The 72,089-nt window shown below is 32.5% G+C and overlaps 2 protein-coding genes, 1 long non-coding RNA gene and 1 pseudogene across 3 annotated transcripts; 3 read left to right on the top strand and 1 right to left on the bottom strand.

Moving 5' to 3' along the window:
* Positions 1–2,845: 2,845 nt before the first annotated feature.
* LOC148199716 (uncharacterized) lies at positions 2,846–6,532 on the top strand. Its single transcript, XR_015785623.1, has 2 exons — positions 2,846–3,415; positions 6,344–6,532. It is a non-coding gene; the product is annotated as an uncharacterized LOC148199716 (long non-coding RNA).
* Positions 6,533–36,057: 29,525 nt separating this feature from the next.
* Positions 36,058–40,892, top strand: LOC124836782 (Protein kinase superfamily protein). Its single transcript, XM_047311985.2, has 4 exons — positions 36,058–37,736; positions 38,100–38,492; positions 38,590–38,637; positions 39,302–40,892. Exons 1-4 carry the CDS (start codon positions 36,596–36,598, stop codon positions 40,741–40,743), a joined length of 3,024 nt encoding a protein of 1,007 aa, XP_047167941.2. The 5' UTR covers positions 36,058–36,595; the 3' UTR covers positions 40,744–40,892.
* Positions 40,893–53,536: 12,644 nt separating this feature from the next.
* LOC148199715 (carboxylesterase 1 pseudogene) lies at positions 53,537–54,992 on the top strand (annotated as a pseudogene).
* An 8,371-nt stretch (positions 54,993–63,363) lies between these two features.
* On the bottom strand, positions 63,364–65,227 carry LOC124848867 (gibberellin 20 oxidase 1-like). Its single transcript, XM_088114026.1, has 3 exons — positions 64,497–65,227; positions 64,066–64,387; positions 63,364–63,954 (listed from the first exon to the last, which is right to left on the bottom strand). Exons 1-3 carry the CDS (start codon positions 65,060–65,062, stop codon positions 63,691–63,693), a joined length of 1,152 nt encoding a protein of 383 aa, XP_087970152.1. The 5' UTR covers positions 65,063–65,227; the 3' UTR covers positions 63,364–63,690.
* Between the last annotated feature and the right edge of the window lie 6,862 nt (positions 65,228–72,089).

The following is a 72,089-nucleotide window of genomic DNA, read 5'->3' as shown; positions in this document are numbered from 1 at the left end:
TTTTGTTTTTTTAAATAAAAATAATAAACTAAAATATAAAATATGTAAACGGATGTCAACATCCGTTGATGAAGGTAAAACGAATATTGACATCCGTTTTATAGAAGGACAAATTAGGTATGTGATGGTGTAGGGAGCTTGGTAGTGTTTGTGGAGGGAGCAACTCTCTAGTTCATGCTTCAAACAGTTTAAACACAGGATTAACTTCAACAAAGTATTCATCTAAAACTTTAGCTATGTTATGTATGATTTTAGGTATGTGTGAACAAATTTTTCTTTTATATTTATAAGAAAGAAAAATAAAAGTAAAGAAATTTATTATAAATTAAAATTATTTTACATATAAGTTAATCTGGAAAATTTTCACAATCTTTTTTTTTTCTTTTTAGAAGTGTTTATGCAAACATGTCATTATAAAGAACTTTTTATTTATTTGAGGTTTACTCTTTTAGTTTAGTCCAATCGATAAGGAGTCCAGTTTTATGTTTTTAGACAGGTTAATCCACTAAAATTTATATTTTTTCAATTTTATTTAATTATCAGAAATACAAATAAATAAAATTTTATTTTTATCTTAATCGTAAAGCGAACTTATAAACATATAACAAGATTCTAACAATTCTTTTAGTTGTTGACAGAGAACAAAGACTTTTACATAAATTATATTATATGTATTAGTGTTTATGAAACAAATTTTTCAGATAATACTAATTATATTTACAGAACTTAGGATCAACATAATAAACTGTGAGTCTATATTTTTATTGAAATCATATCTGAATATAATAATAATAAAATAATAAATAATAATTAAGTCACAAATTACTAAAATTTAATTATAATACATATGGGTATAACCTAATTTGATATAGACTTAGACTATTTCATAATAAAAAAGATTAAGTTTTTTTATTAAACTGCATTGTTTAATATATCTATTAAACCGAATAATAATAAACTCAAATTATTTTTTTATCATATAAGAAATTGTAATAATAAGCTAAATTACACGGAGGAGTGATTTTATTGATTATTAAGATTGATGAGAAGGAAAGTGAGAAATTTAGAAGAAGAAAAAATGTTAAGGGTGTAGTATAAGCATTATAAGCCAAGAGGAAGAAGCCAAATAGGAAGTGGCAACAGCTTTATTCTCCCAAATCCCAACATATGAATGAAGCAATGATTCCTAGTGACTAGGGTAAGCAAATCTATATAAATAACACGAGTGTTGTAGCTGGGAATTCTAGTCACCTAAATATCCGTTGCCTATATACTCATCGTAACACACAAAACACAACATAGACGTTGTGCAACAAAATACATAGGACACTTTTTTTTACGATTATTCTCTTTAGGACAATTCTTTTATTACAGACACACCAACAAAACATTCAATATAAAATCGTCTAAAGTATTATAATAAGATAATGAAAAAATATTAAAAAGTAGAAGGAAAAGTAAAGTTTGAAAATGAATGTGGGCATCTGTCTCCGTGACCGTGACTGTGTGCGAGTACAAATATAGTATTATGATGAAGAGAGAGAAGAGAGAGTGTAGGGGAAGAGGTTGGAGCCGGCCTAAGAAGGGTAGGTCTTAGGAGAAAAGTGAGAGAGAATTGAATTCTTCTTCTGATGTGAAGCAGCAGCAACAGCAGCAGCAGCATATGCCATTCATTCTGTGTAGTGTTTTGTGTTGTGTGGTGTTTCTATAGCTAACGGTTTTAGAAATGCAATGCAAGAAAGGAGTGAAGAGAGAAAAAGGGAAGGATGAGGTCAGAGATTGTTTAGTTTAGATTTGTACATATGTGTATGTGTGTGCATGAGTGGCATACAGCTCGATGGATGGATTGTTGCAGCTTTATGAGAAAGGGAGAGATGAGAAGAGTGAGATGGGATATGGCATGTTGTTGTAGCAGTCACGAGTTGCTGCTATTCTGATACTGCTGTTGCTCTTCCTCCTCCTGCTGCTATATAGTAGTAGTGTGCTACTGCTGCTAATAGGGATCAAACCCCAAAATTCATGTTGATTCAGTCTCTACAACAACACCGTGTCATCTCCATGCAACAGAATTTGATGTAACTTGTCGGCCTCTAAAGTACCTTCCACTGCATTTAATATTATACTCTCTCTCTTCTTCTCTATACTTTTATATCATCTATACTTACTTTCTATTTTCTTAACTTATAAACTTAAGAAAAATATCATGTTTTATATTTATTTGATATTATTATTTTTTTTAATTAGAAAATTTTATTTTTTTATGATTAATTTATTTTTTTAGTGTGTCAAATTAAGGTAAATGTGTGTCATTTTATCGTTATACTAAAGTTAAACTTTCATTTATTTTGTTTTTGATATCAAATACATTTTTAATGGAAATACATCTTTTAAAAATAAAATTAATTTAAAATATATGTAAATTTTATTTTTTTTAATATTTTATTTTTTTTAATATATTATTTTATCTACTATTCAACAATTATATATTATTTATTAATATTTAATTTTATACATGTAAAATTTTCAAAAATTGAATATTAGAGGTGATAGAGTTTTTAAAATAATGATATTTTATTATTGGCATAATACCCTATTTTGTCCCCAGTTTCGCTCGACAATGTCAAATTAGTTCATCTTTTAAAACGTGCGTCAATTACGTCCTTCCGTTAAATCCGTACAAACGGTGTTAATTATTTTTCTCTCTCTTCTATTAACACCGTTTGTACGGATTTAACGGAAGGGATTTCATTGATATAAATTTTATTAAGTAAGGACGTAATTGACGCACGTTTTAAAGGATGGACTTGTAAGACCCGTAATTTTTGATGGTAGGGGACATGGAGGGGACATGGTGGTCACCCACCTCTTTGACTATTAGGATGCAATTATTGGAAGGGGAAAGAGGGGAGGCTCTCATTTTGGGCGTCAGGGGAGATGCATCTCACCCGTGAGCACCTCTTGGACGTGAGAGAAGAAATAATGTTGGGAGCCCTCCATTTTTGTAAGACTAGTTGTGGATTCTTCATTCCAAACATCAATCCTTCTTCCTTCTAACGTTGTTGTAGCTGCTGTGATTGGAAGTTTGCTCCTGGACCGTGAAGGTGGCTTCTCCTTTTGCTGGACCAGCTACGTCTTTAAGCTCTCAAGTTTGCTAGCATAGAAGAGAGCCATGTGAGAGAGCAGCTAGAGGAAGGGCACCCTTCCTTCCATTTCCAGCCGTCCAAAGAGCACCCATGGGAACTGTACCAACTTCAGAAAGGCTGAGAGGTGGATCTGGGTGGGCATCTGGTGAGAAGGGAGTCCTTGCAGCAAGATCTGGGAGAGGAAGTGAAGAATTGTTGAGGTTACAAAGAGATCTGGAGCTGCACGTTTGGGAGGAGATAAATCTCAAAAATTGCAAGGAAGTCTTCAAGAGGTAAGGGGAGTTTGTTTTATTTCTTTGATTTTTAAGATAGTTGTGTTTGCTGCAAATCTGGGTAGGATTTGGGAAGAAGGGGATGAAGATAGGGTGTTTCTGGGTTTTCTCTGGAACCTGCGTGATTCTGCAGAATTCTGCAGAATGAGCGTACGTCCAATTTTGGTGAGTCAAAATTGGACGTTCGTCCCAACAGTGCTCGACCAGATAGTGGTCGACCAACTTCAGAACGTTCGTCCAATTCTGGTCAAATTGGACGTTCGTCCAAATTGATTGAGCGTTCGGTCCTGCACGAACGTCCGAGTTCGTTCGTCATAATATAAGGGACGCTCGTCCAAGTGGTATTTAAACAGTAACTTATGAGCGTTCGTTCGTAACTTAGTATTTTGGTGGAGTAATCTTGAACGTTCGGCCTTGATCTCAAGACGAACGTCCGTAGGTTGTAATGAGCGTCCGGTCATACTATGGATTAACGAACGTTCGTTCTTTGAGGATGTTTGATCTTTATGCGCTCGTCCAAACAGTGAGGAATGCAGGATGGCGTCCAATGGTTTAGCGATCGGCCTAAGTAATTGATCTTAGCGTTCGGCTCCGTAGTGAGCGTTCGGTTTTTGGTATAGGTGAGCGTTCGGCTTTTGGATATAAATGAACGTTCGGTTTTTGGTATAAGTGAGCGTTCGGTTTTAAGTGTTCGGTGTGGATCTTGGACGTTCGTCCTCGGTTTTAGTAGCGTTCGTCCTTGTCTTTCTGAGCGTTCGTCCTTGGCTCTGGCAGCGTTCGGCCTTGGTTTTTGGGAGTGTTCGTCCTTGGTTTGTGAGCGTTCGTCCTTGGTCTGTGAGCGTTCGTCCTTGGAGCTCGATTAGGTTTGGTGTTTATCGGCAGCGTTCGGCCTTTTATGAGGATTGATTTCAGAACGTTCGTTCAGACAGTATCAGAGTTGGAAATAACGTTCGGCAATGCATGAATCCGTGGGAGTATTTTGAAGCAATTATTGAGAATTGTGGGTTATTTCTTTGATCCAATATTGGTTTAGTTATACATATTATTGAGAATATGTATGACTTCGTGATGGAGCACGTTTATTCTAGTTATACATATTATTGAGAATATGTATGACTTCGTGATTGAGCACGTTTATTCTAGTTATACATATTATTGAGAATATGTATGACTTCGTGATTGAGCACGTTTATTCGGTTAGAGGTGGTACATACACTATGTTATTTACTTGTAACTTCGTCGGTCTTTTTAGCATTTTTGCTAGTCTCACGCGTGAGACGGAGATTCGAGTGTCACCTTCTTCTGCGCGAGGAGGTGAATGTCTCGCCCACTGACTTCGGCTCGTGTTGAGTATAGTGCATCGTTACGCGTAGTATCGATGTTTTTACTCGTTAGTCCTTGAGGAGTCGGGGAGATAGGTCTGAAGTCGCGATGGATGACGGCTCGGGTCGCCTGTTATTGAGAGCAGGTTATGACGACGAATTACAAGTAAACGACATCAGTTTATGAAAGACTAGTCTACAGAGTCATGTGAGTCGATTTATCATGGGGATTGTTATAGTATTTGTAGTGGGTTTATAATGTGATAATTCTGGTTATTCATCTGCATGTTGTGGCTGTGGCTTCTAACTGTGATAGTCGTACAGATACGGGAGAGATGGTAGTGCAGATAAAGTTGGATTTGGAATACTTCAAGAGAGAGACGGGAAGTAAAACTTGTTGGATCTATAGGTAGTAACGAGCGTTCTTACTAACGACGTTCGGTCTTCGTGTTATTTATTTTCTGGTAGCGAGTGTTATTAGGTAACAGTTGATCTTGATGTTAGTGGATCTGAGGTAGCTAGCGTCCGATCTTAATTTGGTAACCTGAGGTTTAGTTTGATTACGTTCGGTCAGTACTGAGGTGTTCAGCAGAGTACTCTAGGTGTTTAACCCAGACTCAAGCGTTCTTTATTATAGTGTTCTGTCTCGTAGCGATGGTTCTTAGGGAATGATCTTTATTGGTGATGTTGCTCTGAGGATGTAATCATTTATAGGGAGTGACCAGCCTTGATAGTCGTTGAGGTAACAATCGATTAATAAATAGTGATTAGTTGTGATGATGCATGATTCAGGAAGTGATCATTCATAGGTAATGCTCGGGTCGGATGATGATTGTCTCAGGTAAGGATCATAAATAGTTAGTGGTTGTACGTAGGGAACATCCGGTCTCGATGAGGTTACCCTCAGATAGAATTAAATCCAGTAAAGTGATCAATTAAGTGTTCGTCTGAAGGGTACTTAATCTGTGGTGTGCAAGATTTGATCTTTGAGCAATCGTTTGAATAGTGTTCGAAGTAATAGTAATTGTTCTAGTAGAGTACACTGTCTTAACGTGAAGTCTAAGCACTTGATCTTAATCAGCGTTTGATCTTTTGGTATTCAACCTAATGGTATTCGGTATAATAGCGTTGATGTTTAGTTTCGAGCTTAAGTGATCAATCTTAATGTTCGTATAAACAGTATCCGATGTAATATAAGTTCGTTGATTTATCGTTTGATTCAGTAATGATATGATATCTGGGTATGTATTGAGGTTGAGTGCACTGTAGTAGGATGTCTTGATCTGTGGTTGATTGTGGATATATTGAGGGGACTAAGAATGAAATCACAAGTGGGGCACCTTCCATTGATTTGCTCATCAATGTATCATCCGGATGAGAGTCTATTGTGTACTGGATTGATTATTAGGTATTATGGAATGAGTGTCCAACAGGAATTGTGGTACGTTGGTTTGAGGATGTCTGATTTAATTATCATATGATATTTGTGTTGAAATAACTATGCAAGTTTTATAAATGATGTGTTTCAGGTTAGCTCACCCTTACTTTGCTTGTTTGTGCATGTGAATGCGATGATCGTATAATGTGTGATGTTATACGGGAGCAGTTGAAGGATTGTCACGTGATCCTGTGCAAATGGAGGAAGAGATGGAAGATCGAATTAGAAGGATTCAAGGTTATCTTTGCAGTTGCGTCTGAGCTTAAAACTGATGTATAGATTTTAGTTTATGTTCGGGATGTTATGTATTATTACAACATTTAAGTTTTGAATATAAATTTTAATTTTTAGGGTGAATTTTTGGGATGTTACAGGACTAATTTGACATTGTCGAGCGAAATTGGGGACAAAATAGAGTATTAAGCCTTTATTATTTTATTACAAAAATATCGAAAGTATAAATATAATTTTCTAATACGGAGTTTTATTATCTAAAAAATTTTAACTCTCTAAAATTATTCTCTTTAAAATTATTTTGCATTCTCTTTAAAGATTCTAACTATCTACTCATCTATCTGAATATTAGAGACTTTTTGAGAGATTATTGAGGCTAGATCTTCCTTTCTATCCAATTAAATTCAGCTAAAGAGTAAGTTGAGTTTTTCTTTTTTCCTTGAAACTAGACGTCTATGCATGTAAGGAGTTTTCTCCATTTTTGGAGGTATAAGTCTTCTCTAAGGCTTTATGTTGATCAGTGATACAGAGGGTATGCTTTGACTAAATTGTTTCGATTTGTAGGAACGAATAGAGATCTTGGAGCTGTAAGAGAAATTCTAGAGTTTTTAGAATCGTTGGAGCGTCATCTAGGTAAGAAAAGCTAGTTTATTTGGTTTTGATTGGTAGACATGATGTAATTCATATTTGTATGATGATGTGGTGATTGATTTCTAAAATTTGTTTGAAATGAGAATTTTGGTATGTTGAGTTGCTTGTGAAAGTGGTGTGGTGAATTGAAAAATCTGATGAATGATAATGTGTGGTTGTTCAACTTTGTTAAAGTTGTGTTTGATGAATTTGAGAAGGTAAATTGAGTTATTTTGAGTTTATAAATTGTTAGAGAACTTTGATGTGTTAGTGAGTTAGAAGAAATGTGACTTTTTAGGCACAAAATGGGGATTTTGACAAGTCAAATTCTAAAGTAATGGCTTTGGAGAAATTTTGAAGCTTTGTGATATGTTTTTGGGTTATTTAGGACTTAGTTGGCCTTTCACTTTGCTAAAATATGGTTTTTATAGAGTAGGAATTATTGTGTGAGCTTTTGGATACTTAACTTGGTCTAAATGCATTGATTTCATATGCAATTAAGATAATTGTATTCTAATTTAAGTTATACACAAGTTCATTAATCAAATACAATGCTAATGATACTAATTTGGTCTTTTGAATGAGTTTAAATTATAATGAGATCAAATTTGTTATAAAAAACTAATAGAGATGATCGATTATCTCAGTCAACAAATTGTTTTCTCTTTAAGACTCTTTGGGATAATCAATTATCCTTCTTGATAATCGATTATCTAAGTTAGAGATCTTTCTTGGCTTGAAATCTATCCGAAATAATTGATTATCCTATTTGATAATCAATTATTTCAGTTAGAGTTCGTTCTTTATTTGAAATTTCTCTATAATAATCGATTATCAAGTTAGACAATCAATTATCTCAGAAGAAATAGAGTTTTGAAGGCCTAACACCTTTTTTCTTTTATTTCCTTAGTTATTTTATCAATGAAGCGTTGTTTAAACTGGTTTGTAAGTATACATATTGTCAACACTCAATTTTGTCCGGGTTGTAAAAAAATTCTATTTTTATTGGTTATTTATTATTTTCCTTTTTATTATTTTACCTTTTTGTTTTATTCTATTTTTATGTATTTAGATTTTTTGCTTTTAATTCCATTTCTATTTTTCTTATCTTCAATTTGTTTTAATAGAGTTAATTAATCAAAATAATTAAAAAATTGAAAAATAAAATTAAAACTGAAAATAATTAAAAAAATAAAATAAAAATTAAAAAAAAAGGGGAAATAAAAAAAAAAGGGAAACGTGGGAAAGGGGTATGTCGGACGTGTCTGGAGTGGGGGGACAAGGTGGTTAAAAAGGAATATTTTTCCAAGATTTTGGGGAGGGGGATTTAGGGGGATCAGAGAGAGGAAAAGGAAAAAGGAAGGCACACGAGGAACGATCATCTGAAATCATCATCCAGAGTCAGCATTGGCACCGGCACCGGCGAGAAGAGATCACCGGATATTCGCAGCTAGCAGTAGCCTTAGAGCTCCGAGAGGTAAGCCTCTTGCTCCCCTGTGTGGTCATGTATGCTTACTGTATAACTGCCTTTGATGCTTATTCCATTTTGCTTATGCTATGGTAAGTCTGCTACATTCCCCATTTTAGAATCTTATAGCATTTGTTTATCCTCTTCCTCTGAGCATCCATCTTCATCTTTTCTTGACACTGAACCTCCAACTTCCTTCATCCATATTCACCCACTGCCACAAGACATATTAACACCCACGGCCATCATCAATCTTCACCTCCAACACTTGATTTCCCCATACCCGTGATCATCTCCATTACCTGCTGCAACTCCCACCCATCATCACAGGCACATACGCAAACTTTGTATTCCTCCATTTACTCAATCAAACCTCATTCCCTCATCCACTCATCAACCATCATCCATATTCGCCCACGGCCACTACCAACGCCTCACGGTCACCGCCTTATTCCTCCATTGGAACCTCCATTCCAACCCACGCATAACACCATCATCCTCAACCTGCATTATACAAAGCCACAGCCTAGAACAATGACCAATTTCCAGCCCCCAAACACCAGCACATACTTTACCTTCACTGAGCCAAAGCAGTGATTGGTCATTGTGTCGTTCACCGTCGCCTTCAACCACGCAACACCACACCACCACCTTCAGGCTCACCGTCCCGTTGTAGAATACTAAATTAGGATAATGGTGCTGAGGGGATCGGAGATGAACGCGGAGGAAGACCCTCCCTGAGAATCGCCGTTTTCGAAGTGAGAAAGGTGGAGACAGTGGCGTCGTGGCTGGTGGTGGTTCTGGTGGCGCGAGTTGCCGCCGGCGAGGCCAAGGTTGTTCTGGTCGAGGTGACGGTGGCCGGTTATGACGGAGATGGCAGTGAGTCGTGGTGCTGAGTAGGAGATCTTGGATGTCTGGAGAGGGCACAAGCCGGCGTGAAGGAGTGAATGAGAGTGGGAAGACAGAACCCCTAGGAAATTCTAGGTTAGAAACCATTCAACTGGGCCAGGCCCAGAATTAAGCGTGCGTCCAAGAACCTTAGGCCTTTTTTGGTGCGTTCGTTATTTAGCCTCTTATCCAAACGTCCACTTGTCATTTCAACGACGAGCGTTCGTTATTAGGCTTCCCTGTCTAAACGTCCGTTCGTCATTCCAATAACGAACGTTCGTCATTAGGTTTCCCTGTCTAAACGTTCGTTCGTCATTTCAATGATGAGCGTTCGTCCTTGAGCTTTCCGGTCTACATGTTCGTTCGTTTTCAATAACGAACGTTCGTCATTTAAGCTTACCTGTCTAAACGTCCGTTCGTCATAACGAACGTTCGTCATTAGGTTTCCCTGTCTAAACGTTCGTTCGACATTTCAATGATGAGCGTTCGTCCTTGAGCTTTCCTGTCTACACGTTCGTTCGTTTTCAATAACGAACGTTCGTCATTGAACTTCATTGTCCAAACGTCCACTTGTCATTTCAACGACGAGCGTTCGTTATTAGGCTTCCCTGTCTAAACGTCCGTTCGTCATTCCAATAACGAACGTTCGTCATTAGGTTTCCCTGTCTAAACGTTCGTTCGTCATTTCAATTATGAGCGTTCGTCCTTGAGCTTTTCTGTCTACACGTTCGTTCGTTTTCAATAACGAACGTTCGTCATTTAGCTTACATTTTTGGACGTTCGTTCGTCATTTCAACTGCGAACGTTCGTCATTAATCTTCCTTGTCCAAACGTTCGTTCGTCATTCCAATCGCGAGCGTTCGTCATTGGACATACTTGTCCAAACGTTCGTTCGTCATTTCAACAGCGAGCGTTCGTCATTAGACTTCCCTATCTAAAGAACGTTCGTCATTTAAGCTTACCTGTCTAAACGTTTGTTCGTCATCTCCTCAACGAGCGCTCGTTATTCAGCCTACGTTCGCAACGTTCATTCATCCTCTAATCAACGAGCGTTCGTCATTCAGCTTTCGTTCCCAACGTCCGTGCATTATCTCTCTCGACGAACGCTCGTCATTCATCCCACATTTTTAAACGTCCGCTCGTTAACTCTCTCGACGAACACTCGTCATTTAGTGTCCTTTACCAGTGAACGTTCGTCCTATCCCCAACGAACGCTCGTTCGGCCACTTTGATTTCTTTTGCTTATTTATTTTATTTTTATATTTTTTTATATATTTATTATTCTCTTATCTTATTTTGTTCTATCTAATTATTTTAGACATATACTTATCCTGAAATATATAATATTTATAGGTTAAATAAAAGAATTTACAAGAATATTTTTAAAGGTTTAAGCACACGTGTGACCGCTCGCGTCGTCCTTGTGCTAAAAACCTCTTCTCCTTCTTTCTTATAAAAAAAATTATTACAAAAATATTTAAAGGTTTAAGCACACGTGTGACCGCTCGCGTCGTCCTTGTGCTGAAAACCTCTTCTTCTTCTTTCTTATAAAAATTATTACAAAAATGTTTAAAGGTTTAAGCACACGTGTGACCGCTCGCGTCATCCTTGTGCTGAAAACCTCTTCTTCTTCTTTCTTATAAAAATTATTACAAAAATGTTTAAAGGTTTAAGCACACGTGTGACCGCTCGCGTCGTCCTTGTGCTAAAAACCTCTTCTCCTTCTTTCTTATAAAAAATTATTACAAAAATATTTAAAGGTTTAAGCACACGTGTGACCGCTCGCGTCGTCCTTGTGCTAAAAACCTTTTTCTTCTTTTCTTAAATAAAATTTCAAAAATACGTTTAAAGCTTATTTACGTAATATTAAACGGGGGTATGAGTGCTCGTGCGATCGTCCGCATCAGCCTAGCACTTAACACTCTCAAGTCTTCCTAAATAAGTAGATAACGGTATGAGTACTCGTGTGATCGTTCGCATCGTCCTAGTGCTTAATATCGTTATTTCTCTTTTAACAAAAAAAAAAGATGATTAAAAATATTTAAATATCATTTTAAAGGTATGAGTACTCGTGCGAACGTTCGCGTCGGCCTAGTACTCATTACCTTCTTTTTTTATCAAAAATATAAAAAAAAACATAAAATCTTCAAAAATTAAAAACATCAACATTTTCAAACAAACAAACAGTCTTTCAACTAGAACTACGTAACCCTGATTTCTCATTTTGAATGAGAATACGTAGGAGCAAGGTCAATCCTTGTCGGGCCCAAAAAACTAAAAAATATGTTTTGTTTATTTAGAATTTTATTTTAGGGGATAATTAAACATTTTGAAAACCACATCATATTCGTGCATTTAGTTAAAGGTACTGCCTTAGGGCAGGCGTCGTGGGGTGCTAACACCTTCCCCACGCGTAACCGACTCCCGAACCCAATCTTTGGTTTTCGTGGACCGTGCTTTATCGTTTTGAGGTTTTTCCATAGTTTTCCATAATAAACTATGGTGGCGACTCCAAATCTCTTTTTTAAAACCCGTTTCTTTTTGGATCGTCGTCCCGTCGCAATTCCGGTTGCGGCACATATGTTGGTAATATTCCATATTCATGGGATTATATATATGTAACCTATATGTGTGTGTGTGTGTGTGTGTGTGTGTGTATATATATATATATATATGCGATGATGAGAATTAAAGATATGTGTTGTGAGAAAAATCTTAAGGAGAGATTTTATGTTTAAGTAAGTTGTGGTGAATGTTAGATAGAGAGACTTTAGTAAGTAGGTATTATAATACTTTACTAATCATTCAACTCATGTAGAGTTGAAAGGGGTAACCGAGAGAATAATAGGAGGTAATTACCCTAGTCTTTGGGTTTTAGGAGTGGAAGATTAAACTCATGGGTAATAGATCGAGTTATCATTATTTATAACTCTGTAAAGTATAAATACCACCATGGGTGTACACCTTCAGTGAAGTCTATATCAACATCATATCCAGATAATTTAGTTTAGAGGTCAAATTTTGATATGATCATGTGTTTGATGGAATGTTATGCATGTTGATCTTTGATTTGTTATATTGAATTATGAAATGTTAATTTCTTTGTACACTAACTTACCTTACTTGCTTATTTTCTATTCTCTGTGTGATTTGCTTAAATCTTTGGCAATGATCACCATTTGGTATGAGTAGAGGATGTTTGAAGTGATAGCCTCCCTTTGATGGAGCAAGAGGATACCGTCAAGTGACGTGCAGAGTGTAGCATATATATATTATGGGGGAGTAATATCAATGATTATGTCATTAGTCTCTAACAGTGTAAAAGGAATGAGCAGGTATGTCACAGTCGAGGAGACTCAAACGTAGATTTCTTTTTATTGTATGCTTGATTCTCCTCCAACTTGTGTGTGTGAATCTCATTTGATAAATTCTAAACGAGAGTACTAGGAGATTTAAGCGTTACTTTGATCCAAATTCACCTGAATACTTGGACAATTAATCAAATGTTCAAAATAATATGTGAAGACTTTGACTTAATCCAATCATATATATACAGTGCTATTTGGCTTGCTTGACTTTTTCTTTGTTTAAAAATTCTGCAAAACAAATATGACATTGAAGTTGTGTCACATCTACACAAATTTTGATATGATCATGTGTTTGATGGAATGTTATGAATGTTGATCTTTGATTTGTTATATTGAATTATGATATGTTAATTTCTTTGTACACTAACTTACCTTACTTGCTTGTTTTCTATTCTCTATGTGATTTGCTTAAATCTTTGGCAATGATCACCATTTGGTATGAGCAGAGGATGTTTGAAGTGATAGCCTACCTTTGATGGAGCAAGAGGATATTGTCGAGTGACATGCAAATTGTAGCATATAGATATATATTATGGGGAGTAATATCAATAATTATGTCATCAATCTCTAATAGTTTAAAAGGAATGAACATGTATGTCACAGTCGAGAAGACTCAAAGGTAGATTTTTTTTTATTGTATGCTTGATTCTCCTCCAACTTGTGTGAATCTCATTTGATGAGTGCTATGAGCTTTAACCATTACTCTTATCCAAATTCACCTAAATATTTTGACAATTATTCAAATATTTAAAATAATGTGAAAACTTAGACTTAATTCAATAAGATATTTATTATACAGTGTTAATTGACTTGCTTAACTTTTTCTTTGTCTAAAAATTCTGTAAAATAAATATGACATTGAACATGTACACAAATTTTTTCACAATAAAACTCTGCGGTACATACATAATTTGCCAATATTTATGAAAAATATGAAAATTTTAAAGTTATCCATTTTAATAATTTAAAGAAACAAAATGTACGATTGTAGTAAAAAGAAGCCCAATGTACACTTTCAAGATAAACATAAATATTATCTTTAATTTTGTAAAACATTTTAATCTTGTTACGCAGAACAGTTCCGGAAAATATACTGAAATAAATTTCCTTTATAAACAAAGTTATACAACTTGAAACTAAAGTGCAAATTTAAAAAAAAAAAATTGTAAAAACAATAGTGTAGTCATGTTTAGGGGTGGGCAAACTGCACTATTTGTACTGTACTATAAATCTATTACAATTAACTATAAAATAGTTTAAAAAAATTGAACTGCACTAGAAAATAGTTCAAAAAAACTGAACTAAACTATTTTTTAGTTCAGTTAACTACAAAACAATTCAGTTAACTACAATGCACTTTTTTCTAATAAATAAATGTAGTTTTACACTTGTACAATTGTCAATGGCTAATTATCGATAGAGTTAAAAGAATTAGTTCAATTTGATTTTTTTTAATAATTACAAACAAATAAATTAATATTCAATAACATCACATCATTTAAAAAAATTAAATTATAAATCTATATAATTAGAATTAGTAAATAATTATAATAAAAAATTTTAAAAAATTAATGAAATATTATTGGTACTATTTTATCATATTATTAAAATTAAATTAATAACTATAATTATTTATCATTACTATTTATTATTAATTTAAAAATATAAAATGTCTAAAATTTGATTCTCATATTAAATATAGTTTAATTTAATAATATAAATTTGTTTATATATTATTTATATAGATTAAAAACTTAATCTCTAAAAAATATTTCTGTTTATCTCTGTTTTGCGTTATTCGAAATATTTTTAATTTTGACAATTATCTAGTTTAATATAAAAACTCTTATCTTTCTTCTCTTCTCACCTTTTTCTGAATTCTCATATATATATATAATATTATATTTTATAATTATTTACATAAGTACTTTTATCTTTTTATTTTTACAATTATAGTTAATTTTATTAAGTTATAAAAATACCAGTTTTTGAAATATAATTACAATATAATAAAATTTAGTTTCTTTTAAAATATATAATTATTTTAGTATAAATTTAATAATATCATTTTATTTTAATAATTATTATAATAATAGTTAACTTTCTAAGAGACTTGAAAAACAACATTTATTTATTTATCTATATTAATAAATTTTGAAATCTAATAAATTTTTACGTAGATATACCGATCTTGCTTATATATTAATAATATTGAATATTTATAATATAGAAAAAATACTAATCATTTCTTACACCACACACAAAATAGAAATTGTATTATATTTTATAATTATTTTCTCATACACACTTTTATCTTTTCATTTTACAAATATATTTAGTTTTATTAATTTAAAAAATAATTACCAATTCATAATCACAATTTAATAAAATTTAGTTCTTTTAAAATATATAATGAATTTTAGTATGAATTTAATAATATTATTTTATTTTAATAATTATTATATTAACTTTTTAAAGAACTTTAAAAACAGTTATTTATTTATTTATCCATAATATATATATATATATATATATATATATATATAGTTTTATTAATTTACAAAATAATTATCGATTCATAATTACAATTTAATAAAATTTAGTTCTTTTAAAATATATAATGAATTTTAGTATGAATTTAATAATATTATTTTATTTTAATAATTATTATATTAATTTTTTAAAGAACTTTAAAAACAGTTATTTATTTATTTATTCATATTATATATATATATATATATATATATATATATATATATTTAGTTTTATTAATTTACAAAATAATTATCGATTCATAATTATAATTTAATAAAATTTAGTTCTTTTAAAATATATAATGAATTTTAGTATGAATTTAATAATATTATTTTATTTTAATAATTATTATATTAACTTTTTAAATAATTTAAAAACAGTTATTTATTTATTTATCTATATTATATATATATATATATATATATATATATATTTAATTTTATTAATTTACAAAATAATTATTGATTTATAATTTCAATTTAATAGAATTTACTTCTTTTAAAATATTTAATGAATTTTGGTATAAATTTAATAATATTATTTTATTATAATAATTATTATAGTTAACTTTATAAAGTCAGTTATTTATTTATTTGTCCATATTATATATATATATATATATATATATATATATATATATATATATATATATATATATATAATCTAAAAGATAGTTCAATGTTTATTTATTTTGAAGAAAAAAACGAAACAACATAGTTCAGAGTTTAAAACAGTTAACTATACTCTTAATAGAAAAAGTTTAGTTTTTTTAAACTACACCAAAAACAGTATAATTCAGTTTTTATAAAAACAGTTCAGTTTTTATAGTACAAAATAATATAGATTATCTATAGTTTACCGTACCTAAGTTAATTATGCCCAGCTTAATCATGTTACATTAATTAACTACACATATTTCGTATCATAAAAAAATCTATATATGTTTCATAATTGTATGCAGGAGGACATGCATCCTATGATGTCTCTCTAACCCTAGGGTATCATTAGGGATGACACACACACGTATGTATATATATATATATATATATATTTATATTTATTTGAAAGAGTAAAGGTAGGGTAGCTCATGACTACATATATAACTACAATTCACTGTGCAAAATCTTTGTATAGATTTTACGATAAAAGGAAGTCACTGATTCTTCAATTTTCAACTTTCCATGGGTCAACTTTGACTTCTCGAATTCTCCTTGTGATTTTGTGTGGAAAATGGAAAAGAAAAAGAAAAAAGAAAAGAAAGAATGTCAAGGAAAGGTACAGTTTCATTGAATAGGAAAAGATATAAAATGTAAATAATGTTAGTGAGTCATCCCCTAATATTTCTTTTTCTCCATATAAAGGAATAAAGAGAAAGAAAGGAGGGAGAATGGTTGGTTTGCATATAAAAAACAATAGAAAAATGTGATGTAATATCCATTATGCGGAAAATAAATTTTTCTTGAAAAGAATTTAGTTTTTTTTTTAAAATTTAGTATGAGTTTTAAAAATAAATTCTTCTCTTCTCATTGTCTAAAACAGGCAAGGTTTAAAATAAATCTAAAAGTAATAATGTAACTCTTATATAACATCCCAAAAATACAGTATAAATCATATACTACAACAATCACATATTAATAATATGACAGATCAGTCTTTCAAAAGATCAGAAGCACAGTTATGGCCGAACGGCCCTACAAAATACTACAGAATTCAAAACCGTACAATGGCCAAAACTAGACTGAATGGTTTACAAAATAAACTTATAACGAACGGTCCTACAAAAGAAGAAGCCAATAACTAACCGAACATTTCTAATGTTCGACCTTCACTTCCACCTCTTTCAGTGCTTCTTCCAACAACTCTTCTCCTTCTGCTCACATCCACACGGATGATCATTGCAACAGGACAACAACCGAACGTACAACACAGACAAATGATAAATAGGGTAAGCTTATGTAATTTAATTGATTCAATAAAAACATACAATGTTAGTGATTAAATCAAACAACAACCAAATCATAATTCATACGTCATGGAATACATAAACCGACCACTTGACCCTGATTGTCCGGACTGTATGAATCATGTGTAGCTACGACGTTTGTTCACTCGGGTGATGTAGTAACTGGGATACCCTCAACAGCTGCTACCCGAGGTTAATTCGTTCCGTCCAAGTTAACCTTATGGACTAGGACCTCCTGCCATTCCCACACATGACTTACTCCTCTTTACGTGAGAATGAGTAATCATGGAATATCAGGATAAACGCCTGCTAAGCTTTGCCCACATTCATACTTTACCAATCAATAACCACTTTCCGAGATATTCCTCCCTGGAATACTCTTTCATAACCAAACTATTTCATTCGCATCACATTTCAAATTCTCTTATACTTCATCATCAATACATTCAACTGAAATAAGATCACACTTTCTCATCCTGGCACAAGTTCGAATGGAATAACACTTCCTAGAAACTAACGTGACCGAGCGCTATTTACGAATTTATCTACTTCAATAAACCGACCATTAAGAGTTCAAACCGGACACCACGAAGCCTAGGCCGAGTACTAAGACTCTAGGCCGAACACCTTTTAAAGACCAAAACTGTTTAACACCAACTACTAATAACTGATGAGATACTATGAAGAAACGAACGCTATTGAGTTTGCTTGACAATTCTTATTTTAAAAACGGTAATAATAGATTACTGAAACGAGACCGAATGCTTGGTTTAAGACCGAGCCCTGTAGAAACCGTACACTATTGAACGAGCGTTGGTCCAAGACCAAGTACTTATTAGGAATGAGCGCTACTGAGAACGAACTTCTCTCCAGAAGAAGAATTTAGTTTAGACGGACGCTCAAAGGAAAACTGAACAGTCAATACTGACTCTCGATTATAGTTTACAAAATTCTGCAGAGTATTACAGAGTGACTCTTAGACAATATCCCTAAAGCATGAGAAATCAGTTAAGACCATGCACTTCCATGAAGAATCGAACGATCACTAATGACGCTCGACCATACTACAGCATTTACTCATAATACTACAGTTTGAAAATCAAACCCTATCTCAACTCAGTTCACACCATTTATCAATCATCCATCCACACATCCAAACATGTAGTAACACGCATATTTCATACTCATCAAATAATCAAACAAAGTATCATACAAACATACAAACGTTCAAAACAGGAATCTTGATCAAATTATAAAGTTTTTGTTACCTCTAAACGTAACCGAACGCTCACAGAATAGAGCTCACCACTACCAAAGACCTTAATGTTCGCCAATCACGCTTTAAGAAACTGAACCAAACAGAAGACCATAAATACTCAGAATAATACGATTCGCTCAGGCAACCAGAAATCTGGGTTTGCATGCGAAAAGAACGAACGTGCTTAGGAGAAAGTAACTCACCGGCTTAGAACCACAACCCGATCATTTTAAACGAAAGCCCTTAGCGTCGGGAGAGTTCAAACGGTGCTTGTGAGGTGATCGGAAGAAGAAAAGATGAGATTTTCTTAGAGAGAAGATGAAGGAGATTTAAAGAGAAGGAGGAGGAAATGATTTCAGCAGTTTGGAGAAGAAGGAAAGCATGCAGAGAAGTGGCATGACATTTGAAATTTGGAATTAAATACTGCCGTCACTAAAACCGAACGGCCACTCTCCTACAGCCACATGTTTTCCACTAACTAAAACTCTGACTCTCTCCTTGACACTTGGCTCCCACTACTTGAGGTTTTTAGTGAATTTTAATGGGTTCTGACAATTTATATTTTCTTTTCTCTCTATATTCATTTATTTATTAATTATTGTTTTTCCTCAAGTAAAATATTTTATTTTATCCGTTTATTTGAAAAACAAAATGGTGAATAGATACCCCCATTGCTCACGTGTGGGTACAATTAAACCCAAGTATTTGGATAAATTTCGTATATATATATTTAGTATTTAAAAATATAATCTAGCTTTTACATTAAATAAAAACCATTTTCATTTATGTTTTTTTGTCATTATTCTTCTTCTTTATTTTTTGTCAACGTCGGTTGGTATTGAACTATTGTTTTAATTTAGCTTTTAACGACAATTAAGTAAAAACCAATTTCGTTCTTATCTTTTTTAATTATTACTTTTGTTTTTTGCTTTTTAACGACGGTTGGTCTTGAACCATCATGGTTTTTAATACATTTTAACGACAATTTTAACTATAGTTGTTGTGGTTTTCCATTATTTAATGACAATTTCAAACCTTCGAGATTTCATCTAACTTTTGACGACTCATATAATGATGGTGCAAAATCCATTTTATTAAGTTCAATTTAACCATTGCTAAAAGTATTTTCTACAGTATTATATTTTATTTTTTTATTAAGTATTTACAATCATGTTTTAGGTTTAGCTAGAGACGTTAGTGTCGATTCTTGTGTTTTTAAAAACAACATTGTTTTTTGGATTCCAAATACACCATATAATTGTCGTTCACATGCATTGTTATCCTTTGTTGCAATTTTAGTTCATACCTGAGTGTTCAAATTGACTTAAGTGTGAGGTTGTTACATTATGATGTACATATGATAGTTTCACCCAAAAGTCACAAATCTTCCATATGTTTGTAGCCATCTTATGTGCAAAGAACAAGTTGCTAACAATTTTTACATTAAATCCACACATTACACAAGTTTATTAATTATAACTTGTCATGCAAAATATCAAAAATATCATATTGTAGGCAAGGCTTTAATTTTCCAAAGTAGGTCAAAAACTACATTTTCCTTCATTATTTCTATCTTTCACAGTATATTATATATTCACTTCATATTGTATACTTGTTTATCTTTCCCTTTTCAAATATCCTCGTCTTTCTCTCTTTCAATAGACTATTCATTTGAATGCTGTGCATCATGGTGGTGACCACGTTTTTCCCATTCAAACCACTCTCTTTTCTAAGGCCTTGTTCTTTTGAGTGGATTTGAGGGAATGGATTTGAAGGGATTTGAAGATAATTTTTTTTGTCGTTTTTCTGAGCGAATTTGGAGGTAAATGAGAGTGAATTTGAAAATAAAATTTGTGAGAATTAGTATAGAATTGTATTAACATGAAAAATTAAAAAAAAATATTTTCAAATTCATTCTCATTACCTCCAAATTCGCTCAAAAAAACGACAAAAAAAATTATCTGCAAATCTTCTCAAATTCCCTCAAATCCACTCCCTCAAATCCACTCAAAAGAACAAGGCCAAAGATGTTTCATATTCATGGGTCATGATTCTAATATCTCATTTCCCTTAATGTATCTTCCTTTAAAATGGAATTTATGTATATCCTTGTTCTTTGGGAAAAAAATTACCTACTCATTTATCTTTTTAGAACTTTATTTTATTTCATATTTTTGTTTTCCAGCTTATGTTTCTATCGGATCAATCTTTTTCTTCCTTCACATATTTTCTTCATATCTCTTCATTTCCATGAATTATTATTTATACTTTGACATCAACACTTCTTTCTATTGTCTTGACTCATCTCTTCCTAAACTCCATTTCTATTTTCCCACCAAAATCATGTTAAACATTCTAAAATCCTTTACTCTTAGCTCGCTTTTTTTTTCTTGGTTTTACATATATGTTTTTACTTTATCCATGCAATATTTTTTCCTTTGTGAGTCCATCCCAATAAAATCTTATATATTTTTATAATGATTTTACTTATACAATATTCACTAATAATATAATGAAATAGAAATTATTAACTTTATTAGTGTTGATTCAACTTTGATTATATTATTAAAAATCTTATTTCAATTTATGACACCATTAAAAATTTTATATATATATATATATATATATATATATATATAATATATATATATATATATATATATATATATATATATATATATATATAAGAATTAAAACGAAAAAGCAAACTGTTTTATAAAGTGAATGTATAGTTACTTAGGAAAATTTACTTCTTTATACTATATTACTTGTTTCCTCCTAACGAGACGTGGGCAACATAGGATCGTACGTTTCTTCAATTTTGAGTTTGGACAATGAAGAAATATTATTTACACATACTTTACCTTCTAACGTTTTCATAAAAGTTTTACACACAACAAATTCACGTTTTATAGCTTTTCTAGATTACCTATTTTATATTTTAATATAAAACAACTAAAAGTTAACTTTTATGTAAGTGATTTATTTGATAAATTGCAAATGACTCCATAAATTTTTAGCAATTTTATTATTATTTGTAACAATTACATTGATTGAGGTCACAGATGGTGACACTAAAATAATGTCGAACAGCTTTTACTTTTTAACTGAAAATTCTACCCCATTATACGCTGCAGTGTTGGTTGTAAGATGAGTGTGACATCCAAAACTACAGAGCTCTGTGTATAAAAGAGAACACTTACGTAAGCTTATAGCACCAATCAATCCATTGCAATTATATTCTAGATTTCTGACAAGAAAAATAATATCTATAATTACTGTCAACTATGTTAAAATAACATAAATAATTATGTATATATATAAATTTTACCATGAATTGAGATGGTAAAATCAGAGGTAGCTCTCTATACAGAACAGAAACAGCTACACACAAGATCGAAAAAGTGTTTCTGATACAGCTTAAGTTATCCTTTGGCTGTCTCTCCGTTTAGATTGTTATGCCAATCATAACATCGACACTTGGTATATCCTTTCCTATTCTATTGGATTAATAATGACGTGTACGTCAGCTGGTGCTGCAGCTGTCTCTTATACAGCTTTGGACATGAGTAGAATGTAGTACTTTTTTAGAGGCTAAAATTTAATATGAGTTAAAAATATCTAGACAATATAATCCAAAATTAATTCCTTACATTTTGAAATCTGTTTAAAGGATTAATATACATCTTCCAACAACAAATGTTTACATATGTATGTAACCCTAAGCTATGCTTTTAAGACACAAAATTATGTATGAACGATCTCATAATAGATTGATGATGAAGATGTGGTGAAAGTAATGATTAATGATAGAAGGTGTTTGCAGTTGAAAGACAGAGGTAGGGGCTACAGGAAGCAGAAACACTTATTGATTGATTAGTGTGTAGTTTGAAGTTGATGACATACTCCTCCAATGGGTTTAATGTTATAGAAATAACCCATAACCCATTGTCTGTGAAGTACGTGACAGATACTTGGTGATAACTAGGACCCTATACGAATACATGCAGAGAGAGAAAGAGAGAGAGAGAGAGAGAGAGTTTGATAGGTGGTGGTGAGTGATGAAGTTCCAATTCCGAATTTTGATTTTGGCTATGTTTTTGGTGTGCTAACTATGCATTAGCTCTGCGCCGGCCTCCTACTGCTTCATTAAGACCCAATTAACTTACCTTTATATTCACTTTAATAAGTGAAAAGAATTATACATACCACGTGTATTTTTTTTATAAAAAATAATCTTTTTTAAATTGGGAAGGATTATCATGATATTAATCAATGATAAAAAGAATTTTAATATTTAAATTTGAGACCTTTAATTAAATTGGAACCAGTAATTCAGAAAGAGAGACAATTATGTTACGAAGAACGTTAATTAAAATAATGGACAACATAGTTAATATCTACACCGTTGTTTGTTAGCCTCCTCCTCCTCGGCTACAAGTGAATCAGTGGTGTAGATGTAAGAATTAAGTAGGGAAATTTGCAACCTAGTATTGTAGTGCCAACAAACACAAGTTGTTCTGCTGCTGGGATTTAATGATTCATCTCTTCATTTTTTGGTCTTTGAGATTATTTATCATTTTCTTGTTAATTTTTCAAATATTGAAATTAAAATTCGTAATCTAGTGAGATTTGTCTTTTAAGTCACTTGTCAATATGATTATATTCTCAACTTAGGACAATACTCTTTAAGACAATACTTAGATTATTGAGGAATCTACTTGGTGTGTAGCTACTAACAGATGGGGCGTGGTTGATTGGTACAGATTCCCATTGAAGGTAATTAAAAACTAATTAATAGTATAATGGTCTGATGGTTAACAGATACATTAACGGTTAATAATGGTCAATTAATAAGTTTGATGTCCAAATAAAGATACTCTTGACATAATTTAATTTATGGAAACTTTCTTGATTGAAAAAAATATTTGACTTGAGTGTCTTCTGTATGTCAAACACCAATTGGTTTGGGAACGTTCCTAAAGAATCATGGACAATCGAGATAGGAGTAAGCTGACAGAATGACCGATCCTCAACCCATTCAACTGAAACAATAGTCTTAGTAAGATTTGCCTTTTAGTCACTAGTCAACATGATTCTATCCTCACAATACTCTTTGAGGAATCTAAAGATTATTGAGCTTCGCTTTTAAATAAGAAATCTTGGGGCGAAAATGAGTATGGTCTTCCAAATGTGTTCCATTGTTTCTTATAATTAATGAACAACAAAATGCATCTTCACCTATTTGGGTGCACTGCACACCATGAAACTAAAGAGTATGGCAATAAAAGAAGTGTAGCTTGTCATCAAATAAACAAGAGTTTATTGATATGAATGTTGTGTCTTTTGAGAGAATTCAATTTGAGATTCAACAAGAATGAGAAATAAGCTTCGGTGACATTGTTGTAATAAAATCACTATTTAGACGTTGGCTGGGGGGGTCCCTGATGTCTAAAGACCTATTTAAACGTCGGCCCCTGCAATTAGACATCAAAAATAGACAAATGAATAAAAATAATTATATTTTAATCAGCTTTAAACGTCCGGGTTCAGGATACTCGACGTCTAAGACCTATTTAAACGTCGGCCCCTGTAATTGGACGCCAAAAATAGACAAATGAATAAAAGTATTAATATTTTAATTGGCTTTAGACGTCCGGGTTCAGGATACCCGACGTCTAAGACCTATTTAAAGGTTGGGGCCCACCATTGGACGCCGATGAGGTAGTCAGAATTCCAAAAGTTACCATTTAGATGTCCGATCCCGCCACACCGACGTTTAAAGTCTTATTTAGACGTAGGCCCCTCCTAACTTAGACGCCTAATGTGTCCACTAAAATTATATTTTAAACCCTTTAGACGTCGGTTAGGACGGGTCCCGACTTTTAAAGTCATTTAGACGTCGGCTAGGAAGGGGCCCGACATCTAAACGTATGCTATTACCAAAACCGTGAACGCGAGGCAACAATTACGCATACTCAGTGTTCATCTCTTCCTCGCGTTTTCTCTCCACGACCATAGCTTTTGAGGTTCGTTTTCTCTTTTTTGCACGGTTTAAAATTAGTTTTACTCTTATTACACTACTCTTTGATGAATTATCTTCCATTTAAACCAATTATAATGCAGTTTTTGTTGCGTTTTGGTGCAGTTTTGCGTGTGTCCTTGGCCGACGATTTTGAGCGTTTTTGGCTAGGCGATTCTTGTGTTTCTGAACGGTGCACTCCTCCATTTCCTTTCACTGTGTTTTTGAACGGTGCACATGCAGACGTCTAATGGACTACTAGAGCCAAGATTCGTCCAGGATATTAAACGTCGGCCGCCCACTAGTTAGACGTCTATATAGACGTCTGACCTGTACTATCCGACCTCTATATAAACGTCTGACCTGTACTATTCCGACGTCTACATTGACGTTTTCCAGTAAAACGTCGATGCAGAATCAAACATTAAAAGTCCTAAATAACATACGTTAAAAGTCTTTTCTCCACTAGTGTAGATTATAAGTCTTTTAACTTAAAAATTTAAGATAAAATATTGAGTTTCAGTTTTTCCTTCTTATAAAATATTTAAGTTTTCATTATTTTTATCTGATATGAGATTTAAATTTATACCTAAATTTTTAACTATTAAATTTCGATACAATAAAATATTTTGTTTTCAGAAATATTATCTATTATTTGAAAGATAAATGTACTCAGAAAAAGAATACTACTTATTTTAAGTTATCTTTTCAAGAAAACATAAATCATTAATAAATATTGAAAATGGTTGGAGATTTTATATTAGTTATTAATAATATTAATTACACTATATATAAATAATAATAAATTTCATTATATTAAATTAATTTTGTAAAATTAAATTAAATTTAAATTTGTCTGTCTTAATACCATACCGTATGGTATGAAAACCATTCAAAATTTAAACATATCGAAGTGTAAGTTATTATTGAATCTCTTCAATTTTCAAACTTGATATTCTTATCATGAACACAAAATATTTTTCAATTTGACAAGATATATTAGTGATGTCACATTTCTTAAATTCATCATATAAATATAAATTTACTTTAATTAAAAATTAAAATTATAGATAAGGACAGCACTTAAAAATGCTCCCAGTAAAACTTAAAATAACAAAACATTAAACAGCTCTGAGGAGAAAACGACAAATTAAGAAAAAAGACACTTAATTAAAATTCTGGAAAAGAGTCCCACAGGTGTACATTACATTGAGGAAAATAATCTTGCGCCATCACAATCAATCGCAAAAAGACAACCCAAAGAAAAATTTCCATAAGTGTAAATTCACACTTTAGACAATATTAATTCTTAAATTGAGTGAGTAAATTTAATGTCCAACTTAAAAACATTATGTAAGCATACTTCAAAGTAGTGTGATTACATATAGATCAAAATAAATAAATAATTATTGTAAATTTAATAATGGAATTTGAATTTTTTGTTCTCAAAATGATTTATAGTAATTTACTAAGTAATTGAAAAATTTATTAGTAAACATTCCACTGAAAACTAATTCGGTCGATATCAATTCATCATGATTGTCAATCAAAAATAACTATAACTAAAAACAAAAATCACAATGAAAAGAACGTATATATACAAGTGAAACATAATTTGGTGAAACAATTTTCAAAAGTTAGAATATTTTCACCAATTATGTCAAGTCATAATAAAATCTAGCATATTTTCTGACAAAACCTCTATAAATAAATATTATTTTTAAAACATCAAGGAAAATGGGACTGAAATCACTTGTAAATAAACAAGTGATGATGACTCAACCTTTGTGCTCGAGATCCAAATGGATAAAAACAAGTCACTTATTAGTTCTGATATATAATATTAAATTATTTTCTAATCAATTATGTTCATTCTTATGATACGTGTGAAAGTGCTAGAGGTTTCATAACTTTGTATTTAATATTCTATGTGGTGTATGAATTTTCGTTTAAACAAAGTGTACTATACCTGGCAACCGACAAACTAATAAGGAAAGGTAAATATCATTAATGACCAATTAATACGTTTAATGACCATATTAAATGTGAATATACGCTATTTATGAGTGATTGACAGGTCATATTGCACAAGAATATGATATTAATGGACAATTAGCACGTATATTAGCAAGTATTATTGGATTTATTGTCATATCAAATATGAATTAATGAGCTTGATTGCCATAAGCCCTATAAATATAGGGTTAAGGCCCAGGTAAAGACATCCTTTTCTATCGTAATAAAATATAGACCTCTTTATGAAACATATCTGACTTGAGTGTCGGAGTGTCTTCTGCAGATCAACCACCCATCGGAGTGAATTACGTTTTCGGAGAGCATTGGACAATAAAAAAAGAGCAGAGCAAAGAGGGACGACCGACCCTCGGACAAATTCAACCGAAACACAAAGTTTTAATGATTTTTATATCCATTACAGTGATGTATGATTTGTAGTATACTTTTGATGAAATTAACAATATGAGTGTCGATGGGGTCGCTTGTATGAGATCTAGGCATGATATTTAGAACACTCATGAATATCGGGTACATAAATGACCTAGTAAGCTCAACACAACGATGATAACAAGGATTATGGGAGTGTGTTGTGATTGATAAACACACATCAAATGGATTTTGTTCATTTAGCTTGCTATACCAACTATTATGTGTTAAGTTTCTCAATTTAGGACTTGTTCATATATCTTGTTATACTAGCTCTGATGCATTACATCTGTCGGAACAATCGGTACCGTTATAGAGTCGCGCAGCGGAATAAAATATTAAATAGCGGAAAGCGTGTAACGATCACAACACAAGTTAAAAATAGTCGGTTTTAAAAATTGATTTTCTTAGCGAACTTTTATCGAAGAGTTGATGTGCTAAGAGTTTAGGGATCAAGAAAATCAACACAGAATTTTTATCCTGGTTCGAATCAAAAGATTCTACGTCCAGTCGTTAATCACTACTTTTTCACTAAAAATATGGTTTGCAGATTACAATCAGATAATCAAAATAAGCAAGGAATAGAAAACACCTTCCTTCGACAAACGAACGGAAGAACCTGCTCAGCCAACTTGAAGAGAACCGCTCCGACCTTTGACACACAAAACGCGAGCTTCTCCTATTCACAAGACCAGGCAAGAACACTCTATCACTTTGAGAACTTCCTCAGACAAACTGTATTCTCAAAATGGCATAGATCCTTTTCACTCACAGAGAGCTTCCCTTAGGCACAAAGCTCTAATACTCTCAATTTGAAAAGTTACTTCTAAGAGTTGTGAAGACCTTTATTTATAAGCCTAGTTTCGTGCAGGGTCAAAAACTGAAAAGACATCTCCCAACTGCCACTGATAATCGATTATCATAAGTGATAATCGATTATTTGTGTCCGTTATGGGGTTTTCAAAATGGTGATAATCGATTATCCTGAGCAATAATCGATTATTCCAGAGACTTGGATAGAATTAAATGAAACAGTGATAATCGATTATTCAGTGTAATAATCGATTATTTGCACAAGCAACTCTCTTCTAAACTGGCTCGTGATAATCGATTATTCCTCTTGATAATCGATTATTTGTGCAATGACTCACTACATACGAAAACTTCTAAGAGTTTTTACATCATTACATTTTATCCTATACATTTGTTTCTACAAAATGCGTTTAACAAAGATGCATTTAGAGTCTTCAATTCTTCACCTTTTATCATCATCAAAACTTTACAGTAGCTTTCAAGATACCAATGCTCCTCATTGGTAACAATCTCCCCCTTTTTGATGATGATCAAAAATATCTTCTTGTTAAAAGCATTTCTAATTTCCTGCACAAATGTCATACTTACAAACATGTTAGTAATAACTGCACTACTTAAATTAGAAGTTGTCTCCCCCTTTTTTATCATAAGCAAAAAGTAAAAAAGTGGAAAAACTCCCCCTCAAAATTTTCTCCCCCTCAACAAAAGAATTGATGCATTTCAAAAAACAATAGAATTGAAATTTCATAATATGAAAGACCATAATACCTCATGGAATATAAGAGAAACAGAAATTCAACTCTAATTAAGAAGTACAAACAGTATTAATTAATCCATAATAGAGATAAAACAAGATATCTAAAAAACTCATATATCTTCCCCTGAATGTAATAATCCCCTTTTAAAAACAGACTCTAAAAAAAATTTAAAAAAAAAGTTTTTTTTTTTACGCTGTGACTTAAGATAATCGATTATTACTTTAAATAATCGATTATGTGCGAGCCAAATTGTCAAAATCCAAATTTTTGAGATGAGATAATCGATTATTACCCTTGGTAATCGATTATTTACGTTAATTTCCGAAAAACACAAATTTGGGCCAAATTTTCAACCTAAGACACATCTAACATTCATAAATTATTTCAAAGCTCTTAAAAAATACCAGGATACCATAGAGTCTTCTTTTCCTTTTGAAAAATTAACCTGCAAAACAAAACAGTAGAGTTTTGGTCCCCATAATCTCATTTGGGTCCTTTGAGGTTAGAGACAATTTACTTTATAACAGGAATCCAAACATATTTTCCATTTGGAACATCAAAATGTTTAATTCTACATTTGTTAGAAGTGTGCCCCTTTTTCATACAATAAAAGCATGTGACAACATTTTGGTTTCTATAAGACACAGTTCCTTTTTCAACCCATACCCTACGGGTTCTTTTAATTTTGTTCTTACTTTTAAAAACACTTTTGTTTTTATAAACCTTTCTAACAATTATAGGCATTTCAATATTATTATTTCCAGTTGCAACTTCAAGAAGATTTTCAAGAATATCAATATCAAGCATACAACTCTTACATGAAAGACATTCAACAGAATGTTCAACATTTGAAGACTCTTTCATTTCCAAGTTGCAAATTTTATTTCTCAAACTTACTTCCTCATCTAATGCCTTCTCATATTTAATTCGCAATTCTTTAAATTCCTTTTTCAAATTTTTATGAGCAGCATTCAATTTTTCAGATTCATCAAGCAATTCAAGAAAAGCTTTTTGCAAATCAAATTCACTAGATTCAGAATTAGAACAACTTACTTGGCTTGCAGTGTCATCAACATTAGCTGTCAAACATAAGTTTGTTTCTTCAACAGAATCACTTGAACTACTTGAGTCATTATCAACCCAAGCAATGTGGACATTCTTCTTTTTGTGAAATTTCTTGATAATTGGACAAACGGCTTTTATATGGCCTCTTTCACCACATCCATAACATTTAAAGCTTGATGAGGAGCCTTGATTGTCCTTCTTTTTCTTCAAGAGTTGGCTTTTAGATGATTCATTGCTGGCCATTAAGCATATATTTTCTTGCTTATTTGAATTGTTTGAGCTTGAGGAGCTTGAATCAGATAACGTCAACTTAACAACATCTGTGACTTTATCATGAGTAACTCTTAAAAATTCCCACATTTCCTGAACACTTTCATAAACAGAAACTTTGAAAAAATCATCAAGGGTTAGTGCAGATAAAATTATGTTCCTAGCCCTAACATCATATTGTGCCATTCTATTTTCATCCATAGTCCACTGTAAAAATGGTTTTTCTACCTTCATATCATTTACTAAAATAGTGGGAACAATTGGTCCATTCATAACAACTTCCCAAATACCCTTGTCAATAGACTCCAAAAATATTTGCATTCTTATTTTCCAAAACGCATAATTTTCCCCCGTAAACAAAGGAGGTCTATCAATAGAAGCACCTCAGCATAAACTTGGTTATGACCGCCCATTTTCGAAAAATTTGAAAAACTATCAAAGCAAGCTCTGATACCAATTGTTGGAACAATCGGTACCGTTATAGAATTTCGCAGCGGAATAACTTATAAAGCGGAAAGCGTGTTCGGTCAAACTCTTAATAAGATGGTCCGTTTTAGAAATTTAATTTTCTTAGAGACAAATTTCCAAACAGTTGATGTGCATAAAACAGTAATCAGTACAGATAATAGAAAAAATCACACAAGCAATTTTTATCCTTGTTCGAATCAAAAGATTCTACGTCCAGTCGTTAATCACTATAAATAATGATTAACCTTTTTCACTAAAAATATGGTTTGCAGATTACAATCAGATAATCAAAATAAGCAAGGAATAGAAAACACCTTCCTTCGACAAACGAACGGAAGAGCCTGCTCAGCCAACTTAAAGAGAACCGCTCCGACCTTTGACACACAAAACGCGAGCTTCTCCTATTCACAAGACCAGGCAAGAACACTCTATCACTTTGAGAACTTCCTCAGACAAACTGTATTCTCAAAATGGCATAGATCCTTTTCACTCACAGAGAGCTTCCCTTAGGCACAAAGCTCTAATACTCTCAATTTGAAAAGTTACTTCTAAGAGTTGTGAAGACCTTTATTTATAAGCCTAGTTTCGTGCAGGGTCAAAAACTGAAAAGACATCTCCCAACTGCCACTGATAATCGATTATCATAAGTGATAATCGATTATTTGTGTCCGTTATGGGGTTTTCAAAATGGTGATAATCGATTATCCTAAGCAATAATCGATTATTCCAGAGACTTGGACAGAATTAAATGAAACAGTGATAATCGATTATTCAGTGTAATAATCGATTATTTGCGCAAGCAACTCTCTTCTAAACTGGCTCGTGATAATCGGTTATTCCTCTTGATAATCGATTATTTGTGCAATGACTCAGTACATACGAAAACTTCTAAGAGTTTTTACATCATTACATTTTATCCTATACATTTGTTTCTACAAAATGCGTTTAACAAAGATGCATTTAGAGTCTTCAATTCTTCAGCTTTTATCATCATCAAAACTTTACAGTAGCTTTGAAGATACCAATGCTCCTCATTGGTAACAACATCTTATGAGACCGAAGATTTTATATATTTCAATCTTTCTTTCTTGTCTTTTGCAATATGTGAGGGATTGTTATAAAATATGTATTATAAATATATTGCAAAAGTATCATGGTTTGTTTTTCGTGTTGGTTAAGCTTGTGTTGGTCAAGCTTATGTTGGTTGATCTCGTATTAGTCGAGTCTGTTGAGCTTGTTTTGGCTGAGCTTGTGTTGGCTGAGTTCGTGTTGGCCGAGTTCGTGTTAGCCAAGCTTATGTGTTGGTAGAGCTTGTTTGTTAGCTAAGCTCGTCACAATAGACTTGTTGTTGGACGATTCCTCCTCCACATGACCCAAATAATTGTAGTCGTAAGTTTCACGAGATTGTTGCTCACCTTTTACTACAAGGTGCGAAAAGTCTTCCGCATGGGATTTAACCTATCTCGTAAGCTCTCCTCGACCTATAAATAGGTGTTTTGTGCTTCTTCAAATCACGAACTACATTTTATGATCTCACATTCTCTCATCTCTTTTATTTTCCTTTTTTTATATTATCTTGAGTATATTTCGTTTAGAATTATTTACTAATTCTGATATTTTTAAAAAAATTTGTGTTATATTTTGGAAACTTTTGTAATACACAGTAGATAAACCCTTAATAAATAATGAATTTATACAATTAAAAAAAGCTTCTTAAACCAAAAATATTATAAAAGTAATGGACATAGCATATACAATAATATTTTCATAAATAAATTATCACACACTAAATCAATTATTAAAAAAGAAACAATATTATATAAATTTTAAGTAGCAATGGATGTAGTATGAAGAGTATTACATTATTGGTAGTACAATGGCTTAGCAATTGATGTTTTAGGTGATAATCTAATATTATAACAAGTTTTATTGTTCTCATCTCACTTTTACAATATTGTTTTCTCATTGTCTTAATACCAGTTTCCTCTATTTCCGTTTTAATCACGCTCACTCGTCAAAAAATAATATTTTAGTGAGATTTTATTCATTACATAAAAAAATAGTCTAGACTTAAAAGTTTATAAGATAAATAAACTTATAATTTAATTAAGAAATATATTGTAAATTATCAATCACTCTCATTTTTTATTGTTGACTTATGTAATGTTTGAAACAATTAAAAAATATCATGTCAACCTTAATCCAACGTGTTACAAATATTTTTATTAGTGCGACTGATGTAGATAATACTTCATGTGGGTTTACAAATTCTTAAAAGTAGGGATGACTTACTTTAAATTCTGGGTTAACAGAGCTATTGTAGTTTTTCTCTGTTTATTAGAAATTATTAATTGTTAAGTTTTGGTTTTAAGATTTAGAATAACTTAAAATGTTATATATTAATTTTTAGGATTGATTTAACTTGAATGAATTAATTTCATTTATTTATTTTTTGTTTGTAATCTAAACATTCATTTAGTTGAAATATATTATAAATACAAATATGACTTAAAAGTTTTATATTTAGATAAAACAATATACAAAATCTTTTATATAGATAATTAATATTTCATTGATTATAAATTTCTCTAATATAATCTTGTAGAATATCTCAACTAAATTAAATTTTATATCATATATATATATATATATATATATATATATATATATATATATATATATATATATATATATATTCAACTATTAGAAGTTCTGTTTAAAAAGAAAAAAATGTTATTTATTTATAGAGAAAATACATAAAATACAACTTACCAAAAAAGTTTCGTCTGATAGTTAGAACCACAATTAATGTAAAAAAAATGATAAATTACATATTGATTATGCCTTATAAATAATATTTAAACTTCTTAGATGGATGACATCTACCTGAATTTGCCAGTTCAGGTTGAATATATATAAAATAATCTATGTTAAAAGTTTATAATGCAACTAATAAATTAGGATAAAAAATAATCCATATATAAAGACCATCATAAACACAACTTTAATAGTTAAAATTTAAATAATTATTCATAATAAAATATTTTGAATTTTATATTTTAGTAACTGCTTTTTTTAATTCAAATAATTACTATTATAAAATAATATTTATACTTTTATAATTTTAATAATTACTTTTTAAATTTAAATAATTATTTATAATAAAAACTTTATTTACATAACATTTTTTATTTCAATAACTAAAATTTATTTTATCTACAACTATATATATCTTTGATTTTCTAATTTTATCTTTTTAATTACTACTTTAAAATTTAAATAATTACCTATAACAATATATAATTTTTTGATAAATATAACTTAATAAATAGAATTTACTTCATATATTAATTCAATAATAATTATCACCTACTAATATAATATCATAAATATTTAAAATATATTCGTATGGTGCTTGTGTTTATTGATAAAATAGATATAATACTTTCACACCATATATATTGAAAATTATATTTATAATGTATAATTTTAAGAATTTTTGATAGGTGTATAGAGTTTTACTTGTAGGAAAGCAGGAGTAAGAAAAGAAAAATTGTTTGGGTATTGGCAGACAAATGTCATTGGGTTGGGTTTTGGATTTTAGTTTAAGAGATGCTGCCAAAGTAGAAAATTTGTGTTCTAGTCATTTTTAAACAAGACAATAGAATGAGTATTAGGGTAAGACTACTCATAGGTACTACAAAAGTTCACACTTTTATTAACATCTTTCACAACTTTTCTTGATAAATTTTGTTTTAACCATGCTTTTCAAATAAATATATTTACACTCTTTTTCTTTGCATTTTACTGACCTATTGTTATCTATCATATTAGTGATGAGAAAAAATAATTAATTATGATAGTAAGATAATTGAAATATAAAGAAGATGATGATAATCAATTATCAGATTTTTTGTTTTTGTTTTCATCAACCACAATTATTATTTATTTTGCATTTGTTTGAACTGGAGAGGAACAAAAGTAAAAAAATAAAATTTACAACCTTGTTAGGAAAACAAGTGAAAGATAATATTTTTACAGAGATGATATAATTAATTGATGTATATGTCATAGATATAAAACCTTAATAATATCCAAGTTGGTTTTAAAAGTTAGGACAAATAGTTTATTTAGAAAAATGGCAAAAAATAGCAAAAACAGAAGAAATGATGTGGAATACTCTAATATAAAAAATAGTAAAATTACCTAATAATGAAGAAGCAAAATATACAGTAATAGTCCAAAATCTCCATCATATCAGTGGATGAAGAGTGAATACTATGGTCAAGATTTTTCTTGTTTTTTTTTTTCAATTTTCTGTTAGTATAGTTTGAGAAAAATAAATAAAATAGAAAAAGTATTTTTTTTTTAAAAAATATATTAATAAAGGAATTGAGAGAGGTTTTTTTTTTCCAGAATTCATTGACATTGTTCTTATTAGATTTTAACCTTTACTCCTTATATGACTTAAATATAAGTTTGTAGGGGGTATTATCTGCTTATAATATTTGTACATAGAATGTTTAATAGTTAAAGTTCTCACTTGAAGGGAAGAAATATTGAATATATAAAATAAATAAATAAAATGAAAAAGTGGGAAAAGTGAAAATATAATCATAAAAAAATAGTGGGATTATAAAAATGTAAACATAATAGAATATAAGAATGAATCCACTAGGCTTAGTGATAGGGAAATTACATATTATGCACAAGATCATGGATTTACATTTGATAGTCAATGTCTCCTCATTATAAGAAAAAAGTGCAATCAATTTTAGAAAATAGAAAAATGCAATGTTGAAAGACATTTTTCACACAAAATTGTGCAAAGTGAAGTGAAAAAAAAAGAGCATATTTCCGTGCAATAGTTAAAGTTAGAAATTGACAAAGTGTGCTAAGTGGGGTTTGAACCTAAAATTCGTACTCAAACACCTATACAATTAATACAAGGACAGAGACACTTCACTTGTTCTAATAAATTGAATTAGTACAGCTTAAACTTCATTTTATTTGTTATATGAATTCAAAAAGACATAAATGTGAAACTCAAGAAAAGAATACAAACACACTAAATTCTCAATTCCCAGCATGGTAGAAGCTAGCTTAGGCTGAACTATTCACAATGTGTTATTTTTTATTTGAAGCAGTGAAGGAGTAAAACGATACCCAGTAACAGTACTTGCTTGCAATGGAAGAAAACCCTAGAAATGGAAATGAGACAGGTGGAGGAGAAAATTTTGTATTTGAAAAAAAGAAAAAGAAAAGGGAAAAAAATAGGACAAAGCCAAAATAGTCATAAGCAAAGTCTCGTATTGGGGCAGAGGCATCGATTCGTGAAGTCTCCATCTTACTATCACAAACCCCAAAACAAACAACACTCACTAATTATCCCATTTTTCCATAAACCTCACTCGCACACTCAAGTCTCCACTCCCTCACTCTGCGCGGGAACGAACATCGTTGTCTCTCAAACATCACAAAAAACATAACAACAAACATACATTCAATGATGTTACTTAACCAATAACTTCATCCCCAAAACACAGCATAAATGCAAAATTCTAAAAGTAAAAAAATGTAAATTCTTCTTAGAGCCGCATTTTTCAGAGCTAGTACAATCATCACACCCCTCTCTAATCATGCACTTACACTACACCACACACCACACACCACACTACACTACACCACACACATCACTGCATCCCTTTCTCTCTCTCTTTAACTTGTCAAGAATGACACATCAAAACAACAACGGTGCTGCTTCTACACTTAATTACAAAAGGTTAATGATAATAAAAGAAAAGGGGAAATAAAAAACACAGACCGAACCGTCTTATTCACGGCAGTTCCCACACACTCTCTTGACTTTTTAGTTCTTTCTCCTTTCTGTTGCTACTTTTCATAGTTTCGGATGTTTGCTTTTGCTTGCTGCGATCCTCTCTACTTTGTGACTTTCCCTTTTGAAGATATGGCAGAAGTGCCATCATCCATCTATCAAGGCAACAAGCGCATTCAAAACCCTTTTGAGAACATGTCACACCCACAACTCCAACAAATAGAAAAAAACAAACACCCCCATTAATTGAAAAAAACTTCAACCCACCTAGTTCAACTTCAATGCAAGCATAGCCACCTCCTTGTCACTACCACTACCACACTTGTTCCGATTCCTAACTTCCTTCTTTGTGTCTCATTCTCTTGTCAAAAGCCCTTCTTTGATAGGGCCCATTACTCCATAATGGGCGACAAGGGAGACACAACCAAGAAGCAGCAACAACAGCCTCAGCAGCCTCAACAACAGCAACCTCAATCTCACCTTCACCACCAACACCAACAGCAGCAACAACAAACACAACAACAACAAACTCAGCAAATTTCATCTTCTCCTAAAGCCCCACGTGAGGAAGCTATCACAGAAGTTAGGCCAATCCACCACCATCAACAATTATCACCGGTTGTGGTTGTGACTGGAGCACCTCCTTTCATTTCTAGTCCTTTGTATGTTTCAAGCGGTGCAAGTTCTTCACCCTATGAGCCTCAGTTTGAGACGCTGAACCCCAAGAGACCCAGATACAGTGGACAATGGAAGCAGCTTCTACCTTCCCCTCCTGCGCAGCCAAAACAGTCCCAAATGGCCATGCTTCCCACCACAGAATCAAGCCCTTCACCAACCACGCACACTTCATCAAATCCACAACAACCCCAAACACAAACAGCTTCTTCATCAGACACTTCCTCGTCTCCAACTCACTCTCTCCCATTGCTCTCGGGAGGTTCTGGCCAAGAAGGGAGCAAGCAAGAGGGAGAGCAAGTTCACCAGCAACTCAGAAAGGGGAAATATGTGAGCCCAGTTTGGAAGCCCAACGAAATGCTGTGGCTGGCAAGGGCTTGGAAGGAACAATACCAAGGAGGCGGTGGCGGTGGATCTGAATCTTCTTCACGGGCAGAACAGCAACATCAAGCGGAATTGGGAATCACAAGGGGGAAAACTAGGGCTGATAAGGATAAAGAAGTGGCTGAGTTTCTCAAGAGGCATGGGGTCAATAGAGATGCTAAAACTGCAGGCACTAAATGGGATAACATGTTAGGTGAGTTCAGAAAAGTATACGAATGGGAAAGAGGGGGTGAAAGGGAACAAATTGGGAAGAGTTATTTCAGGCTTTCACCGTATGAGAGAAAGTTACACAGACTCCCGGCTTCTTTTGATGAAGATGTTTTTGAAGAACTTGCACAGTTCATGGGATCCAGAATGAGATCTTCTCAAGGCAGGGCAGGTTCATCTTTTGTGTCAGGAGACGAAGCTAGAACGGCTCTTGCTGCTGCAAGAGCTCTTCCACCACCATCTCGACCCTTCAAAGATGATGAAACCCCTCTCTCAGGTTTGTAGATAGTTGAAGCGTCAAAATGGGAAATCACAATATCTTGCTTTTTAGTTTTATTTCAGTTCCACTTTTCCTTCACCTAATCTTCAATGCACTTTGCTAACGTAATTTCACACATAGTAAAGTTTCTGTTCTTAGTTTCTTTTGTATCTTTTTCCCTTTTATGGAATGCACAGTGATTCTGATAGATTCATGAAGGATTCAAAGGAACAGTATTTTTCATTCGATTCTGACTTTTGCGTCTACAAGCACTGTTTCCCACCCTTATAGGGAAGAATAATGCATTAGAAAATGAGAAATGAAAACGTTATCGATTTTCCAAGTTTGTCTTTTTATTCACCCACCTTGTCATTGTTGCAGGTACAACGAAACAATTGGCCATAACAAGTGGGGTTGAACCTTTCTTCCATGGCTCAAGAGGGGGTTTATTAGGGTTAGACACACTCGTGGACGTTTCAGGGTCTTCATCATCTAAAGAGCTCCGTAGAATAGGGAAGATAAGAATGACATGGGAGGAATCAGTGAGTTTATGGGCAGAAGAAGGAGAAATACATAGAGGGAGAGTGAGGCTTCAATCTTCTAGCTTTCTGAACGCGGATGAACTCACTTGCTTTGATGAGGCCATGGTGCCTTGTCCTATGGAATATTTCGAAGATGGGCCTCTGAAAGGTTTTTCTGTTGACAGATTCGTTTCCGGACAGCAAGTCAAAGTTTTTGGCAGAAGAAAGTCTTCCCCAGCCTCAGATTCTTCTGGTGCCAAACCAAACCTGTTTCCTTAAATTTAACTACGTTGCCTTGTTTTACATATTCTAGGATTCTATCTAACTGTTTCATTGTCCCTCTTTCCCAGGTTTTGCTGAAAGAGTCCAACTTCCCTCCAAAGCACTTCCCATTAGATGTGAGTGCTCTCTTTCTCCCAGTGGTCACTACCCTCATTCCATGTTCGAGCCAGTACTCTCTTAATAACTTCTAATTTGATATGTTAAATTTAGAAAATAGAAGCAAACTTTCAGTATTAGCAACGAAAGTGTACATTCCGACCTCAATCATTCTTCTTTTTTTTGAGAACTTATTATTATCTTTCCTATTTGATTCATCATCCTATTTGAGCTTATTTCATGTTCTTAACATTATCAAATATACTTTTTCTTTTAATTTAAACATTGACAAACCATTAAAAACATTAATTTAATTAATAAATATCGTAGAACAGTATCAGTTTTGTCGTAGGTTATTTAATTGTTTCTCAATGCAGTTAGATAACCCAAAAGTAATAAAGCAATTTAACTAGTCCTTAAAGCATTGAATGGTTATTAACTTGTTTGAAACACTCCTTTTTCATTGTAATTTAGAATTTACAGTGTTTAGCTGTATTAAAGATCTGTCTGGGACATGCTTTTTATTTGCTTAACTTCACTAGGGAATGCTTAAAGGTAGTTTAAGAATCAGTGTGGAAGTTTAGTTTTAAACACACTGAAGGAGTAGTATTTCCAAGTTTCTTATAGTTGCATTGTGATGTGAAATTGATCAGAGAATTATTATACTTTGTGTTGGTGTTGCAGCGATTGCTACATTGGATTTTCGAGACCCAACAGAATACTACATGGAATGTCTCTTACGTGCGTTCCCACAAACCCTCCCAAGTCTCTACGAGTTAAGGCGCCACCTACAAGAGCCACCACCGGAAGACCTACGTTTTCCTCTCCGAAGAGATGTGTACGAGGAACTTCCCCAAGGGAAGGAACTCTTCTTCACAACCACACCCGAGCCCTTGGACTGCAGAACCATAATGTACGACATCGTGGGCCCCATTATCCGCATCCACAACCCTAGCCTCTCCCTCGCTGCATCATCCAGCCGCGACTCCTTCATCCCCCTCTGGGACGAGTGCATCAACCGCGTCATCCAAAAGTTCTGCCCCGAAGAACTCACCCTAATACGAAAACCCACGTCACCGCCACCAGAATCGACGAACCAGTCCATGTTGCAAGACCAATGGCCCAACGTAACCGGTTTCGTCAACAATTACTGTCTCTGGAGAGGCGAAGAAACGCACCAGTTGAAAGAGTCGCAACCCAATCCATCAACGACGTTAGTAGGGAAACTCATGTGGACATACATGGATCTTCCGTACATTCTCGGATACTACGCGGTGGCCAATACTGTGACGTTTTGCGCGCTGAGTAGGTCGCAGGATGGAATAATCAACCGCACCGATTTACACGAAGTGAACTTGACCACCCCGGTGGAAAAGCTGAAGGCTTTGGTTCCGTGTTTCAGAATAGGATTGTTGTTAGCGTTGTTGAGTAAGCGTTGCGCGAGTATAAGCAACTGCAAGGGATTTACTTACAGTGATTTCGAGAGGGTTTGCTACGGTAACGGGGTGGTGACGGAGGTGACGCCGAGTACGTGCACGAGGGTGTTTATGGAGAAGCGCAAGTGGATGGCGGTGAAGGAGGTTTATGAGATTCTGGACCACAGGATACCGCATGCAGAGGTTTTGGTGGGTTTTTCGGAGAGGGAACTGGGGTTGTCGTTTAAGCCAAGAGGCTGCCGTGTGAAGCCGGGAAACTGCGAAGAGTTGGTGGAGGCATTGAAGTTCGTGACGAAGGCGATGGTGGCTTTACACGACCTGTCGTTCATGCATAGGGATTTGAAGTGGGAGAAGGTGATGCGGCGGAGGGATCGGGAGGAGTGGTTTGTGTGCGGGTTTGACGAGGCGGCGGGAGCACCGGAGCTGAAGGGACACGTGTCAGGGACGCGTGGTGGGCACGCGCCGGAGATGGAACGGGGGTTGCATGGGGTGAAGGTGGATGTTTGGGGAGTGGGGAACTTGATTAGGACGTGTGGGTTGGGAGGGGTGCCGAAGATGCTTAGGGAGTTGCAGAATCGGTGCATGGAGCAGAACCCGGAGCAGAGGCCCACGGCGGCGGACTGCTACCACCACCTGCTGCAGCTGCAGTCGTCGCTGTCAGCCGCCGCCGGGGGAGTCATGATGATGTGATTGATGATGAGAATGGAAAGGCATTGTTTGGTTGGTTGGTTTTAATTTAATGTGACGAGAGAATAATTTCGTTGTTGGTCTAGGTTCGGGTCGGGGTTTATTATGTAACTTTTTTGGCATTGGATATTATTTGATTTGAGAATTTGAGAATTTGAAAGGGAAAATGATTTTTTTTCAAATAATGTTATTTGTTATGGATATTTTTTCTGTGGAATGTGTCTGTTTTTCATCGTTGGAAGCTTGACTTTATTCAGAAACTTTTAGTTTAAAAGTAAATTGAATAATTCCGAATGCATGATTTTTCTTCGTACAGATAAGTGTTAAATATTTTTCATACAACATTAAAGATGAATGCAGTCTTATTTAATCTAATTTAATGTAATCACTCGTCATCTTTTTAGTCGCAAAAGTTAAAAATAAAATATAAAGTAATATTGAGTAAAATTAAGAACAAGGCAGTAAAAAAAAGTAAATAAATGCATAAAGATTTGAACATTTTAGATGTGTTTGTGAGGAGTGAGGAAGGTAGAAATGTGCAGAAGTAGACATAGGAGTTGGTTGTGGAAATGGCGGCTGGTGGTGGCTGAGAGGTAAGTCTGATAAAATAAAAAAGAATCCAAGAATTGAAAGTGTGTTAATGGGAAATGAAGTTGAGTGGAGCAGTGTTTTTCACAGCATTGTTTGGTAGCATCTCAGCTTGAGCAAAGTTGAGGTGAGAAGCTTCATCTTTTCATCAATGTTCTTTCCTTCTATACACCTTTATACATCTTTCCACTTTTCGTCAAACTTGTATAATTTCCCTTTAGCTCATTTTTTCTTTTACTATTATTTTTAACTTGTACTGTTGTTTGATTCACGATTTTATTTTATTTTATTATATATTTTCTTACTCGAAGGTTGGTGGAGGATTGAGTATAATTTAACCAATTGGATTATATATCTTAAATTAACTAAAATATACCAAGAAATTTACTTTTATCTTAGATGGATAAAAAACTGATAAAATGACATTATTCGGCATATGCAAATTTTTTAGCAAACCTATTTACTTTGTACTTTGGTAAACTATATGAAGAAAAAAAAATTAGGTTTGGGATTCGATTTTAGATATTTATGAACAGGTAGAAGTTTTTTAATCATCTTTATGACTTTGTTCACTTAAATAGAGTTATTAAATGAATTTGAAAGGATTTGAAGGTAAATTCTTTTGTTGTTTATTTGAGTGGATTTTGAGGTAAGTGAGAGTGAATTTGAAAGTAAAGTTTGCGAGAAGTAGTGTAGAATTTGATTGATGTGACAGATTAAAAAATTTAGGGTTAAATATGTTTTTAGTCCCTTAACTATCACATGATTTTGGGTTTAGTCCCTATTCAAAAGTTTTGTTCATTTTAGTCCTCTTATTTTGAAACTCTTATGTTTAGTCCTTAAAATTGAACGACGTTAAGTTTTTGTATGAGGTGGCTAACGGTGAACTAGGTACGTTTTTTTTTCTAAAATATTTGTCGCGTTTTTCCCAAATCCTTCCTTCTTCTTCCCCAATCACTCAAAACGTCTGCTCATCTCTTTCACACCCACCACTGTTGCTCTCCTTCCATCATTTTTTCTCCTTCGAAACAACTTCCCCACAGTGAAGCCACCTTCACCGCAAACCACCATGGAACCTGCGAAGTAGAAACCCAAGTCTGAGAATCGTAAATTCTACAAACTGTGAGCAAACCTATCACTATGCCTAATGAACTAGCAAACCAGAAAACCACATCGCAAGACCTCCATGAACCCAAATCGCGATCACTATCTTCCTTCGTCCTAATCAGAAACTTGTAGAAACCTAGAAATCCAAATCACCTTTGAAACGTAAGAGTTATATTGAAGACTTTCTCAATTGAGTCCGTATATATAAAAGTAAAAGTCGGTTCTATTACAATCAACAGAACAATGCAATAGAAGTCGACTATATGAAAGACCGAACGGTGTTGGGCAAGACCGAACGGTTATGGTGACGGGATGAAGTGCAATATATGAAAGACTGAATGGTTATGGTGACAAGATGAAGTGCAATATATGAAAGACCGAACGATGTTGGATAAAGACCAAACAGTTATGGTGACTAGATGGCGATGGTGACCGAACGGTGATGGTTACACAAGGCTATAAGAAACAGGATTCAATCAGGCATGTGTCACTCCTCAAACAAAATCCTCCAAATACTCACTTCTCTTCCGCTAATCTGAAAGAAATCCAAAAAAATCCCAATCATGATTCTCATCCTTTACCACGAGACCAATTTGTGAACCTTAACTCGCGGTGCCATGGTCATCCTTAAACCAAAACCAATTCAAAACCCTTAACCCATCGCCTTTTTCTCCTCCATCAACCCTCACGCCTAACAACCACCATCATCCACTGCATTCATCTGCGTCACCAACATGCACAAAAACCAAAAACCAAAAACAATCACAAACTCCTCGCGCCTCTACCAATCAGAAATCGCGAGTGTGAGATCGTCATTCTTCTCGTGCACCTTAGTTTCGCAGTGCCGCTGTGAAAAGCCACCTGTAAATTAATGTCAGGAAACCCAACTAAAATGTAAGCAATTGATCAATGCAAAAAATGTCAACCTGTATTAAAACTGGTAGAAGTCATTTTTCTGACTTCCTACGTTGAGCGGGGATTTCTGAAGTCATTTTTCTGACTTCCCCCCGAGCGGCTTGAGGCAGGAGTCATTTTTCTGACTTACTGCGTTGAGCAGGGATTTCTGAAGTCATTTTTCTGACTTCCCTCCGAGCGGTCTTGCGACAGTAGTCATTTTTCTAACTTTCTACGTTGAGCGGAGATTTTTGAAGTCATTTTTCTGACTTACCCCGAGCGGTCTTGAGGCATGAGTAATTTTTTTGACGTCCTACGTTGAGCGGGGATTTTTGAGGTCATTTTTTGACTTGCCCCGAGCGGCTTGAGGCAGGAGTCATTTTTCTGACTTCCAGCGTTGAGCGGGGATTTCTGAAGTCATTTTTCTGACTTCCCCCGAGCGGTCATTATAACCTGACACAGTTGAAGGTAGGTCTGGACCTTTCTGCACATGATATTTTATAATTTATAATTTATAATTGAGACTTGGTAGAACCTGACCTAGTGGAGGTCTAAACTTGCCTGCACATAATATTTTATAATTTATAATTTAAAACTAAGAGTCGGTAGAACTTGACAAGGTTGAACGCAGCTCTGAACCATCTTGTGCATAAAAGTTTATAATTTAAAATTAAGAGTCGGTAGAACTTGACAAGGTGGAACGCGCATTTCTGAACCATCCTGTGCATAATATTTTATAATTTATAATTTAAAATTAAGAGTCGGTAGAACATGACAAGGTTGAACGCATTTCTGAACCATCGTGTGCATATTATTTTATAATTTATAATTTAGAGTTAAGAGTCGGTAGAACCTGACAAGGTTGAACGCAGCTTTGAACCATCCTGTGGATAATATTTTATAATTTAAAATTAAGAGTTGGTAGAACCTGACCAAGTTGAGGGTTTGAACCTTCCTGTACATAATATTTTATAATTTATAATTTTAAAACTAAGAGTCGGTCGAACCTGACAAGGTTGAACGCATTTTTGAATCATCCTGTGCATACTATTTTATAAGGTTGAACGCATTTCTGAACCATCCTATGCATAATATTTTATAATTTATGTTACTACCGAGGGCGGGCAACCGACCAGGAAGGTTTGGACAAGGCCGAGCTGGTGGAAGCAAGGCTGATATGTCCGATCGGGTGTCCCAGCCTAATATGTCCGATCGGATCTCTTAAGCACAACATGTCTGATCGGGCAAGTGTATAAAACTGTGGACTGGAGACAACAGTATAATGCTCATGAATGTGTAGTTAATGAGGTAACGGTCATTGTCGAGTATTTAAAGTGTGCATTGAAAGCCATTAAGAGGTAAATTAATGGGTAATATTCTCTGAAATCATATAAATAGTAGTCAAAGGAGAAGGTAAACTCTATGTTCTTTGATAATTATATAGACTTGCAAAAGCCGATTCTGACTTGAGCGTCGGAGTGTTTGCTCCAGGTCAACCCATTTGTGTGACGAAGAGGTGCGAGGAGAGCGAAGGGAGAAGGACCGATTGGTGAAGGAGGAGTGTTTCCGGACGGAGGTAGCAGGAGATTTCCCCGGTCCCATTCAGTAGAAACAATTTATAATTTAAAATTAAGAGTCGCAGAACCTAACTCACAAAGTTGAACGCATTTCAAACTATCATGTGCATATTATTTTATAATTTATAAATTATGATGAAAAGTGGAACCTGAACATAGGACTAAACCTTTTATGTGCACGATAAAGATATTTTTACTCACAAAAATATGAGTTAAACAAATATATTATAAATTATAATGAAAAGTGGAACCTGCCAAGGTTGAACGTATGACTGAAGCTTTCTGTGCAGGATATTTTTATTCACAAAAATATGAGTTAAAAAAATATATTGTAATTTAAAAATTATAATTAAAAGTGGAACCTGTCAATGATGAATGTAGGACCGAACTTTCTTTCCTGAAAGTTCTCAACAAAAGACACGTCTTTAGGAATTATTACGGAATTTTTTGCTCTTGTTGCAAAACCCGGTGTTGATCCAAAGTAGCGATGTCGAGACCGAGCACGCGTCTGGTTTTATGTGGCTTCATGGGGATGCCGCTCGACCCCACGGTGGATGCCAAAATGTTTCGGTTGAATTGGTCCGAGGGTCGGTCGTCATTCCTTGCTATGCTCTCTTTTGATCTTCAATCCTCTCTTAGAACGCGATCCACTCCAATGGGTTGTTGACCTGCAGAAGACACTCGAACGCTTAAGTCAGATATGTTTCATAAATAGGTATATATTTTATTAGGATAGAAAATGATCATTGTGGCAGTCAAGTCCATTGATTAGTTATGGGTATATTTTCATGGAATCAAACCAAATAATCAATAATTAATACCGTATACGCGTAAGGTAATCTGACCTATTAATACCTGATAATTGTTCATAAATGACCATTAACTCCGATCGGTATATTTCATAAAATATGATTAACATGACTAAAATAAAATCGTTCAGGATTCCTTCAAACTTAATTGGAGATTAATGTTAGTTTTTCTTTTAATAAATATATGGGACAACTACTAAATACCGAACATAGGTTTAATTACATCAATTATTAATAGAGTTCAGACAAAAATTAAGGAAATTAAAGTTTATCTACTATATATTAAGCTTGCAACTTGTTTTCTTATAGTACCAAAATAAAAAAATATATAAATAGTTATTGTATTTAACCAAGTATTTGTTAAAAGTATATTTAAAAGACGTTCATACATCTCTCTCTCTAATCGTTTAAAGTAGAGTGTTTTGTTTGTTCAAACTATAACAAAAAACTGTATGCAATTATTAAAGTTACAGAGAGTTGTAAATTAATAATACCTCTTCAACATCTTATTGCATTCACAAAATGTGTGTTTATACAAAGTTAATGTAACATAGTAAAATAACATAAAAGAGACAAGAATGTTTTTGACTTGATACAAACTAACATTGTTTATAATGAGTATTAATTAAGTTTGCAATAAAAATTTAATACTTTCTTCACTTGAATGGATTTCGGGAATAGCGATTCAATAAATTTGAGAGGATTTGAAAGTAAACTTTTTGTTGTTTATTTGAGTAGATTTGGAGGTAAGTGAGAATGGATTTGGAAATAAATTTTTTTAATCTGTCAGATCAATCAAATCTTACACTAATTCTGACAAACTTTATTTTTAAAATTCACTCTCACTTTCTTCTAAATCCACTAAGATAAACAACAAAAAATTTATCTTCAAATCTTCTCAAATTCATTCAATCAGTCTTTTCCAAATCCATTCAAGTAAACAAAGTCTAAATAAAACTTGTAAGAGAAAACATTACATATAATTGTGATTAAACTCTTCCATAATTTACCAAAGCTAGGTAGGACGTTAGGAAAGCAAAAAGAAACAATAAAGAAAAGAATTGAAACATGAAAGCTACTTTGGCTACGGACGAAGAATATTAATGAGCAAAATCTGTTCATAGGGATTGCACGCGATTTATAATTAAAGATCAATTTAAGTTTTCATACAATGGTGAAAGCAATGAGATCAACGTAAAAGTAAAAAAGCTGTATCTTCAATGTATTCATACTTAATCTGGTTTTTGGTATTAACTTTTCCTTCCACTCTCAACAAATTATTACTAATTGAAAGAGAAACTTTTTTTTATTGGTGATAAGTTTAAAGACAAAAATTTTGACCATTGAACAAGTAAGACCTGAATACTAAAAAATGTCACGAACACAAAAAGTGCTACTAATAAAGAAAAGGTAATTTTGATACAAAAACTAACGATTTTCCTTAACAACCTATGTTGATAAATAACTGATTGAAACTAAGTTATTTTTAACTTTTTCTCTTTTTGTTTTAAAAATAATATAACAAGTATAAATTCATAATAAGTATTTTTTTTAATTAAAGTATGTATTTTTTTTAAGAGATGAATTTTAAATATAATTTCACCTTACAAAATCAGATTCTAAGATAGGGTTTTCATAAATTTATGTTACATAAATTCATCTTATCTTTTATCGATGTACGATTTTCAACACACCTTCTTCTGTTGATATATAATATACATCTTCAGTAAAAAAAAATAGGTATTTAATAGTTATATGATAGATTGACATAATAGGTTTACCAAACAAAAATTCACGATAAACTTCAGACAACTCAGATACCATGTTAAAAAGTAAATTTTAAATCTAATTTAATTTTACAAAATTAACTTATAAAATAAACATCCATCTATACATTTTAAATTCTTCTTGTTCCTAATAAAAGTAAAATCTTCAAACTTTTTTTTATAAAAAATAAATAAACTCAATGATAAAATAAGTTGGTTGAGTCTTGGTTTGGTAACCATGACAAAGGGTCTAAGTCAGTCTAAGTTTTATAAAGATGATTTGGTCCTAAAATGGTTTAGCTCCATGAGAAAAAAAGGTAAATAGTTGAATGTTATGTTTATTGTTGTATGTATTGAGATGAGTATGACATCTTTTTTGGTGCCTACATCGCTTTCCCTTTTCTTCTGTCTATGCCACTTTCATCATCTGTTTATATTCATGGTAGGGCAAAGCTATGTCTATCTCTACACACCAATTATAAAATCAAAATAACATATCCTTTGCGAGTTCATTGATTCTAGTTCAGCGTCCTATATAATTTGTGAGTAAATAATTCATTTATTGAAGCAAATATTTATATATTTTGTTTTTAAGATGATAAAAAATTTACATTATCAATATAATACATTAATTTTGTTAGTTTTTTAACTTTAAAAATGATTGACGTAATTAAACATATTTGTTTTTCTTAATTGTCACATATGTTTAAGTAAAAGACGATGAATCTTTGGACTCACTTGAGTGCAAGAAGAAAGTCCATTATATAATGAGTATTTTTTTCCTACACTACCTCACATTTCTCTTTTGCACCCCACACATTTTTAAAAATTTTAGGTTTAATGTCTCAATAGGTCTCTATTTTTGTTCAGAATTTGAAATAGGTCCCTTTATTTTTTGGCGTCTCAATTGGGTCCTTATTTTTGTTAATTTGATGCAAATAAATCCTTTCCGTCAATTTCATCAAAGGACGTTAATGAATGTGTGACGTGGCCTGAGGACAGTATTGACACGTGTAAGGCCACGTCACACATTCATTAACGCCATTTGATGAAATTGACGGAAATGATTTATTTGCATCAAATTAACAAAAATAAGGACCCAATTGTAACATCCCAAAATACAGTAATTACCATAATTCAGAATTAATTACAATTAACAGTAACATAAACAGTCTTTGCATTGAAACTGGATTTAAAATCGAACGGCATCAGTACAAAAGAACGCGCATAAGCGCATACAAGGGAAAATCCAAGAGTGAACGTTCTTAGATAAATACTAACGTACGTCATTATAGAGGAATAGATAATTAAGACGAACGGCCTTACAAAACATCTAGCCGAACGTTCAAACTATACTAACATTTACAGTACTAAACTAACAACCACTCTAAGGCTCGGCCTTCACTTCAACGTCCACCAGATGAGCTTCATCCAAATTTTCTTCTTCCAGCATTTGCTCAAGGGACGCCCCTCCATCTGCTCACATCCACAACGGATGATCATTGCATTTTGACAAGACGGAGATACATGGACAGTAAACAACACAATGGAAATGCAAGGGTAAGCTTATATTGTTTAATTAATACAACACACATACAGTTCATAATTCAATTCACACATACCTCAGGGTAACTTAATCATATAATTTAACATATAAATATATATATATGACAGACCGTCCGGACTGTATGAACCATGTAGTTACAGGCGTCCTTGCACACCGTGGTGTAGTAGCCGGGATATACCTAATCAGCTTCCACTTGAGGTTAATCCTTCGCCCCTGCTAAGTGAGGGATACGAAGACCTCCTGCCATTCCCACACATGACTACCCCCTTCTACGTGAAGATGAGCATCACGGAATATCAGGATGGACCAAGCCAGCATTAACTAACCACAGTCATACTTTACCAATTCAATATTCAATCATATAAGAGACGTTCCTCCCTGGAACGCTCGTTCAATTCCATAATCGTATAATCATATCACATAGTGTTCAACCATCAAATCCTTTCATAGTTATAATCTTTCCATTCTGTGTTCCACTCTCTTAACATTAACGTCATGCATTCTTTAATCAAATAAAACGAACTTATTACAGAACCTTTGATTTCACGTTTCTGAACAAAAGAAACGAACTCTTATTCATTGATGGACGTTAAGAATTCTTAAAGAATTTAAATGAGATTGAATTTAGAAGTTCAGAATAATACTTAGAAGATGTTGAGTACAAGAACTTTAGGTTGAATCAAGAGAAATAAATATCTTACAGAATAACTTAGATAAATAACCAGAATATTTAAAGTACAGAAAACAACTCTTACTGTCAATGAACGAACGTTCAGAAATTTACTTTGGACGAACGTCAATTACGTTCGCTCAGAATTCAATAATAAGGACGAGCGTTCAGTTAGAAACCGAACCCTGCTTTGGACGAACGCTAGGTCAATGACCGAGCACGAATTAAAACGAACGCTGGATATACACCGAGCGCTATTTAAGACGAACGCTTCGGTATAGGACCGAGCGCCAGTTCGGACGAACGTTCAGTATAAGAATGAACGCTCTGTAGAACGAACGTTCGACATAAGGTCGAACGACATTAAGGACGAACGCTCGACTTAAGGCCGAACGTCACTTATTTATAAAGTCTTAAATATTTAAACATTGCTGAGCTAGACGAACGCTCAGACCATCAACTGGGGACGCTCGTTCTCGAGCAGAATTCTTTCCAAATGAAAGAATTCCAATCTAAGTAATTTTACTGAAAGCCGAACGGTTTAAGACCGTACAGGGACGAACGTCCTTCATCAGTGGGAAAGAGTAAATTCCAGATTTTTCAACTTTAGCAGAATTTTTCCAGATTTCAACTTTATGAACTTTACAACTTTCCTTCCAGATTTAATACATTAAAATCATACAGATTTCAACATTTGAATCATTCCAACTATACAATCAACATATTCCATTCATACATAATCAAATCAACATGCATTTGAATCAAATCAACCACAACCTGTATAATACATATATCAGTGTTCATTCATGACAGATTCAATCAATCCAATCATCCTAACTCTATAACATTCATACACCTTTTATACGTATCCAGATCAACATTCAGAACAAACCAGGAAATCATATCCCGTATCAATAATATTCATAATTACTCAACCATCATACTCTTCATATATACATTTCAGATCAGAAAATCATGTAGTAAAAATTAAACATATAAGCTTCCCTTACCTGGATAGCAGTGTACGCCCTAATGCAAAAGTTGGGTTCGTCTTTTACAGCTTTCTACCCTCAGTTTCACTAACCACTCCCACTTGATCAGCTTGGATTCCAGTTCTGTTCGGTCCAAAAGGAAGTCCACAGCTGAACGAACGTTCCTACGGTTCTGAATGTTAAACGGAGAGGAGATGGATGAGTAACAGTAGAGAGAAGTTTAGGGTTTCTAGAGAGAAGTTGGAGAAGATGAAAGGGTAATTTCTGAGGAAGAAGATGAGTGGTGCAGGTGAGGGAATGAGTTTTCGAAATCTGATTTTGTTTAACTCACGTTCGTTTGGACGAACTTCTCCCACGCTGACACCTGCATACCAACTCTGAACTGGAAGCTTCCAACGTGACAAGTGGCGTGTGTGCATGCAGAGTTTAGTGCGTTTTTAATGCACTGAGGGTGTGACGTGGTGCGTTTTCCAGTGCACAGCAGAGATGAAATCAGAGTAGTGGTTGGGTTTAAATGGGATTAACATTGATTGTGGTGCGTGTTAAGTGGTGAGGTGTCAGAGTTAATTTATGCTAATTATTAAGGGTTTCACACCAATTGAGACGCCAAAAAATAAAAGAACCTATTTCAAATCCTGAACAAAAATAGGGACCTATTGAGACATTAAACCAAAATTTTAAAATCATCTTTTGCTTCTCAAAAAATTCTATACCTCTCTTCTTTTTTTAATGAATTTCGAAATCTAAGGATTTTTCGAAAGTTTTAATAAATTTCAAAATTTGTTAAAAAGGTTATTTTGAAAATGTGGCAAGAAAAAAAATGTAGGATAGTGCAGGAAAAGCACTTCGAAGAGAGTCATGGAGGTGTGGGAAGAAACTGCCTTCCATAATTAAAAGATTTTAACAGATTGGATTGTAATAGTTAATGAACTTTATTGGATCCTAAAAGGAGTGTTTCATCTGCATTTCTCCCTTTTCATCCTGCCGCACCAAGTGACAAAATGCAGAAATTTTTTCACCCGACATTTAAATATCGGTTAAAAAATTTACTTAATCCACGTTCGAACTGGTTATAGTTTACTTTTTTAAATATGAATCGTATTTAAGACTACAGTTTTTTTTCTTTTATAGTTTACTTTTTTATTTTTAATTAATTATTTAATTAATAATAATTAATTTAAAATTTTTCATAATTAACATATTTTAATTTTTTAATTTATAAAATATTAATTATTAAGAAAATAAATAATATTATAAAATAAAATAAAATTGAAAAAAATATGTTAATCGTATTTGTTGGAAATACGTTATCATATTTAATTTGAATATATTAACTATATTTCCAATTCGGTTAAGTTTTTTTTTCTAATCAATAATAATAATAATTATTTATTAAATTATATAAAAGATATAAATAATAATTATTATATGAAAAATATTAAATCAATTAATTGTTTATTATTATTATTATTATTACTAAATAAAAATAAAAAAGTAAATTTTAAAAGCAAACAAAAAAATTAACTAACATTCGAAGCCGGTTAAGGTTTTTTAGCCGGTTTTCGAATACGGGTTAAGAAATTTGTTTTAGCAGTTTGTAAACGTCGACAAGGGTATTTTTGATAGTTTAAAAGTGTGGATGAAAATTTATAGTTACAGTGAAACACTCTCCTAAAAGCTGTCCTATTTTGCTTGTTGATTTTCTCTTATAGATGAAATCTTTTGAGACAGGGTTAATGAAATTTTAAATATGTTATAAATTTAAATATTTTAAAATATCTTTTTATTAAAAAAATTCATTTGAGTAGGTATTTAAAATATTTTATTATTATTATTTAAGTGTTCCAATGTTTCATTTTGCTCTCAACAAGATCACATGGTTATTATTTTCGTTAAATAGTATTTTTTTCAAGCTTATCTATTAACTCGATCGATTAAAAAAAACAAGATAAACATAACGGTCAGATTATCCAATTAAATAATTCGATACTTAAATAAAAGAAAAGTCAAACATTCGTAAAACATAAACTTTCAATAAGAATTTAATTAAAAATATAATGAATGTATTTAAAATTTAATTAACTTATCCAATAATTATTGTTTATTGTAAACTTCCATACCCTCCTCAATCTTATCTTCTCTTCTTACTTTCTTTCTCATTATAGAAGTTGCAGTAAATGTTTTTGAGGGATAATATAACTCTTTGATATTTATGATACAGATATTGCCCTTTAACCTAATACTACTTTGTTATCATCCTCATCTTATTCTGTTAACATGTCATTATATGATAACTACACATCTAACAAATTATTAAAGCTTACCTTTATCATATCAACAATTCACAAATGACTACATCTTCATATTAATTTTCTACATTATGAGTTAAAAATTTTAGAATCATACATTATTTTTTCTTTATTCGCTTTAGTTAATGTTTGCCCTACTGTACGAGGTAAAGAAGGATGTCTTTTCTAGAAGGCATTAATTAATTAGATTATGTAATCTTTAAACATAAAATATCAAATGTATACAAAACACAAAAAGATTAATATAATTGTCCCCATTTGCATCCAAAAATTCCTTAATGTAGACAAATAACAAACACAGATATAGCTTTCTTTGCTCCTCCCATAAACTATTATCTCTATGTATGATTTATTGAAAAAAGAAACAAAACCAAAAAAATCTTATCCACCAAGAACATGAGGCCAAGAAAACGTCAGAAAGGATAAGCCAAAAAGGTTCAAAATTGTCAATAAAAAAAGACAATTCTAGTTTCCATGTAAAGCCCTTTTACTAAATAATTGTAATTATTTGATAGTGAGATTCCTAAAAAGAATCTAAAATCCAAATCTGATGATGAAGATATCACACCATCGTCGTATCAATCATCAATTACTTTTTCTCCTTCTTCTCCATTCAAGCTTCTGGTTGCTTCTTCTTCTACCTTCCACACATCTTTTTAATGGTATAATTATAGTTTTCAAAAATCAATGATGTCCCTCTTCTCTTTCTCACATTACAAATTCCTTTGGAGATGTTCAATTGCATTTGCATTTTTCTTAACCCTTTTCTTCATTGCAAACTCACTCACTCTCCAAGCCCAATCCACTTCAACCCCATGCAACAAAGACCCCTACAAGCAACTCAATCTAATCCTTAACCAAAACGGCACCGTCACACGCCCCGACAAACCCCCCGACAGCCCGCCCGCAGAGGATCCCACTCTCCTCGTACTCTCCAAAGACCTCTCCATCAACCGATCCAAGGGCACCTGGGCGAGGCTGTACCTGCCCCCCGCAGCACAGCACCAACGCTCTAAGCTCCCCCTGGTGGTTTTCTTCCATGGTGGAGGGTTCATTTTCCTCAGTGCAGGCTCGACGATCTTCCACGAGTTTTGCTTCAACATGGCAAACGACGTCGTCGCGGTCGTAGCGTCCGTGGAGTACCGTCTCGCGCCGGAACATAGACTCCCCGCGGCGTACGATGATGCCGTGGAGGCGCTGCAGTGGATAAAAGCCAGCCAGGATGATTGGCTCAAAAACCTCGTCGATTACTCGAACGTTTTTCTCATGGGGAGTAGTGCCGGGGGAAACATCGCCTACAACGCGGGTCTACGTGCAGCTGCGGCTGCCGACTATCGGATTCCCAAGATCAAAGGGCTTATTTTGGTTCAACCGTTTTTCAGTGGGACCCGCAGGACAGGTTCGGAGCGGAGGCTGGCGAACGAACCTCACTTGGGGCACTGCTTTAATGACGCGATGTGGGAGTTGTCGTTACCGGTTGGGGTTGATCGTGATCACGAGTATTGCAATCCGACGGCGAGGAAGGGTCCTGCGAGATTGGAATTGATCGAAAAGGTTGGATGGTGGGTACTGGTTACCGGGTGTGGAGGTGACCCACTGGTGGATCGTCAGGTGCAGCTGGTTAAGTTGATGAAAAAGAAGGGTGTGAAAGTTGTGGGGCATTTCACCCCAGGGGATTATCATGGGATTCAAGATTCTGATCCATTGAAGGCAAAGGTGCTATATGGAGTAATCAAAACTTTCATTTCAGCTTTAAATTAATCATCATTGCTCAAGAGTAAGAGTAAGAATTTCTTGTAATTGCATCATTGAATAAGTAAACACAAAGAGATTCATCTCATTCAGTGAAGAATTTGTTTCATGTATTTTCCCACACTTACATAATTCGGCGCTAATCAATCTTAGTTTCTTTCTATTTCATGTACTTTACCCAACTCTAATTCAAGGGCTTTCATCGAATTACTTTTCCCCCTTCCTCTGTTTCGGTTCCCTCGCGTAATTTAAGATTACCTTGTCGGATTTGTTGCAAATGTCGGAAATTATCCGATTTCTGTTGAAGTAAAGTGGGAAAGTCGGAGGTATGAATATTCTTTGTATAAAGTCTATGAACAATCTGTTCCCTCAAAAAATGCATGGTAGGTTTCAGTGGTTGGACAAACATTCCCTTCTACCATTGCGTTAAATACTACCCTTGCCTCCGCTAGTTTTCCAGTTTCACTGAGAGGGAGTAGTATCATGGAATTGAAGGTGGAAGAATCAGACTGCAAACCTTGTTCTTTCAACTTCTATACTCCTAAGTGCTTCCTTTAAGCAATTGGCATGAGTTAAAACATACCAATGAATTGTAGGAGTCCATCCCCTTTGCTTAATCTGATCATAGATTCTAAGAGAGTCAAATAGGTAAGAATTCCTCACATACTCATCAGCCGTAAGCAAGTAAGAACTCCTACAACTATATAAAAACAGAGTTTCTTAAGATGGCCACAAATGTCATATCCACAATACACTGAAGAAGAACAAGCTGTAAACTTAATTTGCTATCAACTATGCATTCCATTCCACAGTTCAGTTGTTACAAATGTACGAAGATAAATTTGTAAAACTAAGGCAATTTAGAGTAATAATTGTTTGGACTTCCAATGTTGAAGTAGCTTACCTATCAATCATAACAAGCATAGCCTTGACGCCTCGAGAGACGAATGATGCACCAAGCAATGGAAAACTTTCCATGGAGACCCATGCCATCAAGTTGCAAGCTTTATCATCGTTATGATGGTAATTCCATTTGAAGGGAGCAATCCAGGTTTTCATTTGATGCCATATTCCTTAATCATAACCCAAAGTTCAAAGTTTGCAACGTGAAATAAAACTCCTTCTCTTAATTCATCATGGTATTAATAATCAAATAATAACAAACTAACTAAATATAAAAAATAAAAATAAGATAAATATAATATATCTAGCATTCCATTTTAAGTTGGTGTATTTAAACTGTATATACTAAGTTTGTTACAAATATTATCAATTATAAAAATATTTAATTTTGTACTCAAATGACACCAAATTATTAATGATTTGTGAAAATGACATAAAAAACTAAATATCAGTCAAGAAACCTCTCTTTAAGCAACATATATGAGAGGTTACTCCATATAAAAAGGTCATTGTGTCACCATGATTATAAATAAACTAACAAAAGTAATCTTTTTGCCACTAGATGAGGAATGCATATATGAATGGGTCAAAGAAGAGATGCTAGAAGAGACAGTGGCAGAAGTTATGAATGAACATAAAAGATAAACCCTAAAAATCCAATATTCTTCAATCAAGACACCTAAAATAGGAAAGGAAGCGACATCAATGCTTTGAATCTGCCTAGGACGTGACAAGATGCGCGACCACGCATGATGGACCTAAAAAAGGAAAAAAGGGTAATCTCGACACTCTGAATCATTGCCTGAATGAAGAATCTTAGATATTGAGGGTCAAGTAATGTAAGGTTTTTGAACAATCTTGCTTAAGTTGTAGGGAAATATTTACACCTAATTTAAGCTAATCTTGGGTGATTAGTTTTGTAATCCTAGCTTGGTGGAGGGTGTCTCACATTTTTTTTTTGCTAAAGTGACTTTCCATGTGACACTCTAGGAACCAAGAGTTTTTTAAAAGTTAAAGTGTCACATGTCAAACTCTCCTTTAGGATTTGGTTCAAGATAATATTTTAGGATTTTGGTTTACTTTGGAGACATCTTCATCTATAAATAAATGTGTCTCTCCCTTATAAACCTACTTTGAGATTAGTAAAAAATACATTTTTTATCTGAAATTTAGTGATTATATAATCCAACGTGTTATTATATTTATTGTAATCTAAAATGTATTTATGAATTTGTAAATATATTTCAGATTATACTTATATTCATATTCATGAGCAATTTGAACTTTTTTTTTCACATTTCACAAAAGGTAGAAAAAGAAATTACGGGGTGCAGAAAGAAGGAATCTATTTGGACTGACATGCATATTTTACTATGTAAGAGTATGTGGACTTATTTGTATCGCCACTGAACTTTATGTTTAGATGGAACCACCTTGGCTAAGCTGTGCTTGTATAAGGTGTGTGAAACTGTTTTTTTTTTCTTATATTGATCGATTAAGTTTCTGTACATAATGGAACCTCAACACTAGTCTAGTTAAGAATCCAAGAGAAAAAAACATGTTCTATGAGTAATGGGACATAATTATAAATTTTTAAAACATAAATTGACAAAGAGACTTTTTCCAGAAAAGTTGTGAAAATGATCATTGTAATATACAACAATAAAGAATGGATCTGTCTTCTTAGGAAAAGAAAATAATGTAACTGAGTGATTACAGCCTTTGTCAATAAAAATACAAGTTTGAGATTATGCCAACTCAAGAATCCAAATTGCACAAATTCAACTGTGTCTCACATGTCAATTATTTAGATTGCAAATAATATAAATAAAAGGATGATCGTTGTATTTATTCAAATGCATGTCAGACCCACATGTTAATGAATCATTAAAAGTTTATAGACGTAAAATATTCACTTTTAAAATAAGAATAATTAATTTTGAAACATAGAACAAACAACAAAAACATTATACGAAACATGTTTCTATATGGAAATAACACATTTCTGGGGCGGGAATAGTGAAAAAGGGGTGCCAAAAGTAGAATCTATCGACTGTATTGTTTTAATTTTGGGCCAGATTGACCCAAAACAAATGCGAATGCTTTCCTATGGAGTAAGCTTCGCTACGTAACATTTTTACTCTCTTAGAAGGATAACATATGAATGAACAAATGCAAAACAATGACACAAAAAAGAATTAAAAATATAATCTAGCCATTAACCCAATGAAACTTATCTCGAGCATTCAACATTTAATCTAATAAGCATATAATTAATCACTTAATTTCGGTTTAAAATTCATGTCATCAAACAAGTGTGTTAAAAAAATAATTAAAAATAAGTGAATCACGTTCAAGCATATCATCATTGAAGGATTACGTAAGGGGTTTTGGAAGTAAGTCAAAGGAAAGAAAAAAAAAGAAAAAACAGCACCAAAAAGTGATAAAGATATTAAGATGTGAAACATGCTTTATTTTATGTTTGCATTGTTCTTCTACACTGAACCAACCATCTTGAAAGTTTCTTCCAACTTCTATCTTTGTCAACTTCACCCACAAACAAAAGTGCATACACATCACAAGTAATTAAAAACTCACTACAATGTTGTTAATGACACAAGTTTTTCTAACATCAGACAAACTGGTCAAGCTGCGTATTGATCAAGAACTCTATGATTTGTTTAACAAGTGTCTTAAACATGGCATTGTCTTGATGATATCAATTATAATCATCCACAAATAACCATGGACCATGCTTTTAATTCTATCACCCTTTTAAGTATACAAAACAACAGACAAAAATAATTATTTTTTTTCATGCATTGAAACAAACTAAAACTTCGTTTTTACTCAAAACCTTATCGTCTACTTCGAGCTATTGTTTGGGGTAGAACATCACGTGTGTCACCAACACCAAACAACTTTGTCATTGTGACTAAATTCACTGTATAAACACAGTGTAGTTAGTTTATTACTTCTTGTCTTCTAGAAGTGATTCATGTATGTATCTATATCTTGCACATGGAGCTGTGAAAAAAAAAACACTGCTCTTGAGGTTTTCATGATGAAGAAGTATCGAAAGTTTGAAAAATTGTCGAGAAGTGTACGTGCGTGTTATTACTTAAAGAACAACAACACATACAGAGAATATTAACCTGAATAATTGAAATAAAAAATATTCATGGTTTTATTATAACAATATATATGCATCTTTTCCCACCTCAATTTTATGATTATTCTTATCTAAAAACTATTGTACACATCTTTGGTAATAGTTTTGAATCTGTATTATAATTGATTGGTTGAGAAGAACTTAGCAATGGGAACTGAAATGGATTACATTTGTCTCTGTATAGTCTATTTAATGTTTTAAGATTTCTAATAAAATAATAATCGATGAATTCAAATATTATTTTATAAACTAAAAGTTATTAATATTTAAAATATTTTTTATTATAAATACAAGATTATAATTAATTTGTGAATTAGACACTAAATTATCAAGGTTTTAACTATTTATTATTATTAATTCTATTAGTTTCTAATTTTGTTCATACTGAAAAATAAAGAAGAAAAAAATGAAATACTTGGAGATACCTATCTTATTTTATTTTTGTATGTGTAGATATTTGAATTTGCATATCTTCAAACGTTCCTTGCTTAACATGCGATAGGTAATTGTAGTTGTATCTTTTTCGTGTAGTCAATTTTCATTTGTCTTAAAAACAAGAAAAGAAACAAAACCAACGAATGGAAGCCATTCTCGCAAGCTCACCCACACGATATATATCTTTGAAACATATCTATATCTTTGCCTCTTTTTTTTTTTTTTTTTTTTTCTCGTGTTGCATATTTCACTCTCCTTCAACACAATCTAACAAAAGAAACGACAAAACCATAGAAGAAATAAGATTTCGTGCGTTTGATTAAACCGTTATGGGTGTTGGACATCCTGGCACGTAATTATGGAATGAGATTTGAAGCAAAAAATTATAAAACGAATTCTGATTTTAACTATTTTATTTTGGTAGGGATAAAAGCTTGAATTTTTTTTGTCATTTTGTGGTCCTAATGGTGCTCAAATGGCCAACTTAGCAACAGAGGAGTGACCTAATCTTGCAAGTGATGTTGGCTTATGCATTAAAGAATAATTATCCCATGTTGTGTCTAATATAATCAAATTAAAATATAATTATTATATATAATCAACAGGGGTAGTTGGAGGTTGCAGTGGTACTCCTATTTTCCATGCTGAAATCTATACTTTATTTAATATATAGCTAGATGGCAATGCAAAAATTATTGAAATTTTGTCGTTTGCAAGTAATGAAAATTATGAGATAGGACAAAAACATATATTTCAATCAACTGCTGCAAAAAAATTGCAGTATCCCTAGAGCTCTAGCTAGCAGATAAAGATAAATTTTTGAGATTCAATGAGATTGAGATTGTCATTTTGCAAGGAGCAGTTTAAATTGCATCCTATTACAGTTGTTATTGCTGATATATGATTTCTTTTTTTCTTTTTCTTTTTCTTTTTCTTTTTTTACTTTGGTGTGTTATCTTCTTTCAAAAAATAAGAATATATACGATTACCAATGAAAACGAGCAAAGTTTGTCCTTCTCTGTATTTAATAATAAAAATTAAGTACACATAAAAAGAAAAAGGCATGGATTTGTGGAAGTAATAAAATTGATGCTAGAGCATAAGATTGACACTTGTTGCCATTTTTGTGCCACTTCAAAGGTTACAAAATTGAATGAAAATGGCAGCAACCATTTTTCAAAACCAGGATTTAAATTAGGAGAAGATTTGTCCTTATCAAAACCAAGATTTACATATTTTCTATGAACCAATAATGTTCCTACAATTGAATCCAAATCCTTTTAACTCCACCTAACACCTTCTCCAATACTCATTTTGAATGAAGAGAATGAATGTAATAAATGACGTAATCTTATTAAGTTGGTATGCGATGAATATTTAGAAAATTATTGAAAAATACAACACTAATAAAAAAAATGAACTCATTTTATTTAAATGATTGTCATCGTTTTCAATTAAAATTTTAAAATAATAAATTTATAAATCTTTCTTTTTGTATAATATTCAATTTTTTTATTTAATGTAAAATTTAGATTCACATTAAACTTCGATATGTTGTTTTAAAAGTTAAATTGATCATGGAGTCCATTTATTGTCATGATGAGAATAAAGAAGGGAGAGGCATTAGGTCTTGGCGAAGGGTTGTCCTCTTCTCATAGGGGAGTGGGGTTCCTTGCTTACCATGCATGGGCAAAGTTTTGTGCAGTAGGGATGGATATTCCTAGGGTTATGCACGTTTTAATGGTGGGATTTCTATCACTGCAAGGATTGTTAAGGTGTGGCAAACCCTAGATTATAGGGATGCCCTATAAACACTCAAGCAATTAAGTTGGTGCGAGTTTAGTTTTATAGAATTAAAAAATAGATTTTATATTTAATTTAATCTCACAAAATTAAATTGTAAAATGAGTTTTTCATCCGCTTAATGTTTTAAATTGATTGTATTTTTAATTGACGTGAGTTTTCCATTCACTTATATGTGATTTTATTTTAATAGGAGTATGTGATATTTGATGATATGAATAAGTTAGGGTTTGTATGTAAGTTTGTTTAATGAGTGTAGAATTATTGTACAAATCGAAACCTAATAGTGCATAATGTAGATTGTTTAATGATTTGTTTAAAGAAGAAGAAAAAGGAGAACATGAAGATGAAAACAAAAGAACCATGAAAGGAGCTAGAGAACAAGAATGGTACAGATAGGTGAGGAGAGGAGGTATCTGTGACAGAAATCCTAAGAAATGTCGTTTTTGAAGAGAGCATAGTTGTTGTGCATCATACACAAATGTTTTTTTTTTTTTTTTTTTTTTTTCTGCATAATTTAAATTCTGTGAAGTTTTATTTGTTTATGACCATATATAATGCAGAGAGTTGGATTAGAAGGCGATGGCAGAAGAAACAACAGATGGTTTCCACGTGATGCGGGCCTTTTGGAAGAGAGTACGGGAATGGGACTGTCGTTGTCCTTACTTGTGGCGGCTGTGTGCCTTTCCATAGCCATAAACCAAACACTAAAACTCAATCTACAAAAGGGTCGATTTGTAAATTCATATCTCGCTCTCTCTCTTTTCTTTCCTAATTTTATTATTTCACAATCAATTTGCTTCATCGTAATAATTTTCTTTTTTCTTTTTCGTATGACATGTCATTTTCTTCAATGTTTGGTGTTTTATGGTGTCAAAATGAAAAAAGATGAATGTAACCTTTAACGAACATGTTGACATTCTTGGATGCATAGATACATAGATTTATGTCACATTCTCATATGTTGTTACAACCCTTCAAACTGTCATTTACAGGTATGTGTCAATGAATCAAATGTTTCGATAAAATTAGCAACTGAAACATAAAACTAATTATCAACATATTTTATATTTTTTCAATATCTTACATTTATATATATATATATATATATATATATATATCTGCCAATTTGTTTAAATTTAAAATAAGATTTTTGAAATAAGCAATTTTTAAAATAAGATTAAGAAAAAGGGGGATAAAAACGTGCTTAATATTTTGGAAATGATGAATATTTAGAAGGGTTTATTGAAAAGAGTAAAGTTTTGCATGTCTCTATTTAAAGTTATAAAAAAGGGGTATGAAATTTTAGAAAAAGTAGAAGTTGAATTAGAGAAAGGTGATGGTGGGAGATGAGAGAGATCCTTTTGGAGATGATGTTTGTTTGTTTGTATTTTACATAGTGATTTAATATAATTTTTAAGGGCAATGATTAAAGTATCGTGAGGAGAATGTTGCAGCATCTCAAGACAGGTGCTGGGAGGATTGTAGTGAGCGTTGGCTTGCATTCTAAATTACAGAACCCTCCAAATTTCCAGGTATGAAAAATCAGGATAATAAAACCAAAAAACAAGTGCTTGAAGTTGCAGAAATTGCAAATGAGATCTATGCCAATCCTCAATGGATTTTAGCTCCCTATTCCTCCGAATCATTCAAATTGTGGGCCACATCTTTTATTGGATCTATTTCCTCCTTTTTAACCTTTCTCTCACATACTTCCAACTCCTAAGACCTTCAACATAAACAAAGATTATTGCTTTATGCCATAGCAGTTCTCACTTCTCATGCCATCCTCTTCATTAATTTAAGTACCCTTTTGGATTCATTAGGTGTTAACCTTCGTTTTCTTCGAATCAGTCAAAAAACACCTTCTAAAATGCGGAATCTCAGTTATTTCCCTTCCTTTTGCTCAAGAATTATATATGGAAATTGGTTTACTGCTTATCATCCTGCAAAATCATTGCATAAGCTTGAATTTAGCTTAAGAAGCTTATATATTGCTGTATAATCTACATGTACTGAATTCTGCATAATCTAACGAATCATAGACCATTAAATGTTATTATTGTTGCTGTTATTTAATGGTGCAAGAGACATAATACAAGATTGATGAAGGAATGAAGAAAAAGTGAGTGTAGCATCTCTACATGGAGAGTTACTGGGATTTGACAGAATATCAAGTCTTTCTGATAATGCCATAAAGAAAGTTTATTTGGGTTTGTTATCATATCATATGTGGTGGTGAATGGTGATGCACTTGAAGAGAAAAGAAACGTTGGAAGTTTAATAATAAAGCTTTTCTATATCACCAAAGAAAAATTACAAAATTAGCTGGCGAATTGTTTCTTATGGATTCCTTATAAATATTATATATCCCTCGTTTTGTTCATTACTACTAATCACTTATCACAGGTGTCAAACACTCAAAACATGAAGAAAAGATGAATTTTCTTCTGATTTTTCATTCTCAGTGCCTTTTTGCTGCTGCCCTTTTCCTTGAAGTGCTTTCCGCCATCAAATACAGTTCCACTTGGCACATGTCACTATTGATTTTTCATATGGGAATATCAAAGGCTAATAAATAATAAGGCATTGATGTGCTTGAGATTTCAGGTCCTTTTGTGTTGAAGCCAGTTGGTGAATGCCTCAAGGGTTTTCATGTCAGCTCTGTAGTGTTTCTGAGTAAACTCTAGCAGCATAGGCCATGTAAAATCTGGGTACATCCTTGGGGTCAAGTCATCCACCAATTCACTTGGTGGACTCACCACCTTATCACTTTTTGGACACAAAAAGAAAGCAAGAGATTTTCTTGTTGTCTTGCTGTTCACCACTGCCCTATGCAAGCAACTCTTGTACCTCCCATTGGAGAGAGCCTACATAAAAAGAAAGTGAAACAAGATTGAATAAGAACAACATCACACAACAAGTCTTTGACCACACTTGAAGCTCATCCATTGGTGCATTCAAAGAGAGACCAAACATACCATGAAGGTGTCACCTATGTTGACAACAAAAGCATTGAAATTTGGGCTAATGGAATGCCACTCATTGTCAACAAAAACTTGGAGGCCTCCCACTTGGTCCTGGTGAAGAATGGTCAAAGATGTTGGGTCACAGTGAGGTCCTGTGCCCAAAGTCAGGTCAGGTTTTTGACAAGGAGGGTAGTAATTCAGCCTCATTATTGAGTTGTTCTCTTCAAAGAACTGTCTGAAATATGCTTTTCCAACTCCAAGACTCATTCCCAAAAGTTCCATTATCCCCAAAGAAAGATTACTCATGCCATCACAATAGTCCTGGTAAACCCTCCTGTTTTACAATGGAAAACACACACAGTTTCATCATAGAGTCAAAGGAAATGATGCCTTTGCCAACCAAAGAAAAACAAATGTTGAAATGCTTTTGGTCACCAACTTACCCAAATTGCTCAAACTCCTGGCCCAATGTGTTGCACAAGTAGTCTTTGACAATAGTGGATGATTTCTCCTCAGCTGAGTACTGAAAAGAGAGTGTCTCTTTCCATGGAAGCTTGGAAGAGAATCTGCCAGTGAAGCTACTGGCATAGCCACAGTGTTCCCCTGTTTTCCTCTGAGCTCTCTGTTTCTGAGGCAGGGGAACCTCAAAGAAGTCATCCATGTAGCTGTGAGCATGAGAGATTAAGTTGGCATCAATCCCATGGTTGACTACCAGAAAGAAACCATGCTTTTGGCATGCTTCACCAACCATTCTTGCAGCTTCCATTGTGGCAACAGGGTCACCAGAGAGGAATCCCCTCAGGTCAATGAGAGGGACAGCAAGCTCAGGCACATTCATGCATGGCTTCTCCTCATCAGGCCAAATGAATTGCTTTGGTAGGTCGAGTTGGTGCCTTAGAAGTGAGGCATCAAAAACCAATGGAGTTTCATCTTCTTTGTGGTCTTGCTGCTGTTGCTGCTTTTGTGGCTGAGACATGGTTTGTATATTTGTTATGCAGTCTATAGCCATTGTATTAACAATGCAAATCTAGTTTCTAATACTAAAATAATGGGAATAATAAAAGGTACCGTTTGAGAGAAACAGAGGAAAAACAGAGAGTGAGAGAGAAATGAATAAGTTCGAGAGAGGATGAAGGAAAAGCCAAGGCCCCTTATTGGAGAAAACAGAGAGGGATTCAGCATTATATAGGCACAGCTTCTCTCTCTCTTTCAAAAAAGGGAATATATTTTCGTATTCTCACACATATTTTTTATCTTTTATCCTTTTAAAATAATGAAATATATGTTAGGAATATATTTTCTAGCCCACTTTTTCTAATGCATTATGCAATCATCTCTTTTTTTTACAGTCTTTACTATGAACAGAGATTAGCATCTAACAACTGTCAGTTATTATAAGAAACAAAAATAATAAAATTAGTCTTTATTTAAATGAATAAAATTAAAAGAGAAATCTGTGTTTTTTTTTTTAAGATTCACACTTATAAGATATTGACCAAATTGTGAAAAAAAAAAGATAAATCCATATTTAATGTATGAACAAATTTTTTGACATATCAAACCTTAGTGCCTTTAAGTTTTGAAACAATATTTGACACTATAATGTACTTCCTCACATTTTTTTTCCTTGATATTTTCATTGAAATCAAGCTTAAAAGAATTTATCTAATCATTTTTTTAAAATGTTTTTCAATTTCAAGAAAAGAATTTTGTGACACTGGTTATCTCCTTAGAGATAATACTCCTAAAAACTTCAAACCTTAAAAATGACACATTTATTATTCATACGGATGTAATTTGAATGGTTTCATTTCTCGTCATTTCTTTTTTATTTAAAAATAGTTAAAGTCCAAAAAAAATGAAGTTTTTAAAAATATTGAAAATCCATATAATAAAAAACAATTGTCGTATTCCCTTTCCTATTCTTAAAATTTATTCTATTAAGAATCCAAACAAATTCAAATCAACATAAATAATAGTAACTGAATTAATAACATAACAAATCATGACTACAAAAAGTTGAAAAAAAATTACCAAATCCTTTAAAACTAGACAACATAATCAAACAATATCAATTAACTAACTTAACTAGAAAATAAAATGAAAAAGAAGATTAAATTTACTCTAAATTGAAATGTATTCCAAATAAAATGATCATGGACTTGTTAGTTAATGCACTATATAATTTGATTTTTGATTTTGAAAAAAAAAATGATATTTGGGATAAAAAAAATAGGTAGAGAAAGCCAGAGATGAAATTTTGAAAGAAAAAAAACGATAAAGAAAAAAGAATAAGACAAAAAAAAGTAGAGAGGAATAAAAGAAAAGAAGAAGAAAAGAAAGGAAATAGGTTTTTAGGGCTCAAGACTTTAAAAAAAGAATAATTAAAAAGTTTTTTTTTTGTGAAGTTAAAAATTTAATAAATTTAAGTCACATTTTTAACCATTGTAGAATTACTTATTTTTGTTATATTTAAGACAGAAAAAAAAATACTATTTTTAATTAAGCTTTCCTAATTAATTAATGGTCCAAATTGTAATGGTATTTGTCTTTTGTGACGGAGCAGAAAAGCGTTTCCCAATGACTTTTGGCCTTTTTTACTTCATACTGATAGAGTAATGCTAATATCATCCTCCACAGAGCACGAAGGATAATGATTATGAAGAATAAAATGATGATTAGATTTAATTAATTGAAATGCTCAAGAAACGATTATGTGATACTCTTGTGTGAAATTTTACTTTAACCATGTACGTTTTTGTGTTCATAATTAGAGATCAAAGGGTAGGGTGGATTGTAGTAATTATACATGATAAACAAATTACTTTTTTTATATTTGTTTGGATTATGATATACATAGTAAAATATTTATACTTATTATTTATATATATTTAAAAAAATGTATATGTTTTATTTGATGTGATATCCTTAATTTTTTTTGTTTAACACCACTATGTCTATTTATATCGTATTATTATAATAAATAAAAATAATAAATATAGTTAATAATAACAAACAAAATCATACTTCTTCTTACCTAAACAACACCTTTTCATTAATTTTTTTTTTACTTTTTTCTTTTCAATAATACTTCATCTTACATGCTTCACTTATCAATGAAGGGATGAGTTCCACTAAACACGCTTTAGGTGTTCTTTAAGTTACATTTAAACAATATATATATATATATATATATATATATATATATATATATATATATATATATATATATATATAACACTCTTTTCACTTCAATGAGTATCAAATAAGTAAAGAATTTGACTGAAAATAAAATAAAAATATAAAAGATATCAACTAAGAAATTTAACATATAATACAACTTAACTATTAATATTGTTTCTTTACAAGTCTAGGTGTGTTGGAATTTCATACAAAACATTGAAAGTAATTTTTAGTTTTACTAAATTAATTTTGATATATTTAACATTTTTTATTATTTATTAAAAATTAAATTTTAAATTTAATTAAATCATATAAAACTAGATTAAAGGATGAAGTTTAGATACACTTATATACTGAAAATACTTTATCAATAATGATTTGACGTTAGTTTAATAATGAGAATATGATAAACCCAAAAGACAAGATTTATAAGATTGAAAAATTACATTATCTCTAATTAATTAAGGTAGAATCTTCAACATTATATAAAGATAAAATTGACCTAAACTCTAATTAACTTTGAAGTTATAATAATTTTTGTTTTCAAATGCTTAAATTCAAACAAACACTCGACCATCATAACCCCCAACTCAAAGTCGGTTTGTTAAAAAGGCTCTTTCAATCACTTTAGGGGAAAAAAAGCATTAAGAAGTTAATGCAAATTATGAAAGGCAAAAGCAGAAGAAACTACAAAAGTCTTGTCCACCATGCTATGTTTCTAGTCTCGCAATACCATTTTTCTCCATCACCATGCCAATAAAATATCTGAGAAATGGAATGAATATGAGAAAGAGGGTAAAAAAGAGTTAAAGTGGGGTGAAAAATGAATAAAAAAAGGCATTAAAAACATAGAAGTACTTACAAAATGGACATTACATGTTGTGACAAAAGTTATGAAGAGGCAGCTTTTGGAGGGAAGCAATTGGAAAATGGGTAGCTACGTACCAAAATGGGGGGAAAATAGTATCAATATGAGAGTAAAGACATTTAGAGAAATGGTTGTGTTGGTATCAACCAAAGATTACAAAAGAACAAAATGACGAATATAGAGTTATAGGACTTCATGTCACACAACACGAGTCGGTGTGGTGGGTAGCTTTCCCTTCAACTTTGGCTGAGTTTCCAATCAAACCATTCTAAATATTTTATCAAATCATTTACGCTTTGAATCTATCATATATTCACCTATTGGACAACTTTCTTTCCATTATTAACATACTTATGCATATTAAATTAAATAAACTAGTGTATAAACTGGACTGTATGGTCAGACGGTTATAAGATTAAAACTGAATAGAAAAGATCGTTTAAAAAGGAATTATTGGTAACATATGCTTAAATCCATAAAATTCAGATGAATAATATGAGAACCGCTCGATTGGACATAATTAGAGATCAAACGGACGCCATTAGCGATAAACATCTCTAAAAACTATTGTAAATCAATATTATGGGTAAGTGCTACTTAGTAAGTAATAAGTCAGAATTGCATCGTGATTGGGGTTTCAGTAATCCTAGGCTCATCTTAAAAACTATAAATAGATGTCAAAGGTAAAAAAGTAAGTAATTGCATTTATTGTGAATTTAAGATTTTGTTCCAACAATCGATCGGATTAATTACTGACTTAAGCATAAGAGTGTCTTTGAAAGATATTCCGAACAGTTTAGAATACAAGGGAGGAATGACTTTGACTAAAAATATCTAAAATTACCTAAATAAGTTTGGAGTAAAGTGTGAATGTATATTTTGTAGAAATACTCTACTCTGAAACATAAATTATATAATATGTATCATATTTTGAATAATTGAAGGGTAAAGGTGATTAATTATGTCGACGATATAACCCTAATGAAATTATAAAAGTAGGAAATGTTAGAGGGTGGAGAAAGATGGAGAATGTCGACAGAAGCATGCATATTTCAAAACTTAGGAAGAATCGGGTTTTTCTCTAAGATACGAAACATGAGAAGTCTCTCGATTTCCAAAGCTGAGTAATTATACTTCTTTCATTTTAGCTTGAAGACTCAAACTTCTTAAATGCGAGTATTTATTTATAATAAATTTGAACTTATTCTATATCATTAGAATTTATAATTGTTGAAGAATACCTTATAATATAGAATATGTTTGTATTCACATTGCAGCACAATAAACATGGATTCACAGTGAGACAAGGATTCCATTTAACGTGTTTTGCAAGTGGGGAATAAGCCAAAATAAGCACTTAATCGTAAATTGTTTTCAACATATTTTTAATATTTTTTCTGAATAGCTTTTTAGAATAAACTACATATTACAACATAGAAACTTACTGTATGTATATGAATAGTGTACGGGAATCAAACCCACAAAAAAACAATATATTTTATCTGCTTAAGATTTTCTCTTGGATTTTGGTCCCTTTGTAAAATACGGTAAAAAATTTGAGAGGTGGAGATATGGGAACCGAATCTTCTCCTACCTTTTTATTTTCCGGTCTTCTGAAGCATATTTGTATACTTTTGGATCAAACTAATGGTTGGGATCAAAGGTGCCAGTTTTAAGAGCGAATAATAAAATTAGTTTTTTAAAATACATTTGCAGTCCTTAAATTTAAAATTATAATTTGTTTTTTTCTAAACTTTTGATAATGTTTTCTGAACTTTGATATATTTTAGTTTTTAAGTTTTAAAAATAAATATAATCTTTTAAATTTAATGTTAATTACTTTTAGGTATTAAACGATATTTTCCATTAATATTTAAATTAAAACATGTTAAATAATTAAACAGATCAAATATCGGTTTAAAATATTATTTGATACATCAAAATAATTTAATCACTTAAGTTATAAGAACTACATTTATTATATTTTTTATGTTTTAACCAAAGCATATCTAAATTAACAAAAAAGAAAAATTTCAATTATGAATGAAAGTTTGAAAAGTAAAAACTGTCCATTAAATCAAAGTTAAAATTGAATTTTAAAATATTTCTAAGGAATGAAAACATTTTTTTTTAAATTTGAAACGCTTGATATCGTATTTGTTTTAAATAGTCAACTATCCTTATAAAAGTTCCATACTTCTCATCTTTTTAAGACGTTAAACGCTCGGTATTATATTATATTTTTTTGGACAGAATTTTTTTCTCGAGACTGTCATCTTTAATCTTAACCACTTATTTCATTCTGAAGAAACATTTTTCTTGAAAGTTTGATCCTTAATCTTAACCATTTATTTCAGTTGATGATATCGCATCCAACGGTTTACATAGTGGCGGAGAGGAGTGGAGAGAGGAGTGGTAGGAGAGGATTGATCCATAGAAAAGTGATTTTAGTGTAGAAAGAAGTAAGTTCCAAGATTTGTCAGTGGAGGCTGAGATATGAGAAAATTTTCACGCACATAGCACACCTTCACCTTTTGTTTTTCTCACCAAAATATCTTAGTGCGTTTTATTTACCATAGCACACTCTTTTAAATTGTTAGTTCAGAATTTGTAGTAAATAAAACAGCAAAAATGCGCTATTTTAGTAAAAAAAAAAAGAAGTGAAAATGTGATGTGTGAAAAATTCGAGAAATGAGAGAAGAGTGTGTTGGGTTTGGAGTATGACAAAGAACCTTAAATGTTTTGATGAAGGTAAAGACATCATAAGAGACTATTGGCAAGACAAGGAGGATTTTGAAGAACGTTGGTATCCACATATTCCAACTTCGTTTGGTACCATAATTCACCAAAATCCTTTCAAATTAATGTGTACCCCAGCTTTAATAATTATGCATGCGTACGTTCTCATACATGTTTTATCCTGACACCAAAAAAGGGGTAAATATGTTTACACGGTTATAAAATCACTTACAAATATTTCATTTCTGATTTAAAAACTTTTATCTTTAATTTGAAGAACTATATTAAAGATTTTATATCAATTTGAATTAAGTTTGAAGTGCATTTTTCAATATATAAAATTTTATCTTTTGTTATTATATTGTATGACCGTTCGGTCAGTCATAGATTGAGTGAGTGACCATCCAACAACGAGATGATCAATAAACTGATCAGTCAAACCACAAACAAAATTAACTATCAAGAGTAATTAAGTTAATCCTAAATCAGGTTATTGGTGTATGGGTCCTAATTGGATAGTCCTAATCAAAAGCCCATAAAAAAAGTCTATAAATAAATATAGGTTTGATATTCAGGTAATTGATTATTTTTTATTGCGCATTTATTATCAAATTGTTCAAACAAACACTGATTTTAGTGTTGAAACCTCTTCTGCAAATAACATCTGGTTGTACCAAACAATGCAAGAAAAATTAAAGACCAAATTGCAATTTAAGCTTGAAGTTAGAAGATATTTTTTATAAGATTTAACTTCGACTCTAGGGATGGCAACGGGGCGGGTCGGGCACGGGTAGTGCCTACCCGCAATCCGACCCGCCAGATAAAACTGTACCTGTTACCTGACCCGCTATCCGCACGGGTACCCGTTTAAAAAATATCCGCGGGTATTTTAAAACCCCCGGGTACCCGTAAAAAATAAAAAACAATATATTTAATATATTTTTAAAATAAAATTTAAATAAAATTACAAAAAAATATATAATATTAAATTTTAATTTTAATTAAATTTAACCTAATAAAATACAATTTTGTTTTATTTTTAATTAAATTTAATTAAAATATATATAAATTATTAATTTTCTTTTAAGTTTTTGCGGGTAACGGATACCCGCGGGGCGGGTAGTATATTACCCATACCTGACCCGTTTAGAAGCGGGTATTAAAATACGCCCTACCCGTTACCTGCGAATAGTAAATATCCGAGGATAGTAACTACCCGCCGTGGATTTTACTCACGGATACTTGT

This window comes from Vigna umbellata, chromosome 4, assembly GCF_029865625.1.
Source record: "Vigna umbellata cultivar VRB3 chromosome 4, Vumbellata_1.0, whole genome shotgun sequence".
NCBI lineage: Eukaryota > Viridiplantae > Streptophyta > Magnoliopsida > Fabales > Fabaceae > Vigna > Vigna umbellata.
This window is presented reverse-complemented; position numbering and strand designations above follow the sequence as displayed.

What these genes read in the sequence shown, in the direction of transcription:
- LOC124836782 (XM_047311985.2), top strand. Translation starts at nt 36,596, where the DNA reads ATGGGCGACAAGGGAGACACAACCAAGAAGCAGCAACAACAGCCTCAG. An exon ending in TGATGAAACCCCTCTCTCAG is followed by an intron (nt 37,737 to 38,099) that starts GTTTGTAGATAG and finishes TCATTGTTGCAG; the next exon opens with GTACAACGAAACAATTGGCC. An exon ending in CCCAGCCTCAGATTCTTCTG is followed by an intron (nt 38,493 to 38,589) that starts GTGCCAAACCAA and finishes CCTCTTTCCCAG; the next exon opens with GTTTTGCTGAAAGAGTCCAA.
- LOC124848867 (XM_088114026.1), bottom strand. Translation starts at nt 65,062, where the DNA reads ATGGCTATAGACTGCATAACAAATATACAAACCATGTCTCAGCCACAA. An exon ending in CAGGAGTTTGAGCAATTTGG is followed by an intron (nt 64,388 to 64,496) that starts GTAAGTTGGTGA and finishes ATTGTAAAACAG; the next exon opens with GAGGGTTTACCAGGACTATT. An exon ending in ACATAGGTGACACCTTCATG is followed by an intron (nt 63,955 to 64,065) that starts GTATGTTTGGTC and finishes CTTTTTATGTAG; the next exon opens with GCTCTCTCCAATGGGAGGTA.